This window comes from Rhineura floridana, chromosome 2, assembly GCF_030035675.1.
Source record: "Rhineura floridana isolate rRhiFlo1 chromosome 2, rRhiFlo1.hap2, whole genome shotgun sequence".
Lineage (NCBI taxonomy): Eukaryota > Metazoa > Chordata > Lepidosauria > Squamata > Rhineuridae > Rhineura > Rhineura floridana.
This window is the reverse complement of record NC_084481.1, coordinates 190,561,562-190,633,650: the sequence shown is the minus strand read 5'-3', so window position 1 is coordinate 190,633,650 and position 72,089 is coordinate 190,561,562. Positions and strand designations below refer to the sequence as shown.

At 41.8% G+C, this 72,089-nt stretch overlaps 1 protein-coding gene across 1 annotated transcript; it reads left to right on the top strand.

The window, feature by feature from the left end:
* Positions 1-21,616: 21,616 nt before the first annotated feature.
* On the top strand, positions 21,617-36,869 carry SYNDIG1L (synapse differentiation inducing 1 like). Its single transcript, XM_061613231.1, has 3 exons — positions 21,617-22,033; positions 27,872-28,009; positions 36,711-36,869. The coding sequence occupies exons 1-3, from the start codon at positions 21,617-21,619 to the stop codon at positions 36,867-36,869; spliced, it is 714 nt and encodes a 237-aa protein (XP_061469215.1).
* Positions 36,870-72,089: the final 35,220 nt, after the last annotated feature.

The following is a 72,089-nucleotide window of genomic DNA, read 5'->3' as shown; positions in this document are numbered from 1 at the left end:
GTGCTGCTGTTGTTCCAGTGTTCTGTCTAAGAACTCTTCATCTTCTCTTATAGTTCTCAGTGTGGCCACCCGCCGTTCCAGGCCTCTCACTTTTTCTTCCAACAGTGCCACGAGCTTGCACTTGTTGCACGTGTATGCCATGTTGTTCTCAGGCAAGAAAACACACATGGCACACACCTTGCAGGTCACAATCACTGGAGTATCCTTCCCGCTCATACTCTCTTCTACCTTTTGTTTCTTTCTAACTGCTTGTTTTGGAGTGGCCTGTGCTTTGTCCTGTCCTACTACAGGGTAAACCTGAGAGTCCCACTGGTATGCTATGCTCTGTACAAGGAGAATTAGTAATTTTGGGGTTTTTTTAGGGACCTCCCCCTTGACCTCCCCTGTCAAACTCCTTTGTCAAACTCCTGTTTGCTCTCCCTCTTTGCTCATTCTGTTCGCTCTCTCTCTCAAAGCTGGCTTGCTTATATGTCCTCACCTGTAAACCAACTGAGACAACTTCCTCCGCTCTGCTCTGCTCAATTAGGAGTCAGAAAACAGAATGAAGAGAAGAGGGGAAAGGGCAGAAGGAGAAGGGGCAGATAAGCTTCCCTAAGACATATCAGTCTAATGACGGAAGGAAGTCACTGAGAGCATCACAGGTAAAGGTAATCAAGCCTATCCACCTGGAGGACCCTAACTCTATCTCCCTTCTGGAACATAAACAAAAGAACAAAACAGGAGTTGCTCTTGCCCCACTTCCAACACTGATAATTATGCCCTATGGAGAATCCAGTTTACTAGGATCAGTTGAGAGTCATAGAACAGTGAGCTGGCAAAGTGTGGTAATTGGTTAGCATGTTAGATTTTGCTGAGGAGATCTGGCTTCACATCCCATCAGCTATGAAATCAACTGGTTGACCCTTAGTCCAGTCAATGTCTGAGCCTAGATGACCTTTCAAAGGATCATGTTCCAGGCCAGACCTGTCTTCCAGCCCCCAGGCTCACTCCAGCAGATGAAATCAGTGGTCCTGCTGTGCAAAATGTACTGGAGCAGCACTTCCCTCACATTCCTGCTTCACTGCACCATGGCTGGCAACACAAAGTTGAGAAGGAAATTTTGCCCAGTACTGGCTGGTTCACCAGATATAGCTATTCCAGACTGGATAGCTGTTCTCAGTAGTCCATGCTCTGGTGCCGTCCCAGTTTATTACAATGTGCTTTCTGTGGGGATACCCTTGAATATGTTCTAGAAACTGCAAACAGCTGGTGCAGAATGCTGCAGCCCAGCTGTTAGCAAGTGCTGCAAGGAGAGATCATACAACTCTGATCCTGAAAGTGCTATACTCACTGCCAGTGAGCTACCAAGCCCAATTCAAGATCTTGCTGTTACCATATAAAGCCCTGAATGCCTTGAGAGTACTTGTGGGAGTGTTTCCCAACTAGCCCATGCATTATGGTCAGCAGAAGTCCTGCTCGTTATTCTTTGCAAGACAGGCTGGGAGGGCAGTGATCCAAGACAGAGCATTCTTGGTGGTGGCATTTTGCCTCTGGAATTCCCTCCCAAATAGGGTTGCCAGGTCAGAAGCATCCCAAAACCTGATATTTTAGGGGCGGGCCCAAGTGATGTCATGGGGCGGGCCCAAGTGATGTCATTAAGCATGATACATTAAACATCAATCACAGTTGCTTGGAGCATACAATTAAAAATAATCTGACTGGAAATTAAGCTAGACTTTAGCTAAAAGATGGAGCCTGGGTAGGAAACATTTAATCTAACCTACTTGCTTTCGGCAAAAAGGGTTTAAGTGCCTTCAGGCAAGGCCAGTCACCAGAAGGTCACTGTAGGAAGAAAGGAGCCTAGTGTTGTGGAGATGTTAGATGGGAGCATTCGGGAGTGAAGATGGATGCCCCTGAAGGATGCAATTCTAAACACACATACTAAGGGACTAAGCCCCCATAGAACTCAACAGGACTTACTTCTGAGTAGATATAGTTTGGATTGTGCTGTTGGTAAAGCTTGACTAGGGATCTTCTGCAAAGACATCCATATCCAAGCAGGGTGTCCCATCCAGAGCTGGAACCACGAGACGGAGACGCGGGTGCAATTAAATCTTGCTTTATTAGAGTAATGGATACATCTAGGACATTGGGCTTCATATAGAAACCTGCCTTACTCACTAGAAACCCCTAACTACACTCTAGACATGCTCTGCGGCGCGTGAAGGAAGTTGACTCAGCGACTCCCCTCTTTGAGAGGCCAGCTTGTGTAGGGAACATTTTTGATCGTAATCTTTGACTCTTTCGTAAGTCCTGTCTCTGCCCTGTCCGTTTCTCACGGCAGCGGGCACAAGGCGAGGGGGGGGATGTTTCCAACGGCTCGTCGGAAGACACCTGCTCTTGGGCCGCAGGCTCGAGGTCAGGAGGTGGCGTCACGCTGGAAGTGTCCTGGGAACTGCATGGCAAGGGAGGAGCTGGTACAACCTCTGGGGCCTCCACTGACAGGCCCTCAGGAACGACTGGGGGCAGTGCACTCTCCTCTACGGAGCTTGCGCTACCCGTGGGAATTGGCTGGAGTTCAGGTTCACTGCTCCTTCCAAGGCCCCGAGCAGACTCAATAACTCCTTGGTCTTCCACGTCTTCTGGCAGCTGAGGCGCCTGAAACTCATGCCTCTCCCCTCCCTGCTCCTTCAGGGAGAGCCGAGGCTCAACACAGGGTTGGCAACCCCCTGCCTGGAATGCCCTGCCCTTATCTTTTAATGTGGCTGCTCCAAACTTCTTTACAGATTTGACCCTTCACTTCAGAAAGAGGTCTGAGAAATGATTAAGAGTAAGAAGATTCTCTACCCTTTCTATCTGCATAGATGCCCTCATCCTTCCCCTGCGCCCAGCAGAAGCTCCGGGCCAGGCGGGACACAGTGGCATCTCATAGAGGACACCCTCCCCTTTCATGGGGTGTATGATTTGTCCTGGGCCAGAGCAGATTTTGGGGTGGGTACCCCCAATTACTTATTTTTCCTGTGTGTCTTTTTCTGCTTTGATTTTGTATACATGTCCTCTTCTGTGCCCTGCGCCCAGCAGAAGCTCTGGGCCAGACAGGACACAGTGGCATCTCATAGAGGACACCCTCCCCTTTCCTGGGGTATATGATTTGTGCTGTCCCAGAGCAGATTTCGGGGTGGGTACCCCAGTTACTTATTTTTTTCTATGTGTTTTTATCCATTTTGATTTTACATTGATGCAACCGTGCATGCCCGGTGCCCAGCAGAAGCTCTGGGCCGGATGGGATGCACTGGCATCTCGTAGAGGACACCCTCCCCTTTCCTGGGGTATATGATTTGTCCTGGCCCAGAGCAGATTTTGGGGTGGGCATCCCCAGTTACTTATTTTTTCCTGTATATTTTGGTCTGCTTTGATTTTGCATAGATGCCCTCACCCTTTCCTTGCGCCCAGCAGAAGCTCTGGGCCAGGCAGCATGCAGTGGCATCTCATAGAGGACACCCTCCCCTTTCCTGGGGTATATGATTTGTCCTGTCCCAGAGCAGAGTTTGGGGTGGGCACCCCCAGTTACTTCCTTCCTTCCTTCCTTCCTTCCTTCCTTCCTTCCTTCCTTCCTTCCTTCCTTATTTATTTATTTATTTATTTATTATACTTGTATACTGCCCCATAGCCGAAGCTCTCTGGGCGGTTTACAGTAACTAAAAACAAATACAATTTAAAATACATCTTTTAAAAAACAATTTAAAACACAGTTTAAAAATTTAAAACAATATAAAACACATGCTAAAATGCCTGGGAGAAGAGGAAAGTCTCGACCTGGCTTAAATATTATCATTATTTATGATAATATCAGAAGCCTGATGATTTTGATTGCATAAATGTATTGTTATTCTTGATGGGGAGAGTCCCCCAATCAGGGTGATATATCATACAGGGTACCCCAAGATATATTTTGGGGTTCAGAGACATGTTAAGTTTGGTTTGAAGTTGCTGTAGTTGTCAACTCTTCTTTTTTAGTGTTTTGAACTTTCAAGCAAATAAGGAACTGGGAACTAGGAACCAACTTCAGCGTCGTATCAGTTAAATAGATTAAACAGTTGCGGGAGGCAGCAGCTGACGTTTTGGTGTATATCTCGGGAACCAGACCACCTAGAAACTTAATTTTTTTAAAAATTGAAGCTGAGAGTCCGGAGATTAAGGGGTGCTAGCCGGAGAGCCTGAGGGCCCCCAAAAAACCAGAGACTCCGGCCAAAAACCGGAGACCTGGTAACTCTACTCCCAAATTATAGCTGATCTGCCCCCACTGTGGAAATTCTTCAGAAATGGCTGAAGACATTTTTATTTGTCCAGACATTTGGATCCTGGTGCATTATTTTTGTGATGTGGTTTGACAAAGAGCCTCATCAGTGCTGCTTATTGTATTTCATCTTACTTATTGTTTTTTAGACACTGCTTTGTTGTGATATTTTATTATTAATGCTGTAAGTTGCTCTGCACTTTCTTTTGGAGGAAAGGTGAGACTTAAATCTACCAAACAAACAAAAGAATAAACTGGGAAAGTATTGGACTGAATAGGTTTTTGTTTTTGTTAAAGGTCTAAGAAACTTGATTTTTGAGGAGGTTTGATGAATAGGCTTATCTTCCCCCCCTTTCCTGAATGCAGCTGATCAGTGTGAGTGTGTATGACTAGAAGTTCATCTCCTTGATTGATTGATTGATTGATTGATTGATTGATTGATTGATTGATTGAATTTTATTACGGTCATAGACCAGCCAAGCAATTTTCAGTAGATATTCTCGGGATACACTTGTACAATTATTAAAAAGAGAAAACAGTACATAAAAGGGAAATAATTTAAAATGTACATATAAAATTCATAGTTTCCGAGGCATCAATTTTTTGCGAGTTTGAATCACTACAGCAAAGAAGTTAGCAGCCTTATTTGTAATATAAGGATCTTTATCTGCAAGTAAATACTGAACATAGAAAGATGGATCTCTGCCTTGGAATTTCTGTATAAGTGGTAGGATAAAACGTAAACGAGGGGTCTCATAGAATCTGCAATCTAAAAGAACATGATGAACAGTTTCAATGGTTCCACTATTACACGGACAGAGTCGTTCAGAGAAAGGTATTTTTCTATACCTACCCTCTAAGAGGGCAGAGGGAAGTATGTTAAATTTGGCCAAAGTAAATGCCCTTCTGAGTCTGGGAGAATATAAATAAGATAAATACTGAGCCATAGTAAAAGGTTTTATATGCGGATTAGATACAGAGCTATATCGGGAAAGAGAGATGAGAGTTTGAAAATCAATGTCTAAAATTCTCTGTCTGATGGTATCCAAAGCTTTCACGGGGCCCAGTGTCAAGAGAAACCCAGTGATGTGAGATGAGTATGAAGGGATTTCTTCCATTTTGATTGGAAGTTATCTATTAATACAAGGGGGGAGAGACCAACAGGTTCAAAGTTTAATTTCAGCCAATATTGGAATTTAAGAGTCCAGATACGGGACTCAATGGAGGGCATACCAGTAACAAGGCGGAGCTTAGCATTTGAAACACAAGGAGGAGTGCCTAGTAAGCTCCTGAGGAATTTAGACTGGATTGTCTCAAAAAGTAAAGAGGAACTATAAATGCTTGCTTGAGCCCCATAAAGTAATTTTGAGATAATCTTCGCAGAAAAGACCTTAAGTGCCAATGGAACATACTGGCCACCATTTGTACGGAAGAAGGATAAGAGAGCCTTAGAGGTTCTTTCTGCAGTATTCTTGGCACTCGCTGCCTGCAAATGCCAACGGCCAGAGGAATGAAGGGAAATTCCTAGGTATCTATAAGATTCAACTTGTTCAATAGGAAAATCATTTATCTGCCATCGGAATTTTATCTTCCTTCTAGAGAACACTACTACCTTAGATTTACCATAATTGATCCCTAATTGATCTTCCAAACAATGGGACGAAAGAGCTCTTAATAAGCACCGAAGGCCCACCCGGGTGAGGGATAAAAGAACTGCATCATCTGCATATAATAATATAGACACTGGTCTATTAGCTAAGGAAGGATGATGAAATGAGCTATGTCTTAACTTTGTAATTAAGGAATTTATATACAAATTAAAAAGAGTGGGGGCCAAAAGGCAACCTTGTTTAACTCCCTTGAATGTGGGGATGGAGCTGGAAACTATACCAGCACGATTACATCTAATCTGTACATAGGTGTTATTGTAAAGGCCACGAATCAGGGCCAGTAACTGTCTATCTATAGAGGTAGATTTGAGTTTAGACCATAGGATCTCTCTAGAGATGGAATCAAATGCCGCCTTAAAATCTATAAAGGTGGCAAAGAGAGAGCCTCCAGGGCGGGCTGTATATTTTTCTATTAGATGTTGTAGTACTAGGACATGGTCCAATGGGGAACGCGATGACCTAAAACCAGCCTGTTCCTCTTCAAGGATATTCTCTTGTTCCATCCAGGAATGCAGCTTAGAAAGTAAATATCCTGCATACAACTTACTTATTACATTCAAGAGAGAAATAGGTCTATAGTTAGCAGGATTTTCCCGAGATGCCTTTTTAAAAATCAGTATAATAATAGCACAACCCCAGTCTTCGGGAATGCAAAGGGACTGATCTATACTGGTGAAGACAGCTGCTAAGATCGGAGCCCACCACTCCATTTTGACCTTGATTACCTCAGGAATAATATTATCGGGCCCCGGCGCTTTATGTGACTTCATCTTTTTAATAAGGGAGATTATTTCTCTAGTAGAAACTGGGGGCCAAGTAGGCAGAGCGTCCATGGAGGTCTGTGCCTGTTTTGGGTTAACTACTCCGGAATCAAAGATATTTCGGAAGTAATTTTCCCAAGAAATTACAGAGATATGATAATTCACTGAGTTTACATTAGCATTAGGCATCAATCTTCCTGACACGAGTTTCCAAAAGGTAGCTGAATCATTGGTTCTGGATGCGGCAATCAGGGCTTGCCAGAGGTGTGTCTGGGCTGCTCTTTTTTTTGGCAGATTAAATTTTTATATTCCTTTTTTAGGGTCAAGCATTCAGCCAATAAAATAGGGAGCTCCTGTTCCCTGTATTCCCTATAACGCTGTACTAATAAATTCTTTAGATTTACACAATCTTTATCAAACCATGGTTTGGAAACTGTTTGCCGTGAGGTAGAATTTACAGAAGAGTTAGAAAGTAAACTTGTCTGGACCTCCGATATCAGCTCCTGATAAGCAACTAACATATGTATGCCAGTATCGGCCGCTAGAAGTTGCTCTCGGCGGCTGAGAAGATGTGGTGAATGAAGAAATACTTTCAAGTCCTTTTCTAATTTCAATGACCATCTAACACGGGAAGCTCTCAGTTCCGGGACTATTCCCAAAGTTGCCGGCTGGTCAAGATGTATTGGGCATTCACAATCCATCAATAAGTACAAAGGGAGATGGTCACTGTCCGGACGACTTTCAACTGAGGAGGATAAAATCTTGCTAAGTAATTCAGTAGAAGTTATAAAAAAATCTATTGTGGAGACACCCTTCCCAGATAAGTAAGTAAATTCTCCGGTGAAATCGCCTTGGACAGAGCCATTTAGTAAAACAAGGTTCAATCTAAAAATTAACTGAGTGAGACAAAGGCTGGCAAAATTAAATCCAGGGTCTTTAAAACGTCGAGCAGGGAAGTAGGGAGGCTCATCCGACAGTGGGGGGGTTTCATGGAAATGAGCAAATAGCTTTTCATCATTTGGACCTAATCTCGCGTTAAAGTCACCTGCTAGAACAACTTTCGCCAAAGGATTTAGTGATGTCTGATTATCTATATAGGCCTCTAAATCGTAAAAGAGTTTACTAATTTGCTGTTTACGCCGAAGCGGGGGAATATAGACATTTATTAATAGTAGGGAAAATCTTATAAACTTGATGGTAAGAGACATAGCGAGATTAGGTAAAATATCTAGGGCAGTGGCATTGGTATTAAGCTTTAAAGCGATCAGCACCGACAGGCCGCCTTTGGGGCGGCCGCCTTTTGCACTAGGTGAAGCAGCCAGCGCATGGGCTGAATAGCCATCAAATACTAGCGTCTCAATACACCAAGTTTCTTGAAAAAGAATAATATCGTATTTATTTACGTATTCTTTAAAAGAAGGGTTCGATTCTTTAGATTTCCATCCGGCAATATTCCAAGATAAAATTCTTAAATGGGATGCCGAGATGGTAGGTTTTAGTCAAGGCTTGGTGCTAATAGGACAAAAAGGTATAGTATTCTGATTTTTGGGAGCATCATCAATTAAAAGAAAGTCAGTTTCTAGAGATTCAATTTGATCAAAACGAGAATTCATTCGGCTAACGTTAGAGATAACTATCCCGGAGAGGGGAAGGGGATTTCGCTGAAAAGGAGGAGCTTTTTGCAGTGAGCCTTCTTCTGTAGGGTGCAACAGACACATATCAGTCCAAGAGGGAGATGGCGAAAGACAAGGATTATTCTGATATGCCTTTGTGGAAAGATCTTCTACATCCGTTGTCAATATATTTATTGCAGCTGAGATTTTGCTGGGTCCGTAAGCTTTGGCGGAGGGCGTCTCACTAGAGAGTTGTTTTAAATGTAGAATTAATTTTTGTAAACTTAAAATTATATCAGATTGTTCTTGAGTTGGCAGCGAGGTACAGACTTCAAAAAGTTCTCTTTCTTCTTCACTAGGTTCATTATTATCAACAGTGCATCGTAGCCTGTAGCTTAAATCTATATCCTCTATAGTTTGTTGAGGTTTTGAAGGGTTGTCCAAAGCCTGAGAAGGAGAAAACTTCGCTAAATTCTCGTCCAGTGTAATTGGGTTCCCCGTTGTTACTTGATGTGGGGATTTCCGTGGGTTCACGGAAAGTGATATATTTCTACAAAGAGGTTGAGGTAAAGCAATATTCTCAAAAAGTCTAAGTGCAGTAATGCCCACAGAGAGCAAAGCGTTTCTATTTTTGAGAATCTGACATGTATGGACAATCGATCTAAAGGTGACTACAGTGCGAATGGGAGAATAGGTGAAGTCTAAATACTCCACTTGGATAATATCATCAATTACAAAAATGCCCGGGATAGTTTTTTCTAGAATTCCTAAGAGATGTAGTTTACGTTCAAAAAGGGAAATGTAGCCCCGGGGTCTGTAATAATTAAAAAAAACAAGTTTTTGACGATTAAGGACTAACGACCACTCTGGAATTAAAGGACAGCTATTAGGAGTGTTGGATATCTGCGGCAACACCGTTTTTAAGTTCTGTAGAGCAGATGTTAAGTTCTGGGCTAGCTTATTATCAGCAGAAAATAAGGACGCGGTAGACATAATGGTCCCTTTCTCAGCTAGCTTATCCTCTCTCTGAGTAACTTTAGGAGGAGATGGTTTCTGTCTCCCGGCCTTTCTAGGAACAGGAGCTGCATCCAATAATTTAAAGAGTTTAGAAAAGTTCATCTTACTTGAAAATTTTGATTTTGATTGCTTGATGTTTTTAGGTTTCTTAGCAGCAGAGATCTTCTTAGCCGGAAGTCGCCGTTGTGGGTATTTCTTCAGATTCTTATATAGTTTAGTCCTGTTCTTAAATCTCACTGGGGCAGTTTGTGAGCTGCTGGAAAGAGACTGTGGGCGCTGAATAAGTTTATTGGCTGCTTCTACTAAAGTAGAGAGGAGAATATTCACTTCAGCCAAAAAAATCTTCATATGATCCAGATCTTTTGCCAAGATGAAGAGCAAGCACTCAATCAGATTGGTGTTAGGAGAAGAAATTCCAGTTCCCCCTTTTAAGGAGTTAACAGGGGTACAGGCTGCAGAATGAGAAGATGATCCATTAAAAGATTGATGATTGGAGATGCTAAAAAGTTCCTGATATCGCTCCTCAGCTTCTTGTGGAGCAACTGTTGGCAGCAAAGTTTCTTGTTGAAGTCCATTTTCTGCTTCCTCGATCTCTAATGCCAAATTTAGCTGGGATGAATCTTGCGGCCTGGGTTGCAACACTCCGTTTAAGTCTAGAGACCAGTCCAAAAGAACATTTGCTGGGGGAGAAATTGTTTGCGGTTGTAATGTTATGTGAGGCGGGATTAGTATTTGTTGGGATAGAGCAGACGTTTCATCACCATCACCATCTGGGTAAAAACGTTCCTGTAAACAATCCTCTGCACATACTGTCTTTTCAGGGCATGTAGTTATCTCCAGCTTTTTCAATTTCTCTACCTCAGGTTTAGTGCCAAAAAAGGAGACTATCTTAGTTTGTTTTAATCTTCCAAGAAAAGTATCAGGGTCCGTGGGCAACAGGCCCAAAGATTTATAGTCCTTCCTTGTAAGCACCATGATCTCTCTCGGAAACACAATAAAACATACAGAAGGATTCCAAAACACTAAACTGAAAAGAAAATATAAGCTAAAAGCTTTAAACGTTAAACAAAATAAAAAATAAAAATAAAGGCGGCAGCTGAAAAAAGGTTCCTTCCCTGCTAAAATGGCCTTGAGGGAGAGCTTATCTAAACAAGGCAGAAAAAGAATATAGCAAAAAAATAAATGCTCCTGCAGGGAGTAACCGGAAAAACCGAAACTATTATCAGGCAGGACTATTCCAAATAAGAAGAAAACTTCAAGAGTTAAGAAACATTAGTGAGTCTAAAAAGGTTTAAAAGGTTTAAAAAGAAAAAGACTCTGCAGGGGAATTCAAAAAGCTTACCAACTGCGTCGCCATTTTGCCCTTCCCTCCGTTCATCTCCTTAGTAATTATCAGGACCTCAGTAGGGTGACTGGGATGCAAAGACACTCAGGCACTCCTGTGCCTTTGACAGGTGTCCAGAAGGGGATGTCAACAGATTTTCCCCGACTCCTGCATGATAAGCTGCACTTGCCAAAATTCTTTCTTCCACAGAATTTAATTATTCAGAGGCATATTGTCCTGCCTTGGATTTGCTCACCCAGTCTTCTCTCTTCAGTATGTTTTATCAGACTGAACAAGACTATCACCTCTAGGAATCACAACTTGTGCCAAGTCTTTTTGTTTTAAGGCCTTCTAATAGACTGCGAGCACAACCAAAACAATCTTGTTTATTATGATGATAAAAATTAATGGAAACACATTCACAAATCTGAGTAATCGGCATTCCCTTTCCCTGCACATTTCAAATACACATCGTACATAGTTCAGAAGGGGAAGAGCTGTATCTCAGGGGTAAGCATCTGCTTTGTATGCAGAAGATCACAGGTTCAGTCCCTGGCATCTCCAGGTAGGGCTAGGAGATAACCCTGCCTGAAACCCTGGACAACTGCTGCCAGTCAGCGTACGCAATACTGAGCTAGACAGACCAATGGTCTGACTCAGTATCAGGCAGCTTCCTGTGTTCCTATTCTGTAGTGTGGGTCTGCCGTATTTAGTCTTGCTGAAGCAAATGCCTTTGATCCTCTTGCTACTGCCTTGCTGTTCCTCAGTTTCCCCAATTGCCACAAAGCCCACAAGAAGCCCACAGAACACACGTTCACTTGTGGAATGTGCAAGAGTAGATAACTTGACATTTAATTTTGAATGGGGCCCAGAAGGTCATGTCGATCAAGGAGTCCATACCAATGTGCTGTTCTAACATTTGGTGTGTACAGGGCATAAGTCAAGTGTAGAAGGAAGGACTGAATGTTTACCTGACAAGGCAATTATTCTGTGATTGATTCTTAGGGAAACCACTTAGTCTGCCATCAGCTTGGACTATTATATCCAGCTGTGAGTGAGCCAAATGTCGAACTGGAATCCAAGAGGCTCCACTGAGATAAGCATGTACAGATTCAACCACCTGTAACTTCATTGCTTTGATAGGAGGATTAGCAAACCATCCTCAATTCCAATGGATAGAGTGCTACTGTGTAAGGGGCATTATTAGTCATATTGTGGCTCCAGAGACAGCTGAAAGTAAATGGCTTCAGATGCACATAGAGATGATGGACACCAGCATCTAGTCCAGTTTCTTTATTTCACTTCAACTGCCATCATTGTTCAGTCTGATCCATTTTTAATGTCACTTTCTTCCCTTGTGTCTGTGTGCATGTGTGTAGACAGATAGAGAGATATGCTTAGATTTTTCTGTGCTATGAGCCAGTACTAGCTGCTAGTGTAGTGTGGATGAGAATATCAATACCTTCCATCAGTTTATCAGGATGGATTTTAAATGAGAATGGATCATGGCTGCTTTTAGCAAATTTTATCTGCTTCAAAACTGCTGCAGTTTGAATTGTTTGATTCCTTATATCTTGAAAACCTGATGCTGAGTAATAAGCCCCCAGTTTAAACAAAATACACTTTAACATGAGAAATGCCCAATCTGTTTTGAGGATGCATGTGTAATATGCTGGGCCCAGGCCTTCGCTCTGCCAGAGCATATATATGTACTCTCTCCCTAGAGAATCCCTCCTGTTTACTGTAAATTACATCTCAGTCATGCCAGCAGTGCTGCGGCTGTTACCTTCACAGAAAGTCATAGTGCCTGTCTCAGAAATGTTGTTCTTTGCACCCTATGTGACTGAGTTCCCACATCACAATAAGCCACAACAGTTTGCCATGAGTGTGCAGATTGCTCCCACTTTGCTCTTCCCCACTAGGGAATGGGAGCAATAAACTATGGTCCTTGGCTTAACTTTACATCCAACCCAGGGATCATGGTTTATGTCTCTGCAAATAAATCATGCAGGGCCAGCCCAAGACATTTGGCTGCTTGAAGTGAAGGACAAGATCCATACACACACACTTGTCTGCAGACAAGTCTACTGGACTGGCAGTTGAATCTTAGTTCAACACTGGCAAAGGGACAGAATTCTCCACTGTACCTGCAGGCAACAGGCTAGTTTAGGGGGCACAGAGCAGGCACATGTAGCTCTATCCTCCAACACCTTGCCTCCATTCCCTGTCCCCCAGCATCTACCACCTGAAGCAGATGCCTGATCCTGCCTAATGGAGAACAAATCTTGGCTTCAGGCTGTGGTTTGTTTAGAGTGAAACAAATTACAGTCCCAATTTGGATGAAATGCCAAGCCAAGGACCGTAGTTTGCTGCTCCCACTTGGTAGCAGAGAGCAGTGAATTGAGAGTGAAACCATTAATCATGGCACCATTTGTCAAAAGGATTCATAAGCTTTTGCAAATGTAAGAAACAGAGAAAAGCCCTGAGCTTTCAGTCTCTATCCTCTTCCCGCTCCTTCTTTTCTATGCCTATGCATGTCAGAATGGAGAATTGATGGATGAGTTTGGAAAATTCGCTGGCATTAATGCAGGAAACATACTTGATTAAATTAAAATACAGCTGAGCACAGCACCTGATGGGACATTACATAGCTCCTCATCCAGGACAGCTCCAGCTGTAAACACTAAATAATAAGGTTGTGTGGCTGTAGCTACACTGTGTAGTTTCTCTGCATAATTATGAGGCCTGTTCAGAGAGGATCTCATGAGTCATTTCTTCCTCTTCATCCCTTTTGGGGTCCTTTTTATCCATATGGTTTGACCTAAGGGTGCTGACTGATCAGGAATATCTCCCATATTCAGTTGTGTTTTACCACCAAGCTGAAGATTTGGGGAAAATCTCGCAAATGAACATGAGAAAATTTTATAGTGACATTCTATGGCTTGAACGAATTGGACATAATGGATTAATGCCTCTGAACTCATTGAACAATCACTGAGATGCCAGGTGTTTGTAAATTGCCTTTATGGGCATCTTCATTTTCAAATAATCATTATTAGCTCAGCATCTCTGACCTTTTCTCTTTGGAGTATCATTTTTAAAGGAAATGCACTTGGGGTGGTAGTAAGCACATGAACATTTATTGCAATGTGGAACCATTTCTATCCCAAGAAACCATCGAAAAAAGGAACAATCTAACAGAGGGATCACTGTTTTATAGACTCAGTGAAGAAAAAGACTTGGGAGACCTTCTGTCCATTTTTTGCCAATGCTTTTCATTGATTAGTACTTTGTCCTCTCTAACTTTGTCAGTGATAGGTTGACAAGATTTTTGCCATCATGCCACAAACCTGTACAGCTCCATATCAAAGAACCTTTCAATCATCCTAGATGTCTTTATCTGTATCACTATCCATATCAGTCAAATATAAGGATCAGAACAATGATCCATCTAAGCAGTAGTCCCCGAGGGATTTTGGCAGAGGTAATTCAGCCCCTGCTGCCAGAGACCTTTAACTGAACATCAGCCTTCTACGTGCAATACCACTATGTGCAATATCAGCTATTCTGGTATCCTTTTGTAGCTGCCTTATCACCAAACATATAGAACAGTGAATGAAATGGTCAAGTCCCATTTTTGCAACAGACTGAGAGGAAACAGAAGAATCACTTGTGCTTCTGCATTCCCTACTTCTCTGTGGTGTGGAATCAGCTTACTAGTACCTGTCCATGTAGCCAATCGTGCCCTGCCCCAGCTCTTGTCTGATTGGTGGGTTTGCTTTGTGCTTTATTTTCCTGTATGATTGAGCTATTGTAGTTATTGTCAGATTTTAAGAGACATTCTTAATTAATTAATTAATTAAATGTCTATCCTGCCATTCCTTCCAAAGGAGCTGAGGGTGGCGTCCCTTAAGAGTGACAATGCTGAGAATCAGTTTGCACTCCCTTATACAACCTTGTATTTAACAACTTACTTAGTAGCTACAGGTGACAAAAAATTCCATGCAGGCGAGTGAGCAGGCAAGTGAAAGAGGGACTGATTTCTCATCCTTCCTTTTCCACCAGTTTGCTTAGTGTCTGTGCTGGCTGAGGAGGAAGGGAAGGCAGGTCCCCAGCTCTGTCCCTCTTCTGACAACACACTTGGTAGAATGCTTTTTTGAAAACTAGCTTACTAAGAGGTTACTATCCTAGGCTTCCAACTGGACACAAATGTGGAGTTTTTCTGTGTCTGACCAACATAGGGCCCATCCAGGTGTCCTTTTTATTGAGCATTCATCATGATTTGGGGTCATGATTTTACTGGGGCAGTTTTATGCAATCACGTTTTCATACCACAAATGTTCTGTTGTTGTTTTTTAAAAAGAACTTTTTATATATTATAAACTTTCATTGGAATGCAACAATAAACACTAAACAACAACTTCAGAACTGTGGTTCTTGTCCTAGTTGCCCTGCATTGTAATACAGTAAAGAAATGTCTCACCTTGTGCCAACATGTCCCTCCAGAGGAATCTTTGAGAATCTGACGGTCTGATGATCCTCACACACCCCGTCCAAGTTGACATATGAAAAAAAATGGAAACCAGAGCTCAATGAAGTTACCTTCTTTTATTATTTATTTATTTATTTATTTATTTATTTATTTATATCCCGCCATCCTTCCAACACTGGAACTCACAGCGGCTTCCAGATAAAAACACATATAATTAAAACATACAAAATCTTCATTAAAATAGAATTAAACTATATCCAATATTAAAACCATTCAAACTGATAGCTAAAAGAGGATCAAAGCTAATTTAAAATAATGATATTAGGCATTAGCAGTGCAGGTCCTGGCAGTCCTAACTTTAGCATCCATCAGTACCAAAAGCTTGTTGAAATAGGAAAGTCTTTGCTTGATGCCGGAAGGACTGCAGGGAATGGGTCATTCTTATATCCCTAGGGAGAGAATTCCACAGCCTAAGGGCTGCCACCGAGAAGGCCGTATCCCGCATCCCCACCAGTCGAACTTGAGAGGAAGTGGGTATGGGGAGAAGGGCCTCTCCTGAAGATCTCAGGGCCTGGGCAGGTTCAGGTTTTACTTTATCTCTTGACAACTAAGCCTGGTGTGTTAGTCTTTTCAACAGGGCCAGCTGCCATATTCGTGAAAGCTATTCCTCCAAGGTACAATGTGGGTTTTTTTGTCCTAATTTGTTGCACTATTGTGCAAGCGTTTGGGGACTGAATAAGCCTTGATCGCCCTGATGGGTGACTTGCATCAGGAGGAGGACAGAGGAAGTGTGATTCTGCTTCTTGATCTTGGTAGTTTTTTATACCATTAACCATGGTATCCTCCTGGACCAGCTCCGTGCCATAGATATTGGGAACAGTGTTTTACAACAGCAATATTCCTGTTTATAGGGCCATGTCCAGACAGTAGCATTGGTAGACTGTGTTTCAGCCCCATGATCTTCACACTATGGTGTCCCGAGGGCACAAGCTTATCTCTGATGCTGTTAATATCTATATGAAGCCACTGGGTGTGGTCATTTGGAGTTTGGGGACAAAGTATCATCAGTACATTGATAACACACAGCTATATTTGACCATAACCCCTGAGTCAGGAGAGACTGTGTATGATCTGAACCGTTATCTGCGCACAGTAGTGGACTGGACGATGGCCAATAAACTGATGTGGAGGAATGGACGCACTGTGGGTTGGTGGTTCCTGTATCCAGGATATTGGCCAGTTGCCTGTACTGGTTGGGTCGCACTCCCTCTGAAATAACAGGTTCCTGGCTCCATCTCTGACACTTGAGGCTCAGGTAGCAGCGGCTAGAAGTGCCTTTTACCAGCTATGGCTGGTACACAAACTATGGCTGTTCTTGGACAGGGATAGTCTGACCCTGGTGATTCATGCATTGGTAACCTTAAGACTCTATTCACTAATAGGCAAAAAACCTTGCAGTTTAAGAACGTACCTATAGCCAACAGATATTTCTATCAAACATTAAAAAGCAGGAAAATTGGGCAGTTATAGTGAATGCACCAGAGGAGCAGGAGACCTGACCTCCTGTCTGAGATATTGTACTGCCCTACAAATTTGTCAAAATGCAAACACAATTTGGGTTGGTCTTTCACAGTCCAATCCACTTCCTGTATAGCTTGGAAGAATTTGGTAACATGTGCCTCTGAGCATTCTTTTTCAGCCTCTCCATCACCTTTTTATTCTACAGCAGGCACATGTAGTCTCCCACCCAAATTTAAACCAAAGCTGTCCCTGGCCACATCCACACCAGACCTTTATTTCACTTTAGACAGTCATGGCTTCTCCCAAAGAATTCTGGGGAGGGGAGTTAGTGAAGGGTGCTGAGAGTTGCTAGGAGATGCCCTGTTCCCCTCACAGAGCTTCAATCAGAGTCGCTGACGGTTCAACCACTCTGGCCACTGGAGCTCTGTCAGGGGAATAAGAGTCTTCTCTCAGCACCCTTCACAAACTACACTTCCCAGGGTTCTTTGGGGGAAGACATCACTGTCTCATGTGAAATCAAAGTCTGGTGTGGATGTGGTCCCCTGATTAGCCAAGCCCAGCAGCTGTTAGTCTGGCTTTTAGAACACTGACAGTTGGTTCTTACTGAGCATGCCCGCCATTATCATTGAGTCCAAGCCAAAATTTCTTAAATTAATTATAAATCAGCCAGGCATTTTTAAAAAAACCTTTTCAACTGCAGAAGATGGTCAGAGTATGGGGCAAGGTCAGTAATAGGATTACAGGTACTCTGTGAACATGGCTGATTTTTAATTAATTTCAATATATTATGAGAACTCTGACAGAAAAAAGTCCAGAAGGGGTCTGGGTTTTTTCTCTCTGTTTTTATACTTTGAACTGTTGATTCTCTCTGACTGTTTTGTGTATCACCATGAAAATTTAGAGAGTTGTTAAGCAAGCGTTTCTGAGTTCAGGACTATATGTTTTGTAAGGTTTTGTTTTGAAATGAGCTGATGGGAAGCATTAGAATGGCGTGGGGGTATTTTCACTTTAACATTGTGGAATGCAATAAAACATGCTGACTATAGTATACAGCCACTCTCGTGGCGTAGTGTAGTGGTTAAGGTGTTGGACTACGACCTGGGAGACCAGGGTTCAAATCCCCACATAGCCATGAAGCTCACTGGGTGACCTTGGGCCAGTCACTGCCTCTCAGCCTTGTGAAAACCCTATTCATAGAGTTGCCATAAGTCAGAATCGACTTGAAGGCAATACACAATGGGTAAGACGCTGGGGGTCTTGTACCAGGAACTCTAGCAGCAACCAATGTAACCTTCACACTGCCATATCAGCTTCCTCGAATACAGAGATGGTGACCTCCTCTCTACTGAACTGTAGCATCACCAGTGTGGATAGCTGCAATGCCATCTTCTAGCCATCAACTCAGCTGGAATTAACTGATATAAGGGACCCATAGGATTCCATAGTAGTAAGGCTGCAACTGAGCAAATTGCTGGGCAGGACCAGCTGCAGTCCAACTGAGTTGCTTTTGGAGTGCCCAGCCCACTTGTCTCCTTGATGGCCGATTTGCCTCTGACCATAAGAGGTAATCCTGGATTCCTATAGGTCGCTGACATGTGATGTTACATAATGTTGTGTGATACAGTAATGCCAATGAAGCTGACAGAGAGCCGGGGGCTAAGGTGGGAGAAAATAATGTGGGCTGTTTGGTTCCTGTAATACAGGAATGCAGTTCGTAAAGGGTATATACATTTGCTATGAAAATATAGGCATAGCTAAGAGCCTATAAGATGCTTCCATACCAAGCAGACCTTATATCCATTTTCTTTCTCCATTTTCATGATGTTCACTTTCTCCTTGGAAGCTTCAGTCCAAATGCTGAAGAACTCTGCAGCAGTTGTTGTATTTGCATGCAAAATATATTACATTTACTGGCATCAGTCACAAATGAAAGGGCTGTAATTCATTGTGTGTCATGCTTGTTCATAATGCAAAGAGGGTACCTGCAGGGGATGCCAACCTCAGGTCTGTGCCAGCACCATCTGTTATTTGCTGTAGCTCTTCAGGAAGTTATGACCCAGCATAAAGGAAGCACTGTGCATTTATAATAGATTCTCTCCCCCTTCCTGAAGCTGCCAAAAAGAAAGGGCACTGCTGAACACATGTTAACCATTATGATGGGTTTGACCTTCTCATCTTATCACATGGTTTATAGTGTGATCTCACCACCTGCCACATTGAACCTGACAAGAAGACTCAAATAAAGGGAGTTTCAAACCACATTTTGGTAGGCTGGGGGGAAAGGTCATGCTCTCATGCCCAACAGCACAGCTAAATGCTGTCATTTCTCATCAAAAAATAGGGCATGTCCACACATAGCTCCTGTTTCTAATGGCTGAGCTTTCTCCCTCCACCCACCCAATAACTCAGTTATCAAAGTGCTATACAGCATGCAGTCCCAATCTTTAATACTTTGATAATGGCTTCAGTACAGCAGATTGCAGAATTCCTTTTCCCCTGCAGCATTTTAATGGATGTCTTTTCAGGTTTTCATACAGTACTAAATAAGGTAATTGCAAATAATTTAAGTGTTTGGGGCTTATGAAACCCCACTCTGACTTTAGATGTTCTAAACAGTGTGGGAGAGGGAAGAAGAAGGGGAGAGAGGGAAGACGTGTGTGGCATTTCTTACTCCATTCTTAATGCAGGATTAAAGAAAGGAATTTAGGGGGCAGGAATGCACAAGCTCTGAATGCATGAAAAATTGTGTATTCCTCCCCATCCCCCCCATGCAATTTCCTTTTCAAACAATACATCAAAAACTCAGTAAGAAGCAGCACAATTGAGTTGTGCTTCTACCAGTAATGCTTCTTTACAGGGCTGGCAACAGACTATGGTGGGGCCCTCCTTGGCACAGTGCTGACAATGACACCCCACAGTCAGGGCAAGGTCCAGCCTTTTTTTTGCCCCACTGCCATTGCTCCATGGTGGCACCATTCACCACTCTCCACCAGGCTACCAGGCACACTTCAGAAATAATTTCAAAGATCTATAGTTCTTCTCAGATTATAGAAGTATGAAATCAATAAATTTTATAGATCTATGGGTCACTGCTGATAGGAAATAAGCTTGGCTCTTCTTCAACAGCAGCACTACTGCCCACTACTGAAAAGCATCTGGGGGCCCAGCAGGGAGGATGGTGAATGGTGGCATGGCTGGATTGGGACATTTGAGGGGCCCTCTCAAGGCCTTGGGTCCCTCGGCCAGTTCCCGACCTGGCCATCTGCTGGCACCAGGTCTGCTTTATTAGAATATCCAGAGCCATTAGTATGAAACAGTCATGAAACTAGCTGAAGCATTTATCCCTAGCTATATTCCTAGCACAAGACAGGTTTTTCTTTTCTTTGCTGGGACTTGTGCGTACTAGTAAACTGAAAACAAGTCCACTGCTGCCCCCAAAGGACCCCCTATAACCACAAAGAGATCTCCAACCTACTGGACTGAAACTAGGCTTGGAGCATCAGGAGTCAAGGAGTTTTGAACTCCCACTGGTGTTTCTGCATGTTATTGGGACCATATTTCAAACAAACACATCAAAAAAACAGATAGCATCCAAAAATAATGTGTAAAAAAGAGAAAACTGTATCTCAAATATGCCATAAATATTGTTATAGGATTGTGGGGGTGGGTTTGGATGATAACTGTGATACCCCTTCTAGCTTTTAATTGTATGCCTGTAAGAGGTACAATCTGCAAACGAAGAAACCTCCACTGGTCAGACTAATTTCCTTTGTTAAACTAATTGTTCAGACAAGTCAGACTGTGAGTTAATGGACTTTTTGAGTGGTCAATCTGCATATCAAAACGGACGTGGCCAAGAGAGATCCTGTTGCTATGGGAACTCTTTTCAGGGGACAGGCCCCCATCTCCCCATCCTGGAACCAGAGAGAGGCTTGTATCTTTCAGTCCGGTCTTGGGGGTGAACCTAGAAAGACACAGAGACAGGCCTGTCTTCTGTGTCTGTACCCCCAAAGCTATAGGCTTTGGGGAGCAAGATCTGATGGACTGTTAATGCTGAGAACCCTTCCATCTTATGCTCAGGTTGTGAATATGTGTAAATAAAAACCATATATTCTATAAGACACCACAATCTCTGCTGACCTTCTTTCCAAGGAAACCAAACCCTGGGTAATCTCAGGAACCCCTGGAAGTTTCATACCACCTGGAAATTGGGGTGCCACCCAACACTGGTTTCAGAAGTGTGGTGCCTAACAATATTATTTGTATATGTCCAACGTGTTTTGGTCAAAAATGCTTTTATAAAGGGCTTTATCTAAAAAGATAATGGCATAACAATGATTAAACAGATAATTGAACCACACATGAAAAAAGTTAAAAATGTAAAATATATTATATATATTATATATTAAATTCTATACAAGTCAAACGTCCAATGAGAAACCTATTATAAACTAGAGACATTCATATAGAATTTCCATTTAGAGTGTTCTCTTTTTTGCTTGTCTTATTTCAAGCAGCCAACACACATCTAAATGAGATCTCCATCAGCTTTCCCCCAGTGTGCCATAATTCAAGTTCCAATGGTCAAGATGCATGCTGGAACCTCTCTGATATGAACCCAACCCTGGGATTTCCATCAACCCAGACATGTTCCCAGCACTGGCTAACATGATACAATAATTGTGGTTGAACCACTTAGTCCAGAGGTTTGAAACCTGTGGCTCTCTTCAGCTATTGTTGGACTATAGCTCCCATCATCTCTGACCACTGGCCATGCTGGCTGGGGCTGATGGGAGAACAACATCTGCAAGGCCACAGATTCCTCACTCATAACTTAATGAGTTTCTATACTTTATGTGCCCCCTAATTCTGCCGTTTTTATTCTTCAGGACCTCGATCATCTATTTATCGTAGAAGCATCTTGCAAAGAGCTTTCAGAAGAATGGAAAGTGTGAGTGAACTTCAGAATCCTCTGTTGGCCAAGAACGATGGACATTTTCATGGCAGTTACACTTACCACCAGGATTATCCTGGCCACCGTTGCCAGGGTAAACTATACTCCTACATCTTCCAAAATTCTGGCAATGCAAGGACTCACCAGCTGCTGGATGCTAGTTCTCTTCAGCTAGCTGTTGAAGCATTGTATGGCCCAAATTTCATCCTGGTGAAGGATGAGGCCAATGTCAAAGTCAAGGACAACAAAGGTGAAAGCTGTGAGACAACCTTCATGGGAAATAAAGAACATCCCACTGAGGCCTCTGTTGCACAGGAAACACAAGGGCGGGCCCTAATGGAAAATGATATCAAAATCCAGACAGTGTCCTATGAAGTGGAGGAAGAGGAATTGCAGGAATATGAGGTAAATTTCAGAGGCTATGGGATTTACTTTTGAGTAAGCATACTTTGAAGTAGGAAGTAAACATGGAAATAATGTTTGTTTAATATATATATATATAAAATAATGGTAGGCCAAACTGAGGTAAATGGTAAAATCTTCTGCCTGAGAGATAGTTTCCGTTATTTCTGCAGAATTAGACCTGAGGATTTAATACAGGGATGGGTCTTTTTCTTAGGCCTCATCCTGATTTCAAAATCCCTCTGCAAGTGATCCGTTTGACCTCCTGGCCAGAGTGATCTGTCCATCCCCCATCAGCCTACTGCGAAGTGAGGAAGGGCAGGGGCATCAGAAATTGAAGGAGGACCATACCCACTTTTGCTTCTGGCCCCACCCACCACTGGCTTTGGCCCCATCTAGAGTTGCCATGCAGATTACCCCCAAGAGAATGCAGCCCTCAACAGAAACAAACAGTTGCCCATCCCTGGTATAATGCATTAAGGATAATATAGCTAAAGATAATTACAGGGGGGCATGTGGTTAAGTGAGCCCCAACTTGGGAGCTGGCAATTTAGCTTGAGAGAAAAATAAGAATCTATTTCATATCAATGATTTCTGTTATTAAGGATTTTGCCCCAAATCCAAGTGGCCAGAGAAAGAGATGACATAGAAATTCTGCAAATCTTCTTCTTCTTCTGTGTGAAACTGTTAAGAATAAGGAGAGAATATGTGAAACTGCAGCTGGAAAAGAGAAGGTCAAATGAGAGAGTGGGGGGGGGGAGATTGTAAAATACTCAATGAGAGAAAGAGTACAAGGGTGAAAATGCTTCTTTAATGCCATGGTGGTGATAGTTGCCATAGAAATATTATATCCAGACAACCTTAGTGGAAGGAGCTTTCAGTAGGGGAAGAATAAAATCTGTAGGATGCCAATTGCTTCACATCAAGGGTTGGAGATGACATCCATGAGTGGCGAGTTCTAACAATGCTACTATTATTGTTATCATCATCATCACCAATACCACCAGCACCATCATTTATTGTAGCTTTCTGGGTTACTATTTCACACGGTGTTATTTAATCACTAATAGGCAAAAAACCTTGCGGTTTAAGAATGTACCTATAGCCCACAGATATTTCTATCAAACTTTAAAAAGCAGGGAAATTGGGCAGCTATAGTGAATGCACCAGTAGAGCAGGAGACCTGACTTCCTCTCTGAGATATTGTACTGCCCTACAAATTTGTCAAAATGCAAACACAATTTGGGTTGGTCTTTCACAGTCCAATCCACTTCCTGTGTAGCTTGGAAGAATTTGGTAACGTGCCTCTGAGCATATGGTGAGTGGTGGCAACACTTGCCATCTCCAAAGATGGAGAAGTATATTTTTGTGTTTGTTGGTGTTCTTTTTACTTTGCTTCTTTCCTATGTTACTAATGTTTCTACAGAGAATCTAATCCAGAAAATTTTATTTCCCTCATTATTCATCCTAGAAACCTGTGTCAAATTTATTTTTATTAATTTCAAAGCCTTTTTATTGGTCAATGTCATATGATGGTGAAAACAGCCTTTTGTGTTTCAAATGGGAGGTTATGTTCTATTTCTATTTTGGGTGCATTAACAGTTGAATCTGAAACTGCAGTTTGATGTAAAATCAGACTGATTACAATATGTTGCTACTCCAGGAACGACTCTAGCTGTTGGAAAAAAGAGGATGCATGTTTTCAGCCTGCTGTGTTTAAACCACTTCATTTAAGGCAAGGTGGGCACAGTCGATAAGAAACATAGAGCACACCTAGAATTTTGCTAGAATATATTTCACCTCCCACTGTTTTATCTTGTGCAAACTGAGACACTCCTGATGTCCACTGGAAGCTATTCTGTAGAACAGTCAGTACCATTATTCCACAATTATTGAGTTTTTTTAGTATAAACTTTGCAAAGTGTTGCTGTACTTCACATATTCACAGAAATAGAAGCAAATGGTTTCCTATAGGAAACTTCACTAAAATTGCAAAGTGAATCAGACATATTTAAAATGACCATCTGAACTATATCAACTGTCTTAATAATGTTGCTTCCTTCCTGCTAAAACAAGACCAGCACAGCACATGTCTTCTTTCTATTATTTGGGGTGATTGCAGGTGTTGCCACCACTCACCATATGCTCAGAGGCACATGCTACCCAATCCTTCCAATTGGACTGTGAAAGACCAACCCAAATTGTGTTTGCATTTTGACAAATTTGTAGGGCAGTACAATATCTCAGAGAGGAGGTCAGGTCTCCTGCTCCCCTGGTGCATTCAAAAGTTTGTTTTGCCTGTTAGTGAATTTCTCTGCTTTTTAATCCAGGAGGTAAGAAATTGGATCCTGTGCAAGTTTGCTGAGAATGGATTGATCATTTGCATGCTGATTGAGTTCAGTGGGATTTACTCCCCTGCAATCATGCTTAGTGTAGGTGAAACTGACCACAGGGGGATGGGGAGGGGAGGAGGGGAGGAGGGAGGGAAGGAAGGGCAGAGGGTAGGAGGGGGATGGGAGCAGACAGGAGGGGGATGGGAGGAAGACAGGTTTGTTCATTTGCATGTTTATTGAGTTCAGTGGGATTTACTCCCGTGCAATCATGATTAGGATAGATAAAACTGATGGGGGGAGGGAGGCAGGGCTGGAGTGGGCAGGGGAGGAGGAAGAAGGAAGAGGGGAGGGGAGGGGAGGAGGCAGGTGAAGGAGGGAAAAGGCAGGTCATTTGCATTCTTATTGAGATCAATGGGATTTACTCCTATGCAATCATGGTTAGGATAGGTAAAACTGACCATGGGGGAGGAGGAGGGGGAGGGGGAGGAGAAAGGAGGGGATTGGAGGGGGTAAAGGAAGTGGGAGGGGAGGTTTGATAATTTGCATGTTTATAGAGTTCAATGGTATTTACTCCCATGCAACCATGCTTAAGATAGGTAAAATTGACCACAGTGAGGAGGAAGGGGAGGGGAGGAGGGGGAAGGGGAAGGAGGGGATAGGAAGGGGATGGGGATGGGGAGGGAAGGGGCAAGAGGGAGGGGATAGGAGGGAGGAGGGAGAGTGGATTTGATCATTTGCATACTTTTTGAGTTCAGTGGGATTTATTTCTGTGCAATATTTGAAAATGGAAATGGACTGTCTTCAAGTCAATTCCGACCTATGATGACCCTATCAATTGGGTTTTCATGGTAAGCAGTATTCAGAGGTGGTTTTACCATTGCCTTCCTCTGAGGCTGAGAGGCAGTGACTGGCCCAAGGTCACCCAGTAAGCTTCATGGCTGTGTGGGGATTCAGACCCTGGTCTCCCAGGTCATAGTCCAACACTGACCTGGGGGAGGGGAGGAAATTGGGTGGGTGGGTACTGGGCAGAGTGGAAGCCCTTTTCTTTTCAAAAAGGAAAACATTGTGAACTGTATCATTGCTTTTCAGTGTTTCCCCCACCTTTTTATTCTACAGCAGGCACATGTAGCCTCCCACCCAAATTTAAACCAAAGCTGTCCCTGGCCACATCCACATCAGACCTTTATTTCACTTTAGACAGTCATGGCTTCTCTCAAAGCATCCTGGGAAGTGTAGTTATTGAAGGGTGCTGAGAGTGGCTAGGAGAGGCCCTGTTCCCCTCACAGAGCTTCAGTCAAAGTGGCTGACTGTTCAACCACTGGCCACTGGAGCTCTGTCAGTGGAATAGGACTCTCCTCTCAGCACCCTTCACAAACTACACTTCCCAGGATTCTTTGGGGGAAGCCATGACTGTCTCACATGAAATCAAAGTCTGGTATAGGTGTGGCCCCGGGATTAGTCAAGCCCAGCAGCTGCAAGTCTGGCTTTTAGAACAGTTGGTTCTTACTGAGCATGCCCGACACTATCATTCAGTTCAAGCCAAAATTTCTTAAATTAATTATAAATCAGCCAGGCATTTTTTAAACATTTAAACTGCAGAAGATGAAGGTCAGCGTATGGGGCAAGGTCAATAGTAGGATTACAGGTACTCTGTGAACATGGCTGATTTTTAATGAATTTCAACAGATCATGAGAACTCTGACAGAAAAAAGTCCAAAAGGGCTCTGGGTTTTTTTTCTCTCTTTTTGGACTTTGAACTCTCGATTCTCTCTGACTGTTTTGTGTATCACCATGAAAATTGACAGGGTTGTTAAGCAGTTCAGTTCAGTTTTGTCAGGTTTTGTTTTGAAATGAGGTTGTGGGAAACATCAGAATGGCATGAGGGTTCTTTTCAATTTAACATTGCGGAATGTGAAAAATCCACGCTGGCTATAGTATACAGCTACTCTCATGGCTATATAACAACTAAAGTGTCCTTAAGCAAACTTAACTTGGAAGTAAGTTCCATTAAAATGAATGGAACTTTCTTCCGAGTGAATATGTTTGGGATTGAGCAATAAAGCAATGACAAGTCACTAGTGTAGCACAAATCTAACTTTCAATTTTTTACCTTCTGGTCCCAAGATGGTACTTGGGAACTGCTTTCCTTATCAGAATAGATGCCTCTTACTGAAACAGAGTCTCTGACACTATCAGGAAGGATTACATCCAAAAGGGGCAGGATACCAAAATTAGATCTTTATGTACCCCCAGACATTTCCTTGGCACCCACCAAGCCCCCTCCCCCCTCATTCTTTTTAAAAAGGGGTGGTGGTGGTGGTGGTTGGGCACTTGCCTTTTTTAATGAAATATTGCCAGCTTTCTTTATCTGAGTTTTGTTTTGGGGGTAGTATAAATGTTTTGCTTGTTTTGGATGGGGCTTCTGAGCCTCATCAGCTTTTCTTCTGTGAAATGGGTATTTTGTGATCTCCAAAACAATATCTTAAATTTACAAACATACCTGGGGGCCCAAAAACATTGAGGACTCCTGGCCTACGTCCTTCATTACTCTTTTGTCAATAATTTTCATAGTCTTCAGGGAACTTGACAGACTCAAATCCTCAGAATTTGAGTCCATTAGAAATTAAAAGGGCATTAGAAATTAAGAATCTTTTCTGAAGCAAATAGTTTGAAAATATCAGTAAATCTTTCTTGAGCTGGTATGATTTGTTTGTTTCAAGATTTTCAAGTGTATCTGTCAGTTGTACTCCCCCCCCCACAATGTTCTGTTTTAGATATCTAGGATCAGCATGTAGGATAAGATTACCATCTAAGATAAAATTCATTCGGTTAGCACAGTAGACAAATACAATTAATGTACTGATTGCTTAAAATCACAAGTTTCTTACTCCCAAATAGTCTCACTGAAGTCCTACGGAGCTCTATGAAATACCTGCCAGACCACTCCAGAGTAAATGGTTTGTATACTGAAGCAAAGAAGATATTTCTCAGTCAGCATACTATGCAGCACATCTCCTGCCTAATAGATATCAGGTATTTTCTCTTTGAAGAGGAGGAAAAATTATGATGATGGAGGTGGTGCCCACAGATCATTTTGTAAATCTCTGTTGGACATGCAGTTCCCAGTAGATTATTCGTACTAGCCACTGTTCCTGACAGACAAGCAGAATAGATCATAGAGGCTGACTCTGTTGCTTGAATGTGTGATGGACTCATCTCACTGAAACGTCATTGCATTGCTTACTGCCCCATGAAGATCATCTGCCAACTGTTTATCAGGAGAAATGTGTTGTCATAGCAGCAACATCATACATGCGTAGTGTGAATTATAGAATCATAGAATAGTAGAGTTGGAAGGGGCTTATAAGGCCATCAAGTCCAACCCCCTGCTCAATGCAGGGATCCAAATCAAATTATTCCTAATATATGGCTGTTAGTTACACCTTCTCCTTCTATTTACTCTGTGGGTCAGACTTGCGTTGTACCATTGGCTTAATTTGTTTTCCAGAGTGACTCTTCGAGTGACAGCGAGAGTGAAGATCATTTTCTTATGCTTCCCCCACGAGACCACCTAGGCTTGGCTATTTTTTCAATGCTTTGCTGTTTCTGGCCTCTGGGAATTGCTGCCTTCTACTTTTCTCAAGGGGTAAGAATTTGCATATACCGATGTTTCCTCCTATGCACAGCATTGTTCTTGGCTTAGTGAACTGTTTTGTAAAAGAGGCCTGGCAGGGCTGGATTAACTACTATGGCAAGTACATTGCAGTCCCATGCCCACCAAACTAGGACCCTGCTAACATGAAATTACCTAGGAGCTTCCTGGGATGTGGAGTGTTTCCTGTACATGATTAAAATATATATACCTAGCTATAGCCAACCCAAGATATGTTTGCACAAAATCCAAATTTCATTTGTTATAGCGGCAAAACGTTCAGTAAAATAAATAATTCACACACCCTTTTAATGCTATGCCCAAATCTGCCCTCAATCTGCCTGATGATAGGGCTAGTCTTGTATCAGGCTCAGAATATATTGGTTGCATTCCCATTGCATGAAAAAGGAGCGGTGTTCATGTCATGATCCCAGGAAGGATGCCCAATATCAGAAGCTGGGTGCTTACCTCTCAGTTTACATGGGAAAGTCATGTGAGGCTCAGGTTATAGCTCATCATAGGATCACTTGTTCTTTAAAGTGACCCTGAAGCCTCACAAGGTAACTTTAACCACTGCTAGTCCCACCCCGTAAGAAAGAGACTCCGAGATGTCATATCAAGCGTGTCCAGGTGCTGTGCAAAAGAGAATTTTTGACAAGTACTGTCTTTCCACTCTTATTTATTATTTTATTTATTGACTAAATTTTCTATACTGCCAACATTAAAGAGATATATTATGGCTGTGAACAACATAAAGTCAACAGTAACATTGCATTCATAAAACAAATACAAAATACATCACAAATCAGTAGATCAGACTAATATATAACATAGTTGGATCACCCCTCGGGGAAAGCCTGGGTGAACAGATGAGTTTTAAGCAGGTGCCTAAATGCAGTACTGTAGGTGCCTGCCTGATGTGCACTGAAAACTAAGGTTGCCAGGCTTAGGGCCTGAGAATGATTCTGTATCTTTAAGAGAAGAGAAAATTCAGCCAAGTGCAGGTTTCTTGCAACACTGTAATGGGAAAAACCACAAGGTGAAATTCTCCCTTACCCCTACACAACTTTTAAAGATACAGAAGACCTGGCAACCAAGAGGTCTTCTGTATCTTTAAAAGTTGTGCAGGGGGAAGGGAGAATTTCACCTTGTGGTTTTTCCCATTACAGTGTTGCAAGAAACCTGCACTTGGCTGAATTTTCTCTTCTCTTCAAGATACAGAATCATTCTCAGGCCCTGAGTCTGGCAACCCTACTGAAAACACATTCCAAAGGGCAGGTGCCACCACACTAAATACTCTGGTCTTAACAGACATAAGACAAACTTTGGGCACATACAGCAGCACTAAGAGTGTCTCTCTCAAGGAATGATCAGGCAAGATAAGGTGTTCCCAGAGGTAACCTGCTCCCAGGTTGTTCAGGGATTTATATACCAATAGCAAGACCATAAATTTGGTCCACTAAAGTACTGGCAGCTAGTGCAGGTCTTTCAGCACAGGACACCCCCATTAGCAGCCTTACTGCACCATTGTGATATAGCAGACAGCTGATCATCCCTCTTCTACACTACTGTTAAAGGTACGGGACTCCTATCTCCTTTTGCATCTGTTTGTTCCACCTGTAACTGAAGCACCTGGTTCTGCATTTTTATTTATTTAATTAAAGGATTTATACTTTGCCAACCAACATATTCCCAGGGGATATTACACAAAGTGTGCATCAGCAGTTTACAGACAGCACTAGCATTCAGTGCTAACCCTACTTCGTTAATGGATGTGACTAACTTAGGTTCCTTAACTTCAGTGGGTCTAATTTGAGTAGGACGTAGCTGAATACAACCTATGGTAGTTGGGTAGGGAGGCTAGAGAAGGGATTTGTACCATTGCAGCTCAGGGAGAAACCAGAACTTCAGGAGGTAGTCTAAAAGCAGCACAAATGCAGGACAAAACTCTTATCTTCTGTCTCCCCTACCTTCTGCCATCATCTTGGGAGAGCTTATCTTTATCTTTAATATTCCCTGCACAAACACAAAATGCCACTCAAGTTATTTTGGGCTGGATATCAGTCTTCTCCTATATCCCAGCCTCCACAAATGGCAAAATTCTTTGGCAGACAGCCAAGAGTCTTGAACATGGTCAATGAAAACTTGTCATTGGTGTTGTAGGGGGAGCATAGCTCTGGAGCTTTTTTCAAAGCAGGAGCAATGACATCATCTGCCCATGTGCCAGGGCGATCGATGGACTCTCTTTGCTCTGGTGAATGAATGAGTCTTTCAGGTTTTACATTTGTTTTGGACAGATTAAGGAAAATAAAGGAAGTTAGAAATGAGGAAAATAACCATGCAGAGGCTGTATAATTCTTTTCTTTGATGGGGTTTCTATTTCAGGCCAACAGTTGTTAAATGGTAACACTCTTTACAAGATTTTCTAATTAAAAGCTGAAGGTTGTACTTCACCTGTCTCAGTGTAATTTACAACTTGTTAAACCTCATTGTGTTTAATAAGCTGAACCTCTGCAGTTAGAAGTAAGCACCACTGAGTTCATTGGATCTTACTCCCAGGTAACCATGCACAGGATTGCAGACATACTGCACAGATGGGAGCTGTAGTTCAGCAAGATCTGGAGGGCTACAGGTTCCATACCCCTGCTACAGGGGCTGTCATGTTGAGTTCCTGTACTTCAAAATGCACCATGACACTACTGGTCAACAGTACTTCAAATAAGCCCTCACCAGTAACTTACACAGTGGTTTCAATATTTCCCTATCTGCAGTAAAAAAGAAAAAACCTGCGAGATACATCCAAAATTAGCTTATAAATCACATATTGATAATTCAGTATTCAAGCTCTTTCTTCCTCTCTCCTTTCCAGTCTCAAAGCTGACAATGTGGCTGCCCTGACAATTGTCACTACTATAGAAGGGCAGGATATAAATCTGCTTAAACAAACAAATTTTAAAAATTGTCCCCAAATGCATCAATTCACTCTTTGTTTTGATGAATTTAATGTCAATTCTGTTACTCCCATTCATCCTGCATATTTACCCAATTCTTCCCTGTTCTTAGAAGGCTTCTGATCTTGGTCTCATTCACAAAGTTCACCAGCAACCTCTTCTTTTCCTCCCCAGGATCCATAATGAATCCAGTAGGGCCCAAAACTGATTGCAGAGGAATTTTACTTGTTAGGAACGCAGGAAACTGCCCTACACCAAGTCAGACCATTGGTCCATCTAATTCAGTATTGCTACACAGACTGACAGCGATTCTCTAGGATTTTTTTTTTTATAATAATTTTTTTATTATTCAAATTTTTATAAAAACAAATACAAATACAACAAAAACAATACAACAGAAAAAAATAAAAGAAAAAGAAAAACTTGACTTCCGATTTGTTACAGATCAGCTATAAGTATATAATATATATCAAACCTGTCTCCTAAAACATACGAAATCCACTTTTTTCCAAAGTCTATCTTAATTAATCGTCAAATCCCATTATCATCATTTCATTTTTTTCTTTCAACAAAAAGTCCAAAAGAGGCTTCCATTCCTTAAGAAATGTATCTGTCGTTTTTTCTCTAATAAGACATGTTAATTTGTCCATCTCAACTAAGTCCATTAATTTCAATAGCCATTCTTCCATTGTTGGTATCGATTCCATTTTCCACTTTTGTGCATATAGTAATCTTGCTGCCGTGATCATATATAATATTATTCTTCCATATTTCTTTTCCTTTTGTTTATCCATAAAACCCAATAAAAAAATTCTGGTTTTGACTGAATATTTATCTTTAAGATTTTTTGCATCATCCTACCTATCTGTGCCCAAAATAATTTTGCCTGTTTACACAACCACCACATATGATAAAAAGATCCTTCTTGTTGTTTACATTTCCAACAAGCATTAGAAACATTACTATACATTCTCTAGGATTTTGACTGGGGTCTCTCCCATCCCTATCTGGAGATCTCGGGGTGGGGGTAAATCTGGGACCATCTGTATGCAATGCAGATACTCTACCACTGAACACCTTCCCTGAGGGCTCTTCCCCAGTCCCCTAACTTGAACTTTTGCCCTTCAGCATAACTCTTTGTCTGACTTATTTTTGTTACTCATTATTTCCTGTTTAAATAGTAATTTCTTGTGTGGTATTTTATAAAATGCTTGACTGGGGTCCAAACAGATTATATTAATTCCACTTCCCTAGTACTATAAACAGTTTCTATAGAGAGGGATAGGGAACCTTTGGCCCTCCAGATGCTGTGAGACCACAACTCCCAATTATCACTGAACATTGGCTATGTTGGCTGGCACTCTTCAAAAGTTGGAGTCCACCAACATCTAAAGAGCCAAAGGTTCCCCAGGCCTGTTGTAGAGGAAAATGAAAGCATTTTAAGGCCACATCCACATCATACATTTATTCCACTATTATTCCACTTTAAACAGCCATGGCTTCCCCCCACGAGTCCTGGGAAGTGTAGTTTGTGAAGGGTGCTGAGAGTTGCTAAGAGATCTCTATTCCCTCACAGGCTACATTTCCCAGAGTTCCCTTCCCTGGGAAGAGAGACTGACTGTTAAACAACTCAGAGAACTGTATCTCTGTAAGGGGAATAGGAGTCTCTTAACAGCTCCCAGCACCCTTCACAAACCACACTTCCCAGGACTGTTGGGGGGAAGCCATGACTGTTTAAACTGGAATGGAATAATAGTAAAATAAGTGTGTGGTGTGAATGTGGCATTAAAGATTTGCCATGTGAAGACTGTCTATTACATGATTATACCAGTGGATTTCCACTGATTTCTGTTGAGCTACATTGTAATCAAACTGACCTAGCAGAAGGTCCAGAAATAATAAAAGAATATCTGTGAGTTTCAATAAATACTTAATTAAGGCTCAATTTAACATAGGATTTCTATATTACTTATTATATCCTTACTATAATACAGCTTGCAATACAATTTTTTTAAAAAGCAGCAGGAGAAAAAACACAAGTAAAAAGACAGCAGGTAAAACCAATAAAAACAAGGGTAACCATAGTGGTGCCTTCCAGATATTATTGGACTCCAGCTCCCATCAGATTTTCTGGCACCTAAAAGAGAGAGTTAAAAACACACCAGTTTCATCATGCGCTTAAGAAAGGAATTCCAACATTTAGTAGAACCACTCGAAAAAGCCACTTGAGGAAGTTGGACAGCATTGGCTGAAAGAATGAACTATTAACTTTAACATTGTAAGAACATAAAAACAAAAAACATAAGAAGAGCCTGCCAGTGGCCAGTGGCCCATCTAGTCCAGCATCCTGTTCTCACAGTGGCCAACCAGGTGCCTGGGGGAAGCCCGCAAGCAGGACCCGAGTGCAAGAACACTCTCCCCTCCTGAGGCTTCCGGCAACTGGTTTTCAGAAGCATGCTGCCTCTGACTAGGGTGGCAGAGCACATTGAGAGCCCTGTCCTCCATGAATTTGTCTAATCTTCTTTTAAAGCCATCCAAGCTGGTGGCCATTACTGCATCTTGTAACAGATAATTGCTCTCAACTCAGGTTGCAATCCACCTCATATTTACATCGGGCTAAGAGGAGTTGGATGTGGTGGACCCCTGGCTGAGTTGGCAGGGTCCCAGCTCCGGCAGGCTCTGCTAGGCTCTGCTGGCAGAAACCCCTTGCTGAGCTGCGACCCTGTCAGCAGGGATTTGTCCGGGAAGCCCAGCCCGGTGGAAGGGGTTCCAGTGGAAGCCAGCAGAAGGCCCAAAAAAGGGGCATTCTGGGGGCATGATGGAGAAAGGTCCAAGCAGGGGGGGGACTTACGCAACATCCAAATCCTGGTCAGAGCACTCCTGTGGGTCCTGATCCAGGCAAAAGTTAGGCTGAGGAAAAGGTCAGTTTAAGAAAATAATGATAATGGAAGTCTATGGAGGAAGCATTTGTGAGAACCAGCTTTTTCTTCTGTGTTCATACATGCAGCTTCCAATTCTCCCAGCCTGGTGGCTTCCCCTGAGGTGGATTGCTCTGTCAGACTAGTGAGCAGACTAGCATTAGAATTGTTGGGGTGAAAAGGTTGGGAGAGGGATAAATTAGCATTTGTCAGCAACACAAAAGCATTACGCTTTAGGCAATTATGTGGTCCTTCTGAACGGTGTAAGGCTACTAGAAACTAAGCAGCAAGATAACAAGCAGGATTTTAGTAGCTTGTGAATTAGCCCGTTGTGAGTCAGTGAGAGGCATGATTCTGTAGAACTGTGATGTTGGGGTCCTAAGCCCAGCCTCCCCCAAGGTCCCAAAGCAGTGCTATGGCACCCAGTGCAGCAGCCTGCCCAGTGTTCTGGACCAAGAACTACATTGCTGCTGCTGGTCTTGTTGCCATAGCAACTGGAGGAACAGAAAGTAAGGTTGACAGGTGGAAGCAACGTGGCAGTGGCACCTTAGCAACAGGGATGTGCCTTGTGGCCCCTCCCGACTAGAAAGTATTGCAAGAGGCACAAGAAGTAGGGATTGGGGGGATTGCCTACAAGTATTTAAACTTTAGATTCTTTCAAAGCAAGCAAGCTAAGGCTAAAGAAGTTTACTCAGTTACTATTGTAGTGCCTAGCAGGCTGAAGAAAGAAGAGGAGGAAGCAAAACTCAGAGGCTGTTGAAACCTGAGCTATGCAAAATGGTAGCTTGAAGACATATCTACAAGAAAATGCCTTCTGCTCTTGGATCAGCATTTTAGCTCAGGATACGTTTTCTGGTAAAGCAGATATGGAAGTGCCACAGGAAAGCCCTGTAGGCACAGCCTGTGCTTGGTTAACATATTTTAATTCTGGAGATTCCTGTGTAGACATGGCCTCAGAGTTATTTATTTATTTATTTATTAAACTTATATACCGCCCCATAGCCGAAGCTCTCTGGGCGGTGCACAAGACTAACATCAAAATACAATAAACACATATTAACAATTTAAACACATTAAAAAGATTTAAAATTTTAAAAGATGAAACAATTCCAACACATACTAAAAACATATTAAAATGCCTGGGCGAAGAGGAAAGTTTTAACCTGGCGCCGGAAGGATAGAAGTGTTGGCGCCAGGTGTATCTCCTCAGGGAGATTGTTCCATAAATCAGGGGCCACCACTGAAAAAGCCCTTTTTCTTGTTGTCACCCTCCGAGCTTCCCTATGGGTAGGCACTCGGAGGAGGGTCTTCGATGTTGAGCGTAGTGTACGGGTAGGTTCATATCAGGGGAGGCGTTCCATCAGGTATTGTGGTCCTGTGCCGTGTAAGGCTTTGTAGGTTAGAACCAGCACTTTGAACTGGGCCCGGAAACATATAGGCAGCCAATGCAAGCGGGCCACAATCGGTGTTATATGTTCGGACTGTCTGGTCCCCGTTAACAGTCTGGCCGCAGCATTCTGCATGAGCTGCAGTTTCCGAACCGTCTTCAAAGGCAACCCCACGTAGAGCGCATTGCAGTAATCTAGTTTAGAGGTTACCAGGGCATGAACTACTGAAGCGAGGTTCTCTCTGTCCAGATAGGGGCGTAGCTGGGCCACCAGTCGAAGTTGGTAAAAAGCATTCCGTGCCACCGAGGCTACCTGAGCCTCAAGTGATAGGGATGGTTCTAAAAGGACTCCCAAGCTACGAACCTGATCTTTCAGGGGGAGTGCAACCCCATCCAGAACAGGTCGAACATCCGCCATCCGGTCAGGTTGTAAAGAAAAGGAAAAAAGGAGACAGCACACACACAGTAAGTAATGAGTTAAGAAAGTGTTTTGTGTTCTCCCTGAGTATTTCAGTGAATTTGGGTCAGCTTATCTCCAAGGAAATATCTAGAAGAAGCAACATTATACAGTCACTGAAGGGATGGACCAACATAAACATGTTGGATCAGACCAAGATAGAACATTCTGCATATTTTTTCTCAATGGTGTCTAACCAGATGCCTCTAAAAGTTCACAGATACGTATGTATGTATGCATGTACTGACCACACCCAATAACAAATGCTCTCTAGGTGGTTTATAAGTAAAAATTAAAACCTCAAGATATAAAAATAAAACAGAAACATGAAATGGACCAGGACCAGAGTTCAAATCCTCACTCAGCCATGAAGCTCATTGGGCCAATCAGTGCCTCTCAGTTTCATCCTATAATATAATATAGTATAATATAAATTTTACAAACACACACAAACAATTTTGAGGAAGACAAGAGCCTTTCCTCTTCACTGAAATACAGCTGATATTATTAGTTATGGGAGCTAGGGATGGAGGAGAAATTCAATTCAGTTTGCATTTAAAGCCAAATCTATCAAATTTGCACTTTCCAAAACAGCATGAGAACTGAAACACAGCCATTCTTTAAAATTCGCAGTTATCCAAATTTTGCAATGCAGTTCTCCAACCAAACAATGTCCACAAAAATACATACATTAGGGGAAAGTATGCATAGGAATTAATATATTAGTGGAAATAACATACAAAAATACATTATATTAGGAGTTTGCTTACAAAAATGTGTTTATTAGGAGAAATTTCCACTAAAATGCTGAAGAATTTTCATGAGATTTTTTTTAAACTACAAATTCCTGCAGAAATGTGGAGAACTGAATTTAAGATTGGAAAAATGAGAAAAAAGAGACAACTGAAATTGACATGTCCTTCCATCCCTAATGGGGGCTATTGTACATTGATACAAATATTGTATTTTTCTTTGTTTGCAGACAAGTAAGGCCATCTCCAAGGGGGACTTTCACCTGGCAAGCTCAGCTTCCCGGCGAGCACTATTCCTTGCTGCCCTCTCCATCACCATCGGCACAGGGGTGTATGTTGGAGTGATTGTAGCACTGATTGCTTACCTATCTAAAGGTGGCCATGTATAGTAAAGACCTTTGCATCTCTGCATCTGATGGATAATTCTCTTGGATTACATACTTTCCTATGAAACACAGGACACTGTGCTAACAAGGATTTATTTGGAGCGCTCTCTAAACAGAGATCTGTGCTCAAACAAACTATCTGTGTGGTCTCCTTCCTTTTTCTGATGAAAGATATACTGTGACCTACTTTACGTCATGGACTGACAAGCTAAAAGAAATACAGGCTGAAAATCCTGGATTTTGAGATTGTCAGGAACAAAAAGGGAACGGGGCAGTTTTTAAAATTTTGTCTTCAGGGTGTTTTCAAACCAATGTTTATGTGTGCTAGACCTAGTGTTTGTGAAGTTCAGTCACATGTTGGATCTAAGCCCCTGTCAATTCAGGGCACACATGTGAGGAGAAAAGCTGGGGAAGATTCGGTTCATTTAAAGCCTTTCTTTTGGGAGATATGACTGAGGGCTACACAGTGATGGCAAACAGCATTGTCAAGATACTCAGTTTTTTATGCCAATGACACTACTTGCAATATCAAATGCTAGTAATGCACCCTTGGGTACCTAGTAGCTACATACTACAAAAAGCTCAGTTTCAGAGGCTTTGTTCACATACCCTGCCTTTCTACCTACAGTTCCTATATAAGACTTTCCCCAGAGCCACATCTTATGACGAGGCTTTGGAGAGTCAAATCCAGCCATCATGTTCAGTCTAAGTTATACACCTGCTTTAAAAAAAGACAATCATTACAACTGTTATAACTGAGCTCGTTAAAGGGACTTGAGAAAGTCCTCCTGGGCCTTCCAGTTTTTAATTATATTTTGGCATGTGCATTACAGTGTCACTCAGGCTAGCTACATAACCATTTTGACATGGAAAAGTCATCCACGTGATGTGCTTTGAAAGCTTTTTATCATACCCTGAAACACTCCTCTCAGCTTCCTTAACAAACAACAGTTCTTTGGGGGAGGCCATGACTGTTTAAAGTAGTATAATACTGCTTTAAATGTATAGTGCAGATGGAGCCTCAGTTAAGACCACTTCAACAAAGCAAAAGTGTTTTGATTTCACTTCCATGCCTTTGGCACAACACAAAGCCAAGAATTCTCCTTTTCCTAAGGTAAGGATTTAATTTCAACTCTGTTCATAGCTGGAGAGGTAAAATGCTGTTTGTTAATGATCAAAGTGTAGAAAAGTGGTACGGAAGGGTTTTTAGTGTAAACAAACAAGAAAACCTTGGGCCCACTATGGGAAGGAGGTTCTTTGAGAGCTCTGTGCTCAACAGCGCCTGTATAGCACTACCTCCTTCAATCAATGTGGTATTTATTTCTCTGTTTTTGTTTACTCTCTAATAGGATGGCCGTTAGGAACACTGAGGATTATCTTGTGAATGAAATGCGAGAAAGATCAGTCTGTGCCTCCAGTGTGTTTCCCAGGCAGCGTACAGAAGTGAACTTCATTAACTTTTAATGAAGAAGCCCTAAGCTACTGGGCTGCAAGTGTTGTCATAGAGATTTAGCTGCCTCTACCACTCCCCCCCCCCCGAAGGAGGGAGAATGGGCATAGGGCAGTGGTTCCCCATGGATCACTTGAAAATTGCTGAGGGTTTTGGTGGGCCACTTCATGATTTTTTCTGCCTGTTGTAGCAATTGTAATGCACTGTGCCAAATGCTGTACAATTTTTAATTTTACTTTTGTTGCTTCTTTTTTTCCTTGTATTGTATTTTATTGTATTACAATTTGCATTCCATAAAATTCAAATTGTACTACAAATAAAATACAATGTAAGAAACAAAAGAAGCAACAAAAATACATCTGAAAATCATTATGAATATTTACTGTGGACATGCTGCAGGCTACCTGAATGAAGCTTAAGGACCCCAGTTTGGAAATCCCTGGCATAGGGACCTAGAGAACTGGGAGTGACCTGGGCTACTGACAAGCAAGCAAGAAAAGCAGTAGAGATACAGAGGTGGAAGGAAGGTGAAACAGAATATACCAACTCCTGGAGAGATGAAGATGACTCCTTGGCCATCCCCAATTTGTTGTCCAGAGATAGGAACAGTTTTCAGCCTGAAGTCCACATTCCCTTCTGGGCAACCTTCTGGGGCCACATGCCTGTGATGAGTGAGGCAAGAAGCAAAAATGAGCACAGCAACTAATGTGAATTTGATCTTTTCTATAGTGGGCTAATTTCTTCAGACTTCCATCCTTCTCTGTCCTCTATCTGAGCAAACTGTCATTACCAGAGTTCAAGGACATAGCTCAGCCAGCCCCTCTCCCCAAAAAAACACTCAAGGAGGGGGTGAGGTACAGCTGGTGAGGGGTGTGGCTCAGGAGGGTGTATGACCTTGGGAGAGTCTCCAAGGCCAGACAGAGATTCCTGGAGGGGCACATTTGGCCCTCAGGCCTGACCTTCCCCCTTCCTGCAATAGTCTGACAAAAGTGTCCACTTACCAGTGTCAGAATGAAAATACCCTGTGAATTAAACACTGAATCATTGACTGGGGAGAAGTATTAACAATTTTCTAGGTGCTTTCTAACATGAAGAATTTAATTATCTTTTTGCTGAAAAGCTAAAGAATTTCTCCCTTCATCAAGCTTTATACCTGAGTGTCGAGTACTTTTCATTCTCTTTCCCAGCTTCTCATATCTGTGTCTAGAGGTACAGACTGGAGCTCCCCCTCCTCTGTCTTGGATTTAACTGTGCACGCTGTAGCTATTCTCAAAGAGGCTCAGCATGTTCTGTATAGTTCAGATATACATTTTATTCTAAAATAGCATGTTAATGTCTGAGATTTCTACTCTACTTGAGCCATAATGGAGAGAGAAGCACATGAGAAAAGACACCCATTCAGAAGAAACCTCTGAAGGGTCCATTATGTTTTATATAATGAAAGTCTATAATAAAAAATGAAATGACATCTTTATTAATAGTTTTGACTTTTGGTGTGGTCAAGAACATGGGAATGGGGTGCATTTGGTAGTCGGCACAAGACTATTGGGATTAACCGTAGCTCAATGGTAGGGCTTCTGCATTGCATGCAATAGGTCCCAGGGTCAATCCCTGGTGCCTCCAAGTACAGCTGAGAAAAGCTCCTGCATGAAATCCTGGAAAGCCTCTGCCAGTCAGTGAGGACAATACTGAGCTGGATAGGCCAGTGGTTTGACTCAGTGTAAGGCAGTTTCCTATGCTCCTGTGAATGCATGGAAGAGGACCACGGCAGCAATCCTTGCTGCTGATCTCCACATATTCACTGAAGAGCCTATATGCCTATAGTTTGTAAAAGCATAGTCTCTCTCTAGTTTTGTGCAGGAATTCTGATGGTAGATACAGAGCCCATGTGCGTGTACAAGCTGAAGACTGTGGTCACTCATAAATGGTCAGGAGTGTGCCCTGTCACTGTGATCCTACTTCTCTCCTGTTTGGCACTTGAACACAACTACTAGAGCTAGATGGCAAGAACTCAGTCCTTTTCAACTTGATTGTTGTCTATGTGATGTTTAAGAAGTCCTGATTTGAGTCCATTGGAAGGTGAATAGGAACAATAAAAAATTGTTGTTTTTTATAGATTTTATAGATGGGGATCTTTGGGTGCCGTACATGTTTAGGGGATTATCTCTAATACATTAAATGGCCTTGGACATTTTCCTTGACCTCTTTACATTTCAGCTTCTTCTTTTCTATTAGCCAAGAGAACACATTCTCCCTCACTCATCAAGCTAAAACCAATGGGACATTTGTACAGCATGCTTTGGCAGTACTTGTCTGGGAGAATCATCTAGTATAACTGTACTAACCATTGGACAATGGCTGTCAATTAAAAGACTGCTCAACGGAAGAAAACGTCAGCAAATAATCCTGCCCTCTTGTCATTTGGGTCCTTCAGAACGATGTCTCCCAAGACTCCGGTTGTGATCCTTACTGCTGAATTTAGAAGCTGAACCAATTAGGGCATATATAGAGTGCAGATGCTCACATCCACTTGAGCATAGTACTGGGTAGCTATTCCAGTGCAATCCTAGGCATGTCAGAAGTGAAATCTAATGAGTTCAATAGAATTGACTCCCAGGTAAGTGTGTACAGTATAGCATTACAGCCTCAATTTGTTTGTTTGTTTGTTTGTTTGTTTTATTAAAATATTTGTATACTGCTATTTCATTAAAAACATCAAAGCAGTTTACAACACATTAACAAAAACATCAACCATAGAATAAAAACATTAACAAATATGATAAAAACAAAGGTCAACTGTTACAAAAAAAGCATCTTCTTAATTGTCTGCATAAGCCTGCTGGAACAAAAAGGTTTTCAGCAGGCACTTAAAAGTTAAAACAGAAGGTGCCTGCTGAATCTCTGTTGGCTGAGCATTCCAGAGAACTGGGCCGATGACACTGAAGGCTCAATTTTGTGCTAATGTTAAATGAGTTTGCCAACTCGGGGGATGCCCAAAGCCACTCCTGCAGATGATCTCAGTGACTGAGCTGGGATCAATGTAGTGCACATGCCAACAGGCCCAGCATCAGGCATGACTAGGCTCTTGGGCACCAACCTGCCCCAGACCCACAGCACCATACAGTCAAACATCCCTGCACGATACAGGTGGCACCGGGCTTAAATAAGCCTACCTGCCCAGCCATCTGTCATGTCAGTGTGGACATTCTGCAAGCTGCATGTGCGCATATGCCATCATCCAAGATGGCGGCAAGGGCATCTAACCATTAGGGACACTTCACCACCATCTTGGGTGATGGCAGATATGTGTGTGCTAATTCACTGATGCAACAGGTAGGTGGTACGGGCAGGCTTATTTAAGCCCTATGCTGCCTCTATTGTTGTACACCGCCCTGAGAGCTTGTTGCTATAGGGCGGTTTAAAAGCGTAATTAAATAAATAAATAAATATTGGGGGTTGGGGTTCCCATGAGCTCCTACTTTGCGATCCATGGCAGCATCGGGTCACTGAGTCCCACAACCTGATGCTGCTGCAGATCACCAAATGGGAGCTTCACCCTCCTACCCTCAGGGCCCCTCAGCCAGGGCCCAACCTGGCTGCTCACTGGCCTGCATGCCAGAAAAAGGACAGATACCATTTTCCTTGGGATAACCACATGAACTCACAATGGAAAACCGTTCCTGCAGATTGCATCAGAGTTAAGCACGCTTTTAGTACTTGTGGTCAAGACTGACCACTGTTGTGTGTTCCCTCCCTCAACCAGCACACGTAGGTTTGTGCTTGCTCTCAGCTGAGCATCAGCAGATTGAGCCTAGGCATAAGCAAGCTTAAGACTTTCCTGGGACCCATAGCAGTGTTACCTTTAATGCAGAGCCCTTTAAAGCACTGCTAATCAACTAACCAATAACCACGTAACACAGTGGTGGGGAACTTCCAGCTTCTGGGCCAATCATTTGGTCCCAAGGCCATTTCCCCCAAAACCACACCCACCTGCTGACATCACTGGTGATGGTGGGTGTTTGAAGGTGTGCTCCCATCTGACCTTTAATTGATGGGTCTGAAAGAATCATGGTATAACTGTACTAATCATTGGACAATAGATATCCACCCTTCAATGCTTCAGACTGTGCAGAGGACTGAAGAAGAAGCGGGAGGAGGGTGTTTGAAAGCATGCTGCCATCTGCCCTTCAGCTGATGGGCCAATCAGAGTGCGCCTTTAGTCCCCTGCATGCTTCTCCAAACAGAAGGGGGGCATTTGCAAGTATTTCCCTTCAGGTTCGCTTTGAAGTTCCAAAGATCAGGCTTAAAGGGAAGCATTACCTGACATCACTATGATGTCAGGTGATTGATAGGTGGGCAGCCCTGCTCAACTGTCAACTGTGGCCCATCAGGGCTTGGGGAAGCTTTGGTCCGCCAGGCATTGTGGAAATGAAGATCTGATCCTCCAGCCTAAAGAGGTTCTCCACCCCTGACATTACACTTCACAATGGGTTGCCAGGTTCAGGGCCTGAGACTGATCTTGTATCTTTAGGAGAAGAGAAAGTCAGCCAAGTGCAGGTGTTCTTGCAACATTGTAATGGGAGTGGAATTCTCCTTTCCCCCTGCACAACTTTTAAAGATACAGAAGACCTCTTGGAGGCCGGGCCTGGCAACCAAGAGGTCTTCTTTATCTTTAAAAGTTGTGCAGGGGGGGGAGGGAGAATTTCACCTTGTGGTTTTTCCGATTACAGTATTGCAAGAACACCTGCACTTGGCTGACTTTCTCTTCTTCTAAAGATACAGGATCAGGATCAAGCCCTGAACCTGGCAACCCTGCTTCACATCCAAGGAACAAAACAAAAAACATTTATAAAGATGGGAAAGAATCTTTGAACAGGATAAAGGAAGAATGAAACAATTGCACAGCATACTAGGCTAGTAGTTTAAACATTCAGTGTTTAGTTTCTAAGACCAGCTTGGGAGGGGGGGAAAGAAAGGGAACTGAGATTTCTGCTCCATAATGAAGCAGCCTGCCAAAGCATCTACATCAACTGCTTATCTGAAATTATTTTATACATGCCTTTGATTTGAGTCCTCAAAGGTAATCTAGTCTAATCTCTTGATGGTGCATACTACTAGGCCTATATCTTGTAGGCCATCCAAGCTCTACTTTAAAACCTCTAACATATAAGAATTACCATTTTCTAAGGCAGCCTGTTCCACTGTCAAACAAACAGCTCATACTGTCAGAAAGTTCTTCCTAACTGTTAGTCTAAATCCCTTTTCTTGCCATTTGAACCAATCAATTTTGATCTACCCTCTGGAGCAACAGAAAACTAATTTGCTCCAGCACCTATGTGACAGCCCTTCAAATATTTGGAGATGGCTTGCCATCCTATCGCCTCTTAATCATCTCTTCTTCAGGGCAAACATACCCAACTTCTCCAATCTTTCCATATAGGACTTGCGTCTCTAAGCCCCTCATCATTTCTGTTGCTCTCCTCCACACACATTGTAGAATTAAGTATGATAACCTTCCCTGAGTCCTTGTGGGAGAAGATAGCCTAAAAATAAAAATGAATTAAAAAGGAGGGACCCCAAAAAACCTTTGAGAGGCCTGTGGATTCAACCTCTGTACTTCAATGGGTCACTGTCTATGTCTATTAAAAACATATTAAATGATGTTTTTCCCCTGGTTGCCTTGTTCAATTTTGCTACAAGGAAAACCACTTGCTCTAAAAGAGGCTGACAAAATTTTCAAAAAATTGTTTCCCACTAACAATGTGAATTTCTGTTCTTCCCAGAAGGGCAGAGCTGTGTTTGAGCATTCCCAGGGGAGACATCGCAAAAATGAGCACACTAGCTAGAAACAGTCTAGAGGGGAAAGCGTGGAAATTGAAATCCATAGAATCAGCATGGAGGCTGCCTTGGAATAACTTATTATAGACTCTGAATGGCTGCTTCATCCCCTGGAGCAAAGGAAAAGGAAGCAAAAAAAAAAAAGCAAGGAAAAACAAGTGTCTGTTTAACTGGCAGCTGCAGGAGTTTGTTCAGACTTTGAAAAACTCTTCAAAAATAGAAATCCAGACCCAAGGACTATTGTTTCCGAACTTTCAGCCCAGACACCCACACATTCTTGCAAGCTGTACTGTTTGAGGCTGGTTCAGAAGACGCATATAACAATAATGAATATTTGTATCCCACTTGCCCATTCACATTATCTCCATGTAAGGCAGGCCAGTGTTACTGTTTCCAAATGACAGGCTGTAGGTGGAAACAGAGTGGCTCCTCTTGAGGGCATACATGTCAGATCAGTGCTGAGATTAGATTTGAATGGAGACATTAAGTACAGCTCACAAGTAGGTAGGAGGGCTCTTGCTGGGTCAGACCATCAAGTCCAGCAACATGGTTCTCAACTGCCATTCAGTGTTGCACTGCCCCTGAATATGGAGGTTCTACTTCAGTGCTCAAATTACAAGGGGGTCAGACAGACCCAGCCTCTTTATCTTCTGTAATAGCTGCAGTTTTTAGAAGGCTATGGAGAAAAATATTATTTGACTAAAATTGGGGGAAATCGGGGGTTCATTAATACCCTCATCTCTTCTTCATTAATTCTACAAATGTTCTATTTGGCTGTCATGGACAAAGATATAGTTTCGGCTCCTTCTGGGAGGAAGGGCGGGATATAAATAAATAAATAAATAAATATAGTTCATGCACTTAAAACACAGCAGTACACCAGCTCTAATAAGAGGTGAAGCCACAAGTTCCTTCTTTCTTGGTATGGTGTCAGATCTTGGGAAGGCTTCAATACATATTAGCTCTTGAAAAACCTACAAAACTGTGTGTTGAGTGAGGCAGCCGTCACAATTTACAAGTGCCAGCAACTTGCTTAAATTCTTCCCAGATGACGAAAACAGCAACTCATTACAGTGTTACCTCATTATCACCATGTGGTCATGTGAACTGCCCTCTGTGGATGTCCTTCTTCCCACTCACTACACTTCCTTCTGTATCAGTTTTCAGTTCACTTGTATTTATCAGTTTTTTAAGTGCCTAGCCATAACATAACTTCAAATTTTCCTTTTTACCGTTTAAATTGTATCAGAACTTCAGGGAAATAAACTGCTGTTACTTTTGTACCTTGTAAAATTGTAAAAAACTAAACTAAACTTTCCCCAAATACCTTCAAAACTTGAGAAATCTCCCTAACTAATCCCACTGGGATGCCAGTCATCTTTATCCTGGGTAAAGTTTCCTTATATTTCTACTTTTAAGTGTGTCCATTTTTGTGAGTCACGTATGTATGCGACAATACATTATTTGTTGTTATGTGCCTTCAAGTCAACTACGATTTATGGCGACCCTATGAATCAGCGACTTCCAAGAGCATCTGTCGTGAACCATCCTGTTCAGATCTTGTAAGTTCAGGTCTGTGGCTTTCTTTATGGAATCAATCCATCTCTTGTTTGCCCTTTCTCTTTTTCTACTCCCTTCAGTTTTTCCCAACATTATTGTCTTTTCTAGTGAATCATGTCTTCTCATTATGTGTCCAAAGTATGATAACCTCAGTTTCATCATTTTAGCTTCTAATGATAGTTCTGGTTTAATTTGTTCTAACACCCAATTATTTGTCTTTTTTGCAGTCCATGGTATACACAAAGCTCTCCTCCAACACCACATTTCAAATGAGTTGATTTTTCTCTTATCCACTTTTTCCACTGTCCAACTTTCACATCCATACATAGAGACTGGGAATACCATGGTCTGAATGATCCTGACTTTAGTGTTCAGTGATACATCTTTGCATTTGAGCACCTTTTCTAGTTCTCTCACAACTGTCCTCCCCACTCCTAGCCTTCTTCTTTCTTTACTATTGTCTCCACTTTGGTTAATGACTGTGCTAAAGTATTGATAATCCTTGACAAGTTCAATGTCCTCATTGTCAACTTTAAAGTTACATAAATCTTCTGTTGTCATTACTTTAGTCTTTTTGACATTCAGCTGTAGTCCTGCTTTTGTGCTTTTCTCTTTATTCATGTCATAATCATCATCCACTTAATGCCAACATAGGCATAGGTGGTTTACAAAATATAAAAACCAAGTTATACAAACCTCAAAATATAAACATCCATAATATAATTAAAACAATACAGCAATTACAAACATGAAAAAGTCATTGGAAAATGATAATGCTGTCAATTATTTCTGAGGAACAACCTTGGACCACTTTTCCAACAACATTTATTGCAATTAACTCACAAATAAAGCTTTCTTTTCCTAAAGACTTCAGCTGGACAGGTTAACCCATTCTACTACTTTTGCCATTCACACAGCTTTACACAGAGACAAATAGGTGATCAGTATTTCTCAAGTTAGTTTTTTAATGTATCCCAGTTCAGTCATTCCATCCCTCACACAATTAAAGTCCCATGAGTGGAAGAGTAGGGATGCAGTCACTGGCCCTGACCTTCTGCCATGCTTCTGCCATCTGAACCCACTGTCTTCCACATGTTGGATGGGAAAAGTCTGAAGAGGGGAGCCTGTTCAATGCACTGAGGCTTCCCACATGAATTAAAACTCTGCTAGGAATAGGGTTCGCTACCTAGTTCCGAACAGCTTGTATTCCGATAATCCATCATTCAATCCCAATCCATCCTTGTTTTGTTTCCACTTGCTTTGGCACTTGCCGATTGGATCCGCTGTTTTTTTTGGTTGCAAAAAAAGTATTGCGCAATTTTTAACATAAATGCCTATGTAAATGATCATGGTGTTCCACATGGCTTATTTTTTCCTATTTATCACACCTACACAGTGTTACAAATGCATCAATTTAGAGGAAATTATGAAGATAATTAAGTAAAATTGGGAAAAATAATTGAAAAAAGATCTGTGCCAATTACAGCCATGGCCCACTGCAAGAAATCAGTGCCAGTCTGAAAAGATAGCAGACTGTTGAATTCGTAAGTCCGATTTAGCGGATATTCTCTCCCATCCCTAAACTCTGCACATTCGGGGTTCTAAATTGTACAGGGAGTCTCCATGCCTAGGGAAATGTTCATCACAAGAAAAGACAGCAATGAGACCTGAGCATCTCAGATTTGGATGAGTTCCCATCTTACCTGTGTTGTATCTATTACTACTTATTTAAGCACATATAAAATTCCTCATGGCAACAGAGCTGAGTTAAAAAAACAGACCACAGAAAAACTGCCTTGGCTGCTTTAAAACTGGCCAAGTTGCAACTTTAAATTCATCATTATTTACATCTCACAGGAAATCACCTTATCCCCACTGAACCAATTCAATTACAATTCAGCGATTTTGCTGAGAAGTGTTTTCAAGAATTGCACCTGTACTAGAATACATTTTCATATACGTATTGTTGTATTTTTACCTATTCTAGTTTTTAAAAATGGGATGATTTCTTGACATTTATGTATAGTTGGTGTCATATAAATGATTAAACGGGTGCCATACTGTACAAGAAGAGTGATATAGAGTAACAAATTCAGATTAGTGCTACCTTCATATTTAGTCGTGTCTGTATTAACTGAATTGACTTCATTAACAAAGGGACTAGGGTTTACATATGTATTCCCTGCTCCTAATTGCTCTTTCCTGACATTGTAATTTCAAAGCAGAAGCCAATTAGTTTCCTTTATGCTAATGACAGTCTGTTATACATGTATCTAAATATTTTTCTTTCTGACTCTGGCTGTGCTAAATTTTCCTCAGAGCAAAACCCTATGTTTGAAAGTTCGTTATATTATCAGTTTGCTTTTATTTGATCAATAGGACATGCTGCTTAATAAAAGTTTTCCACAAAGGGAGCCCTGAAATTGTTTATAATGTTACCAGTTGGCAGGAGCTCTCGAGGCTAAACTTCCATGCAGGTTTTTGCTTTTAGCATCATTGATGCTACATTAGTCTGATATTACTGTCTTACCAGAAGACGAAGTTGAGACTTTTTGCCTTCTGTGGCTATCAAGATATCTTGAACCTGCGGTAATCACATAAGGTATTTTAATCAATCTAATTTAATCAATCTATTTTATACCCTACCTTATCATACAACATTTCAAGGTGGGTAGCTATATAACACTAGAACAATAAAACAGAATTCAACAATATCTATAAGTGCAACAATAGATACAAGAAAAGAAAAGGCAGCAGTTAAAACAGCCTTAAAACCACGTTTAAAGCAACAGGCAAGTTAAACAAAGCCAAAAAGTTTTTTAAAGCACCGTATTCCTGAGTCAAAAGGCTAGTGCAAATAAAATTGTTTTCATCTGCCACCAAAAATCACACAAAAAGTGTCACCAGATGCAAGATCAAGAGCAAAAAATGTTTGCGTTTGCCTTCTTCTGTTAAGCTATAAATATCTAGTAGAATACAGAGATAAATGATCCATCAAAAGCCACAAAGAGATTGTGAAAAAGGAGCAAGGTCACACTTCTCTTGTCCTGTTCTTGATGGAGGTCATTCATTAGGGTGACCAAGGCTGATTTAGTCCTATGGCCAGATATGAAGCCAGATTGGAATGGGTCTAGATTCTGTATCATCCATGAATGCCTGCCATTCCTTGCCACAACCCTCTCTACCACCTTCCCTAGAAAGGGGATATTTGCAACTCAATAACAGTTAGTCCAAACCAATGGACTTCTTTAGGAGTGGTCATACTACTGTTTCTTTCAAGGCAACAGGGACCACTCCTTCACGCAATGAAGCATTAACCATACTCCAGACCCAACCAATCAAACCCTCTCTGTAACTGCATGTTACACTTCCTATGAATTTCAGGCAAAGGAAAATGGGATATGCCCTCATTATCCACATTAGTGTTCATATTCAGAAAGCTTGAGTAAAAACAACTTGTGTACGCTCCATAATTATGAAAAGCTTATCTTGTAAAGGTGGCAATTTCCCAGAGGTTTCTGAATACCAATACTGACCTGGCCACAAAGTACAATACTAGGGTTGCCAGGTCTTTGGTTTTCATTTTATGGTGAGTCACCTTAATCTCTGGACTTTTAGCTTTCATTTTTAAAAAGTAAAGTTTCTAGGTGGTCTGGTTCAAGAGATATACACCAAAACATCAGCCCTCCCCACAACTACTGTTAGAGGCCAGCTACTATAATCCCCACCGTTTCAGGGTTTTAGCCAATAAGTGAAGTCAGGGTTGTGATTAACAAGAGATTTGCTGACCACACAAGAGCTAGAACCTATTGCAAATCTTGAAAACAGTTTCCTTTTCCTGTTTGTCTGCACATCAGAAGTTGAGTGAGTGTATAATATGTTATACTTTTCTAATTATAAGTTAAATTTTACTGGGCTGTTCAAGAGGGCAGTTTATCTAATTCATAGCTTGTTTTGAAAACCTTCCCAATATGACATTTTAATCCATTACCCACTTTTCTGGGAGTAAAGCTGCAATGCTAATCCCACATACCTGAGAGAAAACCCCACTGAATTCAGTAGGGCTTACTTTTGAGTAGACATGGTTAGGATTGTGCTGTAAATCAATGGAACTTTTGAGTGAACATACCAAAGGACTGTGTTGTAAATCTTTCTCTCCCACTGCAATCCTTTTTTTTAAAAGCCACTAGGCAGGACTTACTTAGAATTACCCACCCTTCACCCAAAGGTCAATGTTTTATTTGGTAGGAAACTAGTACTGATTTTTTTAAAAAAATGTTCTGCAATGACCAACTGGTTTTAACAATAAACTATTAGGGTGTATGTATTTTTACATCTCTAGTGTGTATGAATATGGAATCTTTCCAATAACCCTGTGAGGGTTGAAAACCAAGGCAGCTTACAACAAAAAATAAATCAATTTTAAATCCAATAACCATAAAACAAGTATAAAACAGTTGCAAAACAGCTTAAAATGGCATGATTCTGAATTTTGGGTTGGGTGGGTGAAGTTCTTTATCATTTGAGGTTGCAGTCCTGTGCACACTTCCCTGTTTGAATACATGGGACTTGCTTCTGAGTAAATGTTGGGGAAATTCTTTATATACAAATAATAAGCAAAATATATAAAGCTATAAAGGTTTATAACATTTTAATAGTTTAGTTTAACATTTAATAAGTTTAGTAGCCAGCCGGAACCCTTCTTCTTCTTAGAGCTGTCTTCCCTGACTGTGTTGGTTTGTTTGGAACAATATGCAATCTAAACAAGATAACACTGCATAGAAACTGAACTCTCCAAAACACAGGAAAATTGCAGTAGCTAAAACGCTTACCTAAATTGCTTAGCTCATTAGCTGGAGTAATCAGCTCATGGCAAAATGTACTTTTATGTGAAGTACTGAGCATTGCCAAATTCACTAGAATATGATGCAGAAAGTACAGTACCTATGCAATGCCTGTGCAATACCTGTGCAAAGCCTTTTGCAATACCGTTTATGTCATACTGTGTCATACTGATGTGTAACCTCCTGATTGGTAGATGCTAAAGTCTTTATCTTGAAATTTATAAAAAAAACCAGGCAACCAGTGCCAGGTTGCAGTTATCCACTCACTATGAGGGAGACTGACCAAGCATATGCTTGTCATCTAATAAAGGCCTACCTTTTTGCTGCAAACCTATGTTCTTCAATTTTACTCAAGCACCCCCAGTCCGACGAACTACAAAATTCCTCATCATAAACAAGCATAGGATTGCACTATAAATATCTTTACAGGTTGTGTAAATAATAAACATCTTTGACACTCATGCTTATATAAATATTTCTTCATACTATGTCCCCATAAGTATCTGATCTAACACTATGACTGTAACATTATTTCCTCTACATTTTAAGTGTGCCCTTCTTCCTTGGGGTGGTCATGGTCCCCCTCCATTGTTTTCACCCTGAGGGGCAGATTAAGCTGAGAGATAGTGAGTAGCCCATGGTCACCAAATAAGCTTTGTAGCTGATTTCCATTTAAAAAAATAATTTAAATGATTTATATGCAGGCACAGTTTATGAAGTAATGTTGATCCACATAATACATTTAAAGCACATGCAACTCGCCTTGAAAGGGCATGATTTCCCCCAAAGAATGCTGGGAAGTGTACTTTCCCCCTCACAGTTATAGTTCCCACCACCCTTACAAACTACAGTTCCCATGATACTGTGGTGGGATTCATGTGCTTCAAATGTATGTTGAATGTGCTTTAAATACATGGTGTGGATCTGCCCTAGGTATATTGTTCATTCATTAGTGAAGTAAAAACAACAATTTTAAAAAATACTTTTTTAGACGGGAAGGGCTGCAGCTCAGTAGTAGGGCATATGCTTTGCATTGCAAAGGTCCAGACTCCAGTATCTGGAAAAGACTGTTGCCTGGAATCCTGAAGAGTCAATGCTAGTCCATGTTATCAGCACTGAGCTAGATGGTACCAAATGGCCTGAGTTGGTATAAGGCAGATTCCTTTGTTCCTAAAAGAGGAAAGAGATCCAAGGGCCACAGTGACTCTGAAATGTATTGATGTATTTTACTTACAACATTTATATACCACTTTATTGTAAAAAAAACCCTTAAAGTGGTTTACAGAAGGAATTAAAACAATAAAATTATTGGCAAAAACAGTTAAAAACAGGTATTTAAAAACATTCAGAATAATAAAACCAACAATGAGTTAACAACAGATAAAAAGCATTATAGCTTTTACATGCCTGGGTAGGCTTGCCTAAACAAAAAATGTTTTAGCAGGTGTCAAAAAGAGTACAATAAAGGTGCCTGCCTAACGTCAATAGGCAGGGAGTTCCAAAGTGTAGGTGCTGCCACACTAAAGGATTGATTTCTTATAAGAGCATTACAAGTACTATGTGGCACCCGTAACATGGAAAGCACACCTTGAACTTGGCCTTGTAGCAAATCAGCAACCAGTGCAGATTTCAGAGCACAGGTATTATGTGTCAACAGGGTCTCACTCATGTCAGCAATTGTGTTGCAGTGTTCTGCACTAACTGCAGCACCAAGGTCAGGTGGTGCTGCATGGGGATTACTGTGACCTTGGCTGACTGGCTGCCAGGATTTTTTAGTTTTGGTTTTTGGTTAGGAACCCTGACTGGTTGCAGGATGCTGAGTTTTCTGTCTTACTCATAGGAATCTTGTTGTGGTTGGTATGGTATTGCATTTAGGGAATCATCACTGTCTTTGTCTTTTCTACTTGCATTTCATTTACCTCTGACATCACTCCCTTACATCCATAAAAGCAATAACAGTGGTTCCATGTGGTCACCTCCATCCCCTTAAACCCACTGATGATGCAACTTGTTTGCATGATGGTTTGTTTCTTACCCAATAGTGGTAAAAGAGAATTCACATACTGGGAAGTGTGACTTCAATTGCTGTTGTTCCCAAGTTACTGACTGTGAAGGTAGACCAAATCATGTGTGTTTTCTCTCTTGTCTGTTATTACTCTTTAGAATTCGATTGGCTGTCAAAGTGAGTTTATAGCAGCCTACAGGATAGGCAGGAAAGGGTAGAGAATCTTCTTTACTCATTTCCCAAACCTCTCTGCAGTGAAGGGTCAAGTCTGTAAAGAGATTTGGAGCAGCCACATTAAAAGGCAGGCAGGGCATTATAGGCAGGGGGTTGCCAGCCATGCTTTGATATCACCTCCTGTGATGAGTTTGCAAAGCACTTTGCAGATAAAATCGATTGTCTAAAGCAGAGCTTTGAAAAGTTACTTTTTTGAACTACAACTCCCATCAGCCCCAGTTAGCATGGCCACTGGATTGGGCTGATGGGAGTTGTAGTTCAAAAAAGTAACTTTTCAAAGCTCTGGTCTAAAGAGTACGATTCCGCACGCTGCGGATACAGTGAGTGAGCCAGAGTCGGCCAGTGGTTTTCCGGTGATGTGGGATCGGTTCCAGCTTCTTCCTTCTGATGAAGTGGACAAGGTGCTTGCAACCTTAAGGCCAACCACCTGCTTACTCGATCCCTGCCCATCGTGGTTCATCATGAACTGCAAGAATAGACTGGGCGAGGGGGTCAAGGTGGTGGTAAATGCGTCCTTGGAAGAGGGCGTGATGCCATCAGCTCTCAAGGAGGCAGTAATAAAACCAATTTTAAAGAAGCCCTCCTTGGATCCCCAAGATTTAAACAACTTTCGCCCAATCTCAAAATTACCATTCTTGGGCAAGGCGGTTGAGCGGGTGGTGGCGAAGCAGCTGCAAGCGCACTTGGAGGAAGCGGATTATCTGGATCCATTTCAGTCGGGCTTCAGGCCTGGACATGGGACTGAAACAGCCTTGGTCACCTTGGTGGATGATATGAGGAGAGCGTTGGATAGGGGTGAAGGCACCTTCCTCGTCCTCCTGGATCTCTCAGTGGCTTTTGACACCATTGACCACGGTATCCTTTTGTACCGATTGGAGGGGTTAGGCATAGGGGGCACTGTTCTGCAGTGGTTCTGTTCCTTCCTTTCTGATAGGTACCAGAGAGTGGCATTGGGGGATGAGGTTTCGGATCCTTGGCCTCTCAGTTGTGGGGTGCCGCAGGGCTCCATCCTCTCCCCGATGCTATTTAACATCTATATAAAGCCACTGGGCTATCATCAGGAGATTTGGGCTGCAGTGTCACCAATATGCGGATGACACACAGCTCTATCTCTCACTTAAATCTTCACCGAGGTTGGCTGTAGAAACCATGTCCAAGTGCCTGGAGTCGGTGAGTGCCTGGATGGCAAGGAATAAGCTGAAACTGAACCCTGACAAAACTGAGGTACTGTTCGTGGGAGACAAGGGAAGGTTGGGGGATTTGGACCTGGTGCTCAATGGGTACAACTGCCCCTAAAAGACCAGGTCCGCAGCCTCGGGGTCATTCTTGACTCCAAACTGTCCAAGGAAGCTCAGGTTTCGACTGTGAGCCAGGCAGCACTGTATCAACTCCATCTGATACGGAGGCTACGCCCCTACCTTCCCAATCATCTGCTCCCATCGGTGATACATGCCCTGGTCTCCTCTCGCCTTGACTACTGTAATGCACTCTACATGGGGTTACCCTTGAAAATGGTCCAGAAGCTGCAACTGGTTCAGAACGTGGTGGCGCGCCTGATTAAAGGCAGCTGCCGGCGAGATCACATAACTCCAGTGCTCAGAGAGTTGCACTGGCTACCAGTTGCTTGCCGGGCCCAATTCAAGGTGTTGGTTTTGACCTTTCAATCCCTACATGGTTTCGGCCCAGTCTATCTGAAGGAGCGCCTCCAGCATCATCAGCTATGCCGCCTAACAAGATCGGCCTCAAAAGACCTTCTCTCTATCCCACCAGTCAAAACAGCTAGACTGGTGAGGACCAGAGAGAGGGCTTTTTCAATTGTGGCCCCCACCCTATGGAACTCCCTTCCAAATGATCTCCGCCAGACCCCCTCTACAATGAGTTTCCGCCGGGCCATGAAGACCTGGCTGTTCAGGCAGGCCTTTGGGGTGGGTTAGATTTTATCATTATTGCTTTTAGATTTTAATGTTATTGTATCGGTGTGTCATTTTGTGTTATTTTGTTCATTTTGTACATCGCCCTGAGTGGCTGGATGGCCAGCCAGATGGGCGACTAAGAAATCCAATAAATTAAAATTAAATTAAATTTGATACGGATATCTTTGCAGAGGATCCCTAGTCAAGCCTTACCAACAGCACAATCCTAACCATATCTACTCAGAAGTAAGTCCTGTTGAGTTCTGTGGGGTTGAGTCTCTTAGTAAGTGTGTTTAGAATTGCAGTCTTCAGGGGCATCCATCTATACTTCTGAAAGCTCCCATCTAACATCTCCACAACACTAGGGTCCCTTCTTCATACAATGGCTTTCTAATGACTGGCCTGGCCTGAGGGCACTTAAACCCTTCTTGCCAGCAGCAAGTAGGGTACATTAAATGTTCCCTACCCAGGCTCCCTAAACAGCTGAGAAGGAATGATCCCATCACTTGAGCTGGACCTGGGAACACCCTCATTTAGCTAAGATTTCTATCTTAATTTCCATTCAGATAATTTTTTTTGTTTAAGTGGTATGCTCCAAGCAAGTGTGGTTACTGCTTTACATATCATGCTTAATGACATCACTAGGGCCCCACCTCCATGAAATCATTAGGGCCCCACCCCCATGACATCACTAGGGCCCACCCCTGAAATCTCAGAGTTTGGGATGCTTCTGACCTGGCAACCCTATACAATACTCTTAAGAAGAGCAAGGGCAAAACAAACTCTCTAGCCCATACAGTAATGAGCAGACACATTGCCACACATTTCCATATATAGCACATAATCACATGACTGACTCAACACAGCATGTGCACACCTTCCAGCAACATGGATGTCAGCACAACTTGGGCTAAACTAGATTTTTATCATGCCATAATGACAGCAACAGTGCATGGGTGAATTGCCATCAACATGCACTAACCCAATTGTGTGAAAGTCCCCAGTAAACAGAGCATAGATATCCATGATAATTTGTTAGCAGTCCCAGAGTCCTTCTACTCATAGGTAAATAAAAGGATCAACAGGTGGTAGCAGCTACTGATTTATGTTGAGCTTTTGTTGTTGTTATGTGACTTCAACTCGATTTCAACATATGGCGACCCTATGAATCAGCGACCTCCAATAATATCTGTTATAAACCACCCTATTCAGATCTTGTAAGTTCAGGTCTGTGGCTTCCTTTATGGAATCAATTCAATTCTTGTTTGCTCTTCCTCTTTTTCTACTCCCTTCTGTTTTTCCCAGCATCATTGTCTTTTCTAGTGAATCAGGTCTTCTCATTATGTGTCCAATGTATGACATGTGGGGTTTTAACACTGGCTAATCTGTCCAAGCAGCCAAGAGCACAACCAGAAGAGCTTTGGGGTATAGAAGCAGATGGGCCCCAGTAGCTGGACTGGGTTATGGGAGTAATTGGTTGGGGTGGAAGTTTGGGGAAATTGGCCTGAGGGGAGAGCCACTTAGAGGCTGGTGTCACCAATGGTGTCTCTGGCATCTTTAGAAACTCATCACCCACCTTTACAACCTCAATGTAAATATCAGTGTTTCCTTTTGTAAATAGTATCCCTTTAATAAACCTACATAGATTTTAAGATTTATCCTGTTTCTCTCCATGTTGGTGCCCATCTCACACCTGAAGCCTTCTATATACACTGCTAGGAGAGTGTTAAAAGTATTTTGTGTGAATTAGTGGCAGAGAAGAGTTAAAGAACCCTGTGTTTACATGAAGTGAGGCTGAGACACCAGGGGATCCCTGGCACGTTGGATCGAAACCAAAATTTGTGTGAAGAGTGATAAGACTGTGTACAAATTTCCTAAACAGAATATTGTCCAAAAGCCTTCCAGGCATTCTGTAGTGCCACCACCTCCTTATCCCAAAGACCTTCAACCCTCATTAATTCAGCTCTTTGAGGTAGTTGTGCAGAAAGCTTCCTCCTGTTTTTATTTGTCGTCCCCCTCCCCGCTCCACTCTTCTACTGAAAAGCTCACAGCAATCCTCCTTGTATATCCCTTTATCTTGTTCTGTAATTTCAAATTGTACTCTAAATTACTGGTTCTAATCTCAGAGTGCCTCCCTCTTGAGATGAGGAAGTGTGTAGATGAAGATCTCTTTTATCTGTGCTGGGTTTGTTTTGTGTGCTGCTGCTTGTTAGGATGTGATGAAAGCAGAAAGTTATCACAGGGACTGGTTTGTCTCACACAGATCTAAGATACTGACACAGCTGAGCCAAGGCTGATATTCAGGGCTTCCTCTTCATGCTAATCTTCACCTTGACAGGCTGCCCAGATGAATTCACACAGACAGGGAGAGAAGCTGCCTACAGATCTTCTACACTGCAGCCAGTTGTTTGGATCATTCTCCTTTTCTTGATCTATTTTGGCTTTAGTCTCACTCAACAAAGAACATTAGGTGAAGGCAGCAGACAGGTGGAATGGATAGCACATGTTGTCCATTGCAGAACATTTCCAGTGCTTCTCTACTGAATGACTGAATGGCAGCTCTGGAATCAAAAGTTCTTTCTTCCCAGAACAGGGACATCAATCATGCGTGTGAGCTTTCTGGCACTTTGTAAATATGACTCAGATTAAAATAAGAGAGAGCTGCAGACTCTTCAACTCAGATACATTTTTTTTTTACCCCAGTCATTGCTTTGCTCCTCACTACCACTGCAATGTTCTCAATGTTTACTCCTTGTTTATTTCTTATCTAATAGCTGCTGGAGTCCATTGTGCCGCCAACCAACCAACGATTGAAAAGTTTTCAGGTGATTAGTTCTACCTTTCCCCATTACATTCACATGAGGGTCTGCGATTTTTAATAAACGTATGTTTCTAAGGGCTGGACAGTGGTGGGAAATCTCTGGCCCTCAAAATATTGCTGAACTACAACTCCCCTGACCATTGGCCACACTGGCTGGGGCTGATGGAGTCTAGCAGCATCTGGAGGACGACTGGTTCCCCTTGCCTGGGCTAGGCCGATGTGGCATCTGAAGCAGAAAATGCAAATGATCTCCCTCTCCATCCTAGTATTGTCTTATTGCTTGTCTAGATCTTACATTCACCATGAGAACACCCCTCTGGCAATTAGTTATAAGAATATACTGAATGAAGCAGAGCCATTATGTAGTGAGCTTCCCCGCCCAGCACCAATACTACAATATAGGCAGCAAAAGTCAAGAGGCACTGTGAGTGGGGCTGTGGCTCAACTTATCTCAGTGCATTCTGGAGATGAGAGAAGCAGACATGAGTCTAACCATAGCTAAAGCATCAGGCCACTCAACGGCACAGAGACCTGAAACTAAGGATAGATGTAATGGGTTTTTCTAAGACAAAGTAGCCCCTTTATCCCCAGCAATGGCTCCTCATCTCATGGACCTTCACCATCTTTTTCCTTCTCCCCTTTAAAAAATAATTATTTTCTGGGTGTGTACTCTGACTCTGCAGCACAGGAATACACTTCTCCCACAATTTAATTTCTTTAAAGGTAGTTAATACTATTCACCTTCCTGCTTTGTAGCAAGTGGTTGTATTCAACGTAGCACTAAGGCAAACATTCCATCAGCGCAAAGATTTCTTGGAAGGTTTTCCCTCTCTCCTCCCACCCCCCCCACACCCTAAATCTGTTCTGGGTTTCCCCCAACCCTTCAGAACAGTGTTGGAGATGGCGCAAGGAGAGGAGGGGGGAGTCCTATTGCGCATGCAGAAGTAATTCCACTTGTGCAATTGTTTAGTTGAATACCACCCAAAATTTCCCTGCTCTTGTGCATTACCTGAGGATGGGATATCACACCACTGGCATTCAGTTGTGGCTGATGTACTGATAATGCAGTAAAACTATTTAGTGGTATCTGTTGTTAGTCATTCTTAGAGTGGAGCCATTCAAATCATGGATTTAAGTATACTGATTTCTATGTGTCTACTCTATGACTTAGTTGGATATCACCAGTTGCTTTTCTGTTTCATTTCTTTTTTTCTTTTGTCATCTGAAAAACTCTGTTGAATGCAGAGATACCAAGATAGCATTTAGATATAATAAAGGAGCATCGTTCCAGAATCACATCCATTCCTTAGCCTGAGAGACTATGACGAACAATAACAACTGTGAATTGGCACCTGATCTTTCATACATATACCTCCAATTCAGTCTTTCTATTAATACTTAGGAGCTCTACTTGTTGAAGGAATTAGAAAATACTGAGACAGCTCTTATAATTGGAGATTTATTTTAATCTGCAGTATTACCATTAATTAGCTAATCATGCTGATTAATCAATTAATATCTTCAGCATACTGCACGATAATTAATTGTCAGCATCATTTGATTTGCAGTGCTCACTCTTCAGGCAGCAGATAAGATGAATGAATACATTTCCCAATCTAGTTAAATCAAGCACATTTCACCATGCTCCACTGCATGATCAATCTGTAGAATAACTGATTTCCTTCTTAACTGCAGTTGTGTGGTGAAATATCCTTGACTTATAATGTTATATTCATTCCACTAATGGATGGATGAAGCCTGTGGCAGGGGGAAAAAAGCAATCAGTATATTGCTTCCCTTGTCTTGTGTGTCCAAATGCATTTTTGCATTTTTAACTAGGTAAAGAGATGGGAAAGTGAAAAGTAAAAACTAAATACAAAATTTTCTGAGCTTCAGAGTACTCTCCCAGTGTAAATCCTGCTGAAATGAGGGAGATGCATCCCAGCAAGGGCTTTGAGGATCAAGCTGCATGCCTCCTATTCCTTCTGTCCTGTCTGCACTTGTAATGGAGTTTGGACAATGCTGAAAGGGTCTTGCATTGTGCTCTTTGATTCTTTCCATCACCACAGAACCTCAAACATCATTCTCTCTTAATTGCAGAACCTGCTTGAAAGAGCAAAAATACAGAGGAAGAAGTGGGGGTAGGAGTCGGGAGGAATGCTTTCTCCTCCCTTGACGGCACAATCAATATTCTCCTTTCACAGACATCCAGAGTAGAAGTGTCTCATTATCATAGGATGAATTTTCCACTGCTGTAGCAAAACAGAGTCTTTCAAAAACGCAACCACCTGCCCTCTTCCTTTCTTCTTTTCTCCCATCCCCTCTCTCTCCACCACAGCCTGTAGCCAGGAGGAACAGCAGAAGCGCAGCCTGTGGCACTGCCATCTCTCTGGAGACTGAAGGCAGAGGATTTGCACACAGAGAAGCCAATTACTAGCCGTCATTCAAGCCCCAGCTGGTGTAAAACCAAGATAGTTGTTTTTACCTCTTTCCCAAAGGACTGAGGCCATGATCGTCCTGTATAAAGACTTCCAGTAGCAAAATCTACAGCCAACCAGCCACTGGCACTGGGCAAACAGACTGAAATTCTGCCATTTATATGGGACTCCAAATGGAGAATCCTCCAATTTCCATAGACTTTGTACTATGTACTTCTGTTTACAAAAAGCTTTCATAGCTACCAAAAAACAAAGGGGGAGGAACCAGGTGATCATTCTATATAATATTATAGGATTGGGGGGTTAGTCTGGATGATGTCTTTGGATCCTCTACCAGCCTGGGATTTTGAATCAAAGAGATGAAGTTATAGCAGAGAAACCTGCTGTACTGGTCAAGCCAGTTTCTTTGTTATATTAATGGGTCTGTCAAGTACCTGATCTACATGTCTAAAGACATGGCCAAGAGAAGGTGTGCTGCCATTGGAACAACTGGGGTAGCCCTCCTCCCACTCATCCTGGGGTCAAGAGATGCCTGTGAGTTTTTTTATAGTCTGATGTTTAACTGGAGAGCTGAAAAGACACAGAGAGGCTTGGCATGATCTCTGTGCTGAATCTGAAGCTATAGCTTTGGAAAGCCTCCCCTGGAAGCCTAATGGGGAAGCAAGATCTTTGGGGTGTTAATGCTGTGAGCCCCTTCCATCTTATGCTCAGGTTTTATATATGTATAAATAAAACCATATCATTTGGTGTTAACCTTTAAATCCCTATATGGTTTCGGCCAGGTTTATCTGAAGGAGCACCTCCAGCGTCACCAACTATGCTGCCCGACAAGATCCACCACGCAGGGCCTTCTCTCAATCCCACCAACAAAAGTAGTTAGGTTGGTGGGGACTAGAGAGAGGGCTTTTTCGGTGGCGGCCCCCACTCTCTGGAATTCCCTCCCGTTCGATCTTCGACATGCCCCTTCCCTGGATACCTTCCGCCGAGCATTAAAAACTTGGCTGTTTGGTCAGGCCTTTGAGACTATCGGGATGGGCTAATTATATACTCAATCCCCGCTGCTATGTATTACAATTGCTGCTATTCTGTCACTGATGATTATTTGTATTTTATTGTATTTATTGTATTTACTGTATTTTATTGAATTTAATATGTACGCCGCCTAGAGTGGCTTCGGCCAGATAGGCGGCCTAAAAATTATATTATTATTATTATAAAGACACCACAGTTTCTGCTGACCTTCATTCCAAGCAAACAGATCCTTGGGTAAATGCTGGAACTCCTGGAAGTCTCACTGAGCTTCATGGCTATGTGGGGATTCGAACCCTGGTCTCCCAGGTCATAGTCCAGCACTCTAACCACTATACCACACCATTTTACATATAAGAAATAACAAATACAACTTTATCCCCCAGTTTTCCTTATCCCCCACCCCCTTACCCCTTGTAATTATTAATTTTCTTATTTTATTTTGCAGATATCACAGATGAGATCTTCCAGCCTCAAGAAAGTCACAATGATCTGAATGGAGAAGGCACTGGTCCCATTTCCAAATCCAATATGAATGCCAAAATAAAAGGCCACCATTCTGCTTCAAAAGCGTCTTTGTTTTTCTTTTTCCCTTCCGCCAATTTTATATTCTGTGTCAGTTTCTCAAATAGGGATATTTCCCAGAGTTTCCGATGCCATTTTTGCAGAGTCAAACCGTCCAATGTCTTCCAATATCTGGCATTCATCTGTCTGGCTGCTGCCAGCATGAATCCTATCTTTTTTAAATATATTGTAGGTCCAAATTTTGTTGCATAAAAATGTTCAATAAAGCTAATTCTGGGCTAAAATAACATTGTTTTGTCAATTTCTGTATTTCCTCCCACACCTCATTCCAAATACTTTTAATTTTACCACATTCCCACCACATATGCAAATACGAACCTTGTACTTCACAACCTGACCAACATTTTTGGGAGCTTGATTTAAAAACAATATTATTTATTCGATTTGTTAAATCTGCATCCCGCCGTTCTTCTCATTTGGTAACACTCAAGGCAGTTAGTCCCTTTCCATAGATCCTAGTCCCTAAGCATCTAGTCCTCCATACATACACACAAACAATTTTATGAACCCCAATCATCCAACCTGGGTAACTTTGAGCCAGTCACCCGCTATGAGTCTATCTAATTCACGGGCCTACTGTAAGAATAAAAGGGGGCAGGTACCTGGAAAAGGGAGCTCCTTAGAGGAAAGGTGAGATATGGAAATGTAACAATGAAATAATACATACTATTTAACCCATCTATAATGGAAATAAACCTTCCCACTGCCATTTATGCAACAAAAAGTAAAAATATACACCATATGAAGAAATTAATGTGCATCTAATGTGTGTAATATATTCTGCTCGGAGAACTTGAGTTTTAAGTTCATCTGATTTTGAACCTTCTCGGCTCTGTATTGTAGGCCACCCTCATCTTGGGCCACAAGGTTCTAGCATACAGCCTCCCAGATTACAACAGTTTCTCTATGCTGGAGACTTAGAGAGAGGCTCTTCAAGAGTCACAAGCCTATACGTATTGGTAAGGGCCTCTTACACTCTCCCCATCTCTTCTAATAGTCTGTGTTATTAGGGAGTGAAGCACTCCATTAGGAAAGCAAGGAGTTGGCAGTAATTTCTGCTTTTTCCACTTAATTGCACAGGTATATCAATTTCCACTGGAGAGGTTGTCATCTCAGAGGTCATGTCACCCACAACATTTATTATTGGTCACAATAAGAGGCCATCTTCTCTTTTATATATAAGCAACCATGTCCTTGTTAGAAGGGCCCTGCTGGATCAGACCAAAAGCCCAGTAGTCCAGCATCCCATTCTCACAATGGCCAACCAGATGTTTAGGGAAGCCCCCAAACAGGATCTACGCATAACTGCGCTCTCTCCACCTGTACTTCTTAGCAACTGATATTCAAAGGCATACTACCTCTGGTTCTGGAGGTAATACACAGCCATCATGAACAGTAGCCACTGATAGCCTTATCTTTCATGAATTCATCTAATATCCTTTAAAAGTCATCCAGGTTAGTGGACATCACATGGAGACAGCAAAAATAAAAAATGCTTTGGTAGTCTTCCATGCATTAGGGCATACAATTTGTATTAGGCTTTACCATGCAAGTCAAAATAGTACTAATGTTCCAGGACACCCCCACCCATGTGGTGCAGAGCAACATTCAAGTGTTTTTTTTCTGTAATTCTCATGTTGAAGGTATAACGTCCGACTTCTATATTATGAAAGTAGTTTTAATACTTAGTTGGGGTGAGGGGCTGTCACTTAGTGACTGATCCTGCTGGGATTTTATTTTATTATTTTTTCTGTTCTTTTAAAAGTTATTTTATTAGTTGTGTGGTTTAGTCCCAAACATGGTTGCTCAGAAGTTTCACTGCAGCCTTAATCTGGCTATTTTTTTTCAATGTATTAGGCACAATGCAACAAAAGTTAAGGCTGCAATATCCTATATATATGCTTATTTAGGAGTAAACCCCATTAACCTCCATGGGACTTACTTCTGAGAGGTCATGAATAAGATTGCACTGTTATGTCCAGACAAAGACACAGTATTAGGCTAAAATCCTACACGTAGATACATGGCTAAAATCCTATGCATACCTTCTTAGAGGTAACTCCCTTTGAAATCAATAGGACTTCAGAGTAAATATACTTAAGAAGGGCTGTTAAGTTCTATTTCATAGCTTTTGATAGCAGTTAGTCACAACTAAGAAAAAGGGAAGACTGGACAAGATGTCCTCTGAGATAACTTCCAGCCCTGTGATTCTACATGGTTTGCACTGGGTGAAATCAAGACTGTGGCAGCTATTCATGTTAATACTTTCAGAGCCTCACCTGAGCTGAAAAACAGACCCCTGGGAAAACAGATACTAAAAATGTATTCAATGCCCATGTCCCCATATCTTTTCCCTGGTCTCCCTGCCAGTTCCTGGGCCAAGTAAGAAAAGAGCAGAGTGAGTCCTACACAGTAATCTAGGCAGACATCTGTCACATGCTGTGCACTGTAATAGAGAATCAGTGTGCAAAAAGGATGCCCATTGCCCCATACTCCATGGAACACTCCTGCCAAAAGGAATCAGGCAGGGAAGATGCTGGAAGCATAATTCATTTTTGTTTATTTGCCTCACGTCAAATATAATAAAAAGAAGAAAAACAGCAGCTGAGAAAAACAAGAGAATTTTAATGCAAAAACCCTATGAATAGCAGCTTTTCTAAAAGACACAATGACTTCCTGACTGTATTCATAGTCCCTCCATTAACTTTCTAAACAGTCTGGAGCTTTTACCTCTGCTGCATAAACAACAGAACAGTGACCCAAAATCCTAATGGGAAGAAGCTGGGATAATGTGACACTTTCAGACCCTGTTTTAGCCTCTTTCAAGGAGCATTTCCTTCCCAATCCATTAGCATATAATCTTCTCTGGGTTGCTCTTCTCCCCATCTAGGAGCCCTCACCACACTATGCATCTCTCCTCCTCCCTTATTTAATGCAAGACCTCTTCAGGACAGACAAAAGGAAGTACTTCTTCACACAGCACATAGCTAAAACTATGGAATTCGCTCCCACAAAATATAGTGATGGCCACCAACTTGGCTTGGGTGGCTTTAAAAGAGGATCAAACAAATTCATGGAGGATAAGGCTATCAATGGCTATTAGCCACAATGGCTATGTTCTACCTCCACTGTCCTGTCAGAGGCAGTATACCTCTGAATACCAGTTGCTGGGAATGACAGGTGAGGAGAGTGCTTTTGTGCTCAGATTCTGCTTGCAGGCTCCCCTTGTTGTTGTTATGCGCCTTCAAGTCAACTGTGACTTATGGTGACCCTATGAATCAGCGTCCTCCAAGAGCATCTGCCATGAACAACCCTGTTCAGATCTTGTAAGTTCAGGTCTGTGGATTCCGTTATGGAATCAATCCATCTCTTGTTTGGCCTTCCTCTTTTTCTACTCCCTTCTGTTTTTCCCAGCATTATTGTCTTTTCTAGTGAATCATGTCTTCTCATGATGTGTCCACAGTATAACCTCAGTTTCATCATTTTAGCTTCTAGTGATAGTTCTGGTTGAATTTGTTCTAACACCCAATTATTTGTCTTTTTCGCAGTCCATGGTATGCTCAAAGCTCTCCTCCAACACCACATTTCATATGCTTTTGCTTTCCTTCTCTCTTTAACCATTTTAAGAGTTTTGTCAATCATCCATTGAGGTCTTCCTCTCTTTTTAACTAGAGGTATTGTCTTTCTGCATTCTTCCCTGATAATGTCTCTGACTTCACTCCATAGATCTTCTGGTTCTTGTCAACTAAGTCTAAAGCTTCAAACCTGTTCCTTATTTGATCTTTATATTCTTCTGGGATGTTATTTAAATTGTATTTTGGCATTATGATTGCTTTGTTGTTGTTCTTTAGCTTTACTCTGATTTTAGCTTTACTGTGATTGATGCTCCCCTTGGGCATCTGGTTAGCGGCCACTGTGAAAACAGAGTGCTGGAGCAGATGGCCCTTTGGCCTGATCCAGCAGGGCTCTTCTTAGGTTCTTTTGCTCTCTGAACAGAATGACAAAGACATTTTTGCTGCCTGGGGGAGAGCAGCAAATGTGCTCCCTCTGTCTCAGACACACACACTCACCAAGTTAAGGGGCACATATATGCCTAATGATAGGGCTGGTTCTACCATTGAAAAAACCAAGAAGAACATAAGCTATCTGAAGACATCTTCAGGGAAGTATAGTAGCCTTCCTGCATATAGTAGTGGTGCAATCTCTTGGATGCTGATCAACTTCCTCACCCATGTGGCCATGTTAGTCACATGGGGGGGGCAATGCCCAAGCGCCATTTCTCTGGGCCTGGAACAAACTTGTAAAATGGGCCCCCAATCCTTGCTATGATCCCTTGTCTGTTTTGAAAAACTGGAAGATCTAATCTGCTCCTATTGCCTTCTTTTACTTCTCTTTGTTTAAGCTCTTAAACCAGGCTGCTGGATTTTTATTTCCAGCCAGAGCCCAGACTCAGCAGTATAGCATGTATTAAACATGCTCTATAGACACTGTTCCCTATCCCTAGGATCTAATGTGAACTCTGGGGAGCAGAAGACTAATCCGCTTGTGTGTGCTCTGAACTTGTAGGTCCTACCAGCATTGGTAAGTCCTGCCATTGGCTACTGTCCCTGGGATCTCAACGCCCATGTTTATTACAGTGCTTGTCCTGCAATACCCTGTTGGCTCTGTCTGCCTATGCACAGGAAACTATAGCAGGAACCAAGGAACTCAGGGACAGTTCTTGAAAGAGCATATCACATATGGAAGAACAATATCTCTGTCTCAAGCTTCAGGTCCTAGAGTTTTACATATATACAATGTATCTTTTTCACTCTCTGTTCTAGAAGTTACCAGTTATGTCTATAGAGGCTCAACACACATGCTGAGAGAGAAAATAACTTATTTTGTTTCATTTTAAATTCATTTCTCTAGTTCATTAAAATTTAAAAATATTTTTTGGATTTGCATTCTTACGTCTTTTAAAGTCCTGAAGGAGGAATTCTTTAAAACGAATAAAGAATTTAATTAATTAATTAATTTAAAAGAATTGATTACTTTAATGCATTTATAAACCACTTAATATTTTAGAACCTCTAAGAGGTCATTCTGCCTCATTGGACACCAGAGCTTGCTCCCTCTCTTTTGCCCTGCTCTTTCAAAGTGTTCCTGACCTTGTTCCCCTGCACCAGTGATGTTCAACAGATGTCCAGGACATCCCCACAACTACATTCTTGAAAACAGCTGGAACTACAAAAGGGGCAGGGAATCATTTTCTCATAAATAGCAAAGCAGGTGTGCTGAAGGAAACCAGTCTAAACCCTTCCCACAAATCAGTGAGGACTGAAAATTCTGTGGACAATGGAACTGTCATCTAGAAAAGGCTACAGCATTTACTTCCCAGCTCAGTGGAGAAGGGGTAATATTCCTATGTTTTCTATTGACAGAACTCCTGTGCCATTTTATAGCTTCATGAAAGGCAGAAAATTACTGCAACACGTTTTCTATCAGGCTTCCCTTGGGATTAACCTGGTAGCTGCAGCTTTTGCAGAATGCTGCAACTAGGGCTGTGAGCACACTAGTTGCCTACTGCAAAGCATTTCCATTGGCCACACCAGGAGGGGGAACGGATTGATCTGCTGATCAGTTGAGAAATCTTTTTGAAGCGAATGAGATGGAGACGCATTGGAACCAGGAAGAACAGTGAGTCTCTACTGTAACTTATTGACTGGGGCACCCCATTGACACCATATAATACCTCTGCTGAGGGAACTGCATTGGCTACCAAGATGCTACTGGACACAGATCAAGGTCTTGCTTTCTGCATTTAAAGCCCTAAACAACTTGGAACCAGGGTATCTAAAAGACCTCCTCGCCCTAGGGTTGCCAGGTCAGAAGCATCCCAAACCCTGAGATTTCAGGGACATGCTCTAGTGATGTCATAGGAGCAGACCCTAGTGATGTCATAGAGGCAGGCCCTAGTGATGTCATGGAGGCCCTAGTGATATCATTAAGCATGATACATTAAACATCAACCACAGTTGTTTGGAGCATACCACAAAAAAAAAATCTGTGATTGGAAATTAAGATAGAAATCCAAATGAAGGTGTTTCCAGGTCCAGCTGAAGTGATGGGATCATTCCTTCTCACCAGTTTACAGAGCCTAGGTAACAAACATTTAATCTAGCCTACTTGCTTCTGGCAAGAAGGGTTTAAGTGCCCTCAGGCCAGGCTGGTCACTAGAAGGCCATTGTAGAAAGAAAGCCTAGTGTTGTGAAGATGTTAGATGGGAGCACTCAGGAGTAAAGATGGATGCCCCTGAAGACTGCAATTCTAAACACACTTACTTAGGGATTAAGCCCTATAGAACTCAACATGACTTACTTCTGAGTAGATATGGTTAGGACTGTGCTGTTGGTAAGGCTTGACTAGGGATCCTCTGCAACCCTATACATATCAAAGCAGGTTTGGCATCCCCCTGCCTGGAATGCCCTGCCTGCCTTTTAACATGGCTGCTCCAAACCTCTTTACAGACTTGACCCTTCACTGCAGAGAGAGGTTTGAGAAATGAGTAAGAGTAAGAAGATTATCTACTCTTTCCTGCCTACTCTGTGCGCTGCTATAAACTCACTTTGACAGTCAATCCAATTCCAGTGAGTAATAATTGACAGAGAAAATGCAGAGCTTGGAAAAGTTACTTTTTAAAACTACAACTCCCATCAGCCCCAGCCAGCATGGCCACTGGATTGGGCTGATGGGAGTTGTAGTTCAAAAAAGTAACTTTTCCAAGCTCTGAGAAAATGCAGAGGCAGTAGATTGGGAACAACAGCAATTGAAGCCACACTTCCCAGTATGTGAATTCTCTTTTACCATTATTGGGCAAGAAACAAACCATCATGCAAACAACAAGATGCATCATCAGTAGGTTTAAGGGGGCTGAGCTGACCATACGGAACCACTGTTGTTGCTTCTATGGATGTAAGGGAGTAAGGTCAGAGGCAAATGAAATGCAAATAGAAAAACAAAAACAAAAGACAGTGATGATTTCCTAAATGCAATACCATACCAACCACAACAAGATTCCTATGAGTAAGACAGAAAACTCAGCATCCCACAACCAGTCAGGGTTCCTAACCAAAACTAAAAAAATCCTGGCAGCCAGTCAGCCAAGGTCACAGAAATCCCCATGCAGCACAACCTGACAGAGGGGCTACAGTTAATCCAAAATACTGCAGCATGATTGCTGACATGAGTGAGACCCTATAAGCACATAATACCTCTGCTCTGAAATCTGCACTGGTTGCTGATTTGCTACCAAGCCAAGTTCAAGGGGTGCTTTCCATGTTACAGGTGCCACATAGTACTTGTTCTGTTCTTGTAAGAGATCAATCCTTTAGTGTGGCAGCACCTACACTTTGGAACTCCCTGCCTACTGACATTAGGCAGATGTCTTCATTGTACTCATTCTGGCACCTGCTAAAAACACTTTTTGTTTAGGCAAGCCTACCCAGGTATGTAGAAGCTACTATGTTTTTTATCTGTTTTAAACTCATTGTTGTTTTATTATTTTTGAATGTTTTTACATACCTGTTTTTAACTGTTTTTGCCAATAATTTTATTGTTTTAATTCCTTCTATAAACCACTTTGAGGTTTTTTACACTAAAGTGGTATACAAATGTTGTAAATAAAATACATAAATAAATTTAGGATTCACTGTAGCCCATGGGTCTCTTTCCTCTTTTATACTGTGTCAGGCCATTTGGTACCATCTAGCTCAGTACTGATGACATGGACTAGCATTGGCTTTCCAGGATTCCAGGCAATAGTCTCTTGCAGAGATTGAATTTTGGACCTTTGCATGCAAGGCATGTGCCCTACCACTGAGCTACAACCCTGTTTAAAAAAGTATCTTTTAAAATTGTTCTTTCCAATTCACTGATGAATGCACAGCATCCCACTGCAGAATCATGGGAACTGTAGTTTGTAAAGGTAGTGGGAACTATAACTGTGAGGGGAAAACTACACTCTCCAGGACTTTTTGGGGAAAGTCATGCATTTTAGATGTGAATGAATGAATGAATGAATGAATGAATGAATGAATGAATGTGATTCAGATGTGCTTTAAATATATTATGTGGATCAGCATTACTTCATAAACTTTGCCTGCATACAAATCATTTAAATTAAATTTTAAAATGGAAATCAGCTACAAAGTTTACTTGGTGACCATGGGCTACACACCATCTCTCCTAATCTGCCCCTCAGGGTGAAAACAACAGAGGGGGACCGTGACCACCCCAAGGAAGAAGGGCACACTTAAAATGTAGGGGAAATATAATTTGTAAATAATAATTTACAACCATAGTGTGAAATCAGATACATATCAAGACATAGTATGAAGAAATATTTATATAAGCATGAATGTCAAAGATGTTTATTATTTACACAACCTATGAAGATATTTATAGTGCAATCCTATGCATGTTTACTCATACCAAGTCCCAATGTAGTCAATGGAGCTTACTCACATAGGGAAGCACGCACAGGACTGCAATTCAGTGATAAGAAACTTCACTCAGTCAATCCAATATTCAGAATTATGACACATTAAACTGTTTTGCGACTGTTTTATAATTTTGTTATGATTATTGGATTTTAAATGGCTTTATATCTTGTTGTAAGCTGCCTTGGTTTCTAACCCTACCTCACAGGGTTGTTGGAAATATTACATATACACACACACTGCTGATGTAAGAACACATACACCCCATATAGTTTATTATCAAAACCAGTTGGTCATTGTAGAACATTAAAAAAAAAGTATTAGTTTCCTGACAAATAAAAGCAGTGACACCTAAGTAAGCCCTGCCTAACTGCTTAAAAAAAAAAGGATCGGAGGGGAAGAGAAAGATTTGCAACACAATCATTTTCTTGTTGTTGTTATGTGCCTATGAATCAGCACAATCCTAACCATGTCTACTCAAAAGTAAGTCCTACTGAATTCAATAGGGTTAGCGCCCAGGTATGTGGAATTAGCATTGCAGCTTTACTCCCAGAAAAGCTTCATATTGGGAAGATTTTCAAAACAAGTTATGAATAAGACAAACTGCCCTCTTTAACAGTCCAGTAAAATTTAAACTTGTTTGACTCCTTAATTAGAAAAGTATAACACTGCAGCCATGTACAACTTCTGTTCAAAAATTATTTGAAAAATAAAATGTATAATATGCCATTTTTGCAAGTAATTTAAAAAAACCCTGCATGTACACTTTTATGCCTACCAAGATCCTGCTGTGATCTTTTGCTGTAGTTGAATCCTATGCATATTTACTCAGAATTTAAGTCCCAATCCTGTACAGAGAAAATACTGTTTATGCTGCTGAAAGCTATATATTTTCTGAATTCCTGGTGTGAGAAAAGCATGAAAAGGAAACTTTTCAGAACTTGAAATGGGGTTTAGGTATTGCCTAGGAGTCAACAAATCTTGTCGATCACAACCCTGACTTCACTTACTGGCTAAAAACCTGAAAGGACAGGAATTAGAGCAGCCGGTATTAATAGAAGTTGGGGGGGCTGACATTTTGGTTTATATCTTTTGAACCAGACCACCTAGAAACTTTTTTTTTTAAATCAAAGCTAATAGTCCAGACATCAAGGTGACTCACACCCAGTAACCCAAAGAGGACCTGCAAAAGCCGGAGTCCCAGGGCAAAAACCAGACACCTGGCAGCCCTACTTCACCCCACACGGCATTTTTTAAAATAATTTACTGGGTGTCATTTTTTTTCATTCACATGACTTGCATGTGGAAGCCTCTTTACCATGTACAAGCCCTGACATCTGGACTGAAGCAAAAGTGGTTCAAACTAAAAAAAAAAGGGGGGGAGTGAATACAGCCTTGCAAATGTATTTGCACAAGTTACTAGCCTAGCAACATTCTTACTAGCCTGGCCACCCACCAGTAAATGCATGAAATAAAAGCCTAATAATAATAATCTCTAAAACGCTAGTTTCAGAACTTAGAAAAATTGGTTTCAAACACAACTGTTCCAGTATTATAAATATATATATATATTTGGGGGTTATTTTTATTTTGCAGTAACTTAAAGAAGGTATTTAAAAACAATTACAACTAAAAACACCAAATCCTCTAATCCCAGAAGTTTAAGATCACAGAAGAATTGTTCTGGGGTTAGACAGGACTGAGAAGAAAATAATTATTTTATTTTTATATTTTGTAATAAAAGAGCAATGCTTGACCTTTCTGCAAAGGAGGTTTAGTCTCTCCCTGCCCCAACTGCTATTTAGACAAGCTGGACATCCATACATACTGTATATCACACACATACTGTATATCATTTTTCTTAGAACATGTATGGGCTTAATTTAGTCTTGGATCAATGTGATTTCAATACCAAATTGAGTCACTAATAATAACTTCCCTCTGAACTCTCTAAGCATACTAGGAGGGTAGGTCCTCCCACACCCTTCAAGTAAATAGCCACAGACCAACACATTAGGGCAAATGA

Bases quoted from the DNA above. Each gene is read 5' to 3' on its own strand.
- SYNDIG1L (XM_061613231.1), top strand. From the start codon at position 21,617: ATGGAAAGTGTGAGTGAACTTCAGAATCCTCTGTTGGCCAAGAACGAT. The intron at 22,034-27,871 runs GTAAATTTCAGA...TTTGTTTTCCAG, and splicing joins AGGAATTGCAGGAATATGAG to AGTGACTCTTCGAGTGACAG. The intron at 28,010-36,710 runs GTAAGAATTTGC...CTTTGTTTGCAG, and splicing joins CCTTCTACTTTTCTCAAGGG to ACAAGTAAGGCCATCTCCAA.